The 72,089-nt window shown below is 36.5% G+C and overlaps 3 protein-coding genes, 2 long non-coding RNA genes and 1 pseudogene across 7 annotated transcripts; 1 reads left to right on the top strand and 5 right to left on the bottom strand.

The window, feature by feature from the left end:
• Positions 1-12,625: 12,625 nt before the first annotated feature.
• LOC149001846 (uncharacterized) lies at positions 12,626-17,257 on the bottom strand (annotated as a pseudogene).
• Positions 17,258-18,834: 1,577 nt separating this feature from the next.
• LOC149001845 (uncharacterized) lies at positions 18,835-24,886 on the bottom strand. The gene is made up of 5 exons (XR_016170193.1): positions 24,797-24,886; positions 21,059-21,231; positions 20,658-20,698; positions 20,281-20,525; positions 18,835-20,183 (listed from the first exon to the last, which is right to left on the bottom strand). It is a non-coding gene; the product is annotated as an uncharacterized LOC149001845 (long non-coding RNA).
• On the bottom strand, positions 24,819-57,169 carry LOC149001843 (uncharacterized). Its single transcript, XM_089138592.1, has 9 exons — positions 56,489-57,169; positions 52,033-53,134; positions 51,593-51,880; positions 48,464-51,453; positions 37,719-38,264; positions 28,812-29,913; positions 28,369-28,656; positions 25,220-28,229; positions 24,819-24,906 (listed from the first exon to the last, which is right to left on the bottom strand). The coding sequence occupies exons 1-8, from the start codon at positions 57,013-57,015 to the stop codon at positions 25,254-25,256; spliced, it is 9,819 nt and encodes a 3,272-aa protein (XP_088994718.1). The 5' UTR covers positions 57,016-57,169; the 3' UTR covers positions 24,819-24,906; positions 25,220-25,253.
• LOC149001844 (uncharacterized) lies at positions 40,727-43,609 on the bottom strand. Of its 3 annotated transcripts, none has more exons than XR_016170196.1 (5): positions 43,189-43,609; positions 42,837-43,081; positions 42,288-42,739; positions 42,010-42,128; positions 40,727-41,344 (listed from the first exon to the last, which is right to left on the bottom strand). It is a non-coding gene; the product is annotated as an uncharacterized LOC149001844 (long non-coding RNA). The 3 variants fall into 3 exon arrangements; XR_016170195.1 differs by having other exon boundaries at positions 42,010-42,739; positions 43,189-43,271; positions 43,374-43,609; XR_016170194.1 differs by having other exon boundaries at positions 42,010-42,739.
• A 4,468-nt stretch (positions 57,170-61,637) lies between the features above and the next one.
• On the top strand, positions 61,638-63,191 carry LOC149001842 (vacuolar protein sorting-associated protein 25). The gene has a single exon (XM_089137775.1). It carries the CDS (start codon positions 61,897-61,899, stop codon positions 62,434-62,436), a length of 540 nt encoding a protein of 179 aa, XP_088993901.1. The 5' UTR covers positions 61,638-61,896; the 3' UTR covers positions 62,437-63,191.
• Positions 63,192-65,789: 2,598 nt separating this feature from the next.
• LOC149001841 (putative galactinol--sucrose galactosyltransferase 1) lies at positions 65,790-70,140 on the bottom strand. The gene is made up of 13 exons (XM_089137682.1): positions 69,758-70,140; positions 69,359-69,618; positions 69,129-69,219; positions 68,707-68,755; positions 68,512-68,603; positions 68,330-68,437; positions 68,091-68,225; positions 67,576-67,986; positions 67,334-67,475; positions 67,171-67,238; positions 66,938-67,072; positions 66,594-66,766; positions 65,790-66,506 (listed from the first exon to the last, which is right to left on the bottom strand). The coding sequence occupies exons 1-13, from the start codon at positions 69,946-69,948 to the stop codon at positions 66,130-66,132; spliced, it is 2,232 nt and encodes a 743-aa protein (XP_088993808.1). The 5' UTR covers positions 69,949-70,140; the 3' UTR covers positions 65,790-66,129.
• Positions 70,141-72,089: the final 1,949 nt, after the last annotated feature.

The following is a 72,089-nucleotide window of genomic DNA, read 5'->3' as shown; positions in this document are numbered from 1 at the left end:
TGATCAAAGTTCTATAGTTCAGACATGACTTAAGATCCATGATTTATTGAACAGAGGAGTATCTTGCCTCAAAGGGGACCCAAAGAAATCTTATATGCTCTAACATTCTACTTCACTGTCATTTACATCGCCCCGTCTATCTGTAAGCCCCTTCACCTCATATACTCCCCTTCACCTTTAATGCGGATTGAAAATCCAATCCAGCCAATTTTTGTTTTTTTTTCTTTCTTTTTTCTGGTGGAGTTTTGCTCTATGCGCATTTTGAAGAATTGCGATTTTGAAGTTTCTCTTTTTTATTGTGGATTCTCTTCTTTTAATTTCTTCTTCAGATCCTTTCTTAAAAGCTTATGATTTCTTCACCATGTTTTTTTTAGTGGTAGGTAAGATTAGATTTTAAGCGGCAGTGCAAAACAGCAAATGGTCTTAGACTAAAGGATAAAAATAGTATTCTAATGGTCCGGAGTAATCAACTGTTCAATTCATTTAATCTTTTTCTTTCTTTTATCTTACAACTTTTCTCAATCCACTCAAAACCCATCAGAGACACTTAGAATTGACCTCTCTTCGATTTCCATTTATTCGTTGTGTTTTTTTATATTTTTTGGCAGTTTGATTCTTTCTCTTCTCAAGAACTAACCCTCCTTCCCTCCCCCCCCCCCCCTCCCTTCTCCCCCCCCCCCCTCTCTCCCCCCCACCTTTTTTTTTTCTAAAAAAACCCCCTTGCCCCCCCTTTTTCGTTGCTCTTACTCAACAAAAAGGGCATATAACTACAAATAATTAGCTATGGTTTTTTTAACTAAAGTTACAAGTCTCTTCTAACTACAGTTTTCCATGTGTAGTAATATAAAATAGTTATTGTTACAGTATGTAAGCACTGTAGTAACAAATACATTTATAAATGTAGTTTTAAAAGTGTAACTAAAATTTATAGTAATATATACTACTTTTTACTACGGTATTCAAAACTGCAGTAATATATTCCCCCTAACTATACAAATATAACTACGGTTATGTATTGTAGTAATTTAAGACATTTTAAACTACAACATTTAAAATTGTAATAATAAAAAAAACTTTGTAACTACATAAACAAAACTACAACTAAAAATTATAGCAATATGTGGAACTTAATGTTGCGGAATTAAAAGTGTAACAACATCGACTTTTTTAACTACCAAAATAATATTGCATTTTCAAATTGTAGTAATATATTTTATATAATAATTGCAGTATTTGTAATTGCAGTAACAATTTCTTTTTAGCCACATAAATAGAACTGTGGTTAAAAATTGTAGTAAACATATTTATTCTTACTATAGAAGTATATCATGATTATTTTAATAAAAAAGTAAATGTACATTGAAACGTATGGAATACGTCTTTTTCATCCCAAAATATTGAAGAGAATATTTCCCATTAATTACCAAAAAACAAAAAATACACTTTCCCGCTTAAATTCAATATAGAAAATTTTTAAATGAAATTCTTCCCACAAAATAGGTTTCTTCTAATACCTTTATAGTACTTTTATAAAAAGAAAGTAACTGAAAACAAAGATGGAGATCGTAGCAATTATTTCATCTTGGTGGTTTTCTTCAATGAGGCCGTGAGATTGATCCAAGGTAATGTAGAAATGTCTGATCCCTAAGGATTGAAAAAACTCAATCCATGATATTTCGGGGAGCGACTCTCTTCTCACCGATCTCTATATCTCTATTTGTAGAATGGTTTCAAGATCACCATTGGAAGGCTTCAAGATGAATGGCTGAAAAAATAACATGATAGAGTGAGTCTCCACCAACAAAAAAGGTTAGACAACTCTCTCAGTATTCTACAACTTGTCTGATTTGTCTCCAATTTGAAGATGTTAGGGTTTACAATCTATCATTGAAAGATGGGTTCTTTTTTTATTTATTATTATTATTTTTTTTTATGCAGAAAGTTTAAGCGTTAATTAGGTTTCTATCTAGGATTTGACAAGAGGGTTTTTCAAAGGAGCGGATTCTCTTCTCACCAGATCTCTACATCTCTAATTTCTGAAAAAGTTTCAAGATCACCATTGAAAGGTTTCAAGATCAATAGCTGGGAATATAACACAACGATACTAAGGTTTCAAGATCACCAGAATTTTTTTTTTCCCCTTTCCCAGTTCGCTTGAAGCTTTCAAGAATTAGATTAAGCACAATTAGTTTGTATATTTCTGTTTTTTCTTATCCCTCTAGTTAACCTCTTCGTTAAGCTATATTAAAAATATATATAAAATTGAGGAAATATCTGACCGGCGATTGGGTATAAAAATCAGTGCAGAAATTGATTCTCAAATGACAGGCCATTAGAGATTGCACCGTCAGTGGCAATTTCATAAAGCAAAACCATGGACATTGAGAAGGCTTTATCTTATTTCACGCATGTATAGACAAGGTAAAGAATATATGAGTTGTTTTGGTTTTGCAAGTTCTTGCGGCCAGTTTTAGTTCTCTTTATTAAGAAGCCATTTGATTAAGTGGTTGGAGGTGCTTTTGTGTTTTATTTTGCAGGAGAGGTTGTTAAAATGTCTTTAACTGATCAAAGATGTGTTATTGATTAACGGTTTAATTAAAGTTGGTGCAACAACTGCTTCAATTCCATCGATGCCACAACTGCCAAGGGGGGAGTGGACCTTGTATGCTAGAGTTACTAGTCAGAAGTAATAGTTGGGTCACGAGAAAATTATTCTCCTAGTAGTCCAGAAGCAAAGAGGAGGAAATTGGACAAACTTATGCTGAATTAAGAGTCCCACCCCTAAATTTGGCTCTATCAAAGTTGAACGACGGTGTATTGGCTGTGCAACCTCAGTTTTACAGTCTTAGGGAAATTTGATTGGAATAGGGTGTGTGGTAATATGTTCATGTTGATTTTTGGGATTTTGTATAGCTATTGGAACCCTAAATGGAGGTGATTTAAGAATTGTGTAAGCATCAATATCATTACTTTAGATCTTCATTTGTATAAAATGCTTCTTATGAAATAGATGTATTATTTGTATTCGATTAAATAAGTCGATTGATTAAATACAAAATAATTAAAAAAATACTCATTATGATGGCATTATTGAACAAATGTTGTTGACGTCCTATGTTGACATTTGTTAAAAATGCCTCAAAATGTCAGCATACTAGGGCATATGCTATCCATCGCTACAATATATGTAACTAGAAATTAGATGTGGAACATCCGCAATTATATTTTTCTTAGCCGTGAAAATATTTGCAATTATACTTTTTGCATCCAGAGGATACATAGTCGTGGAATTATTCGTCGCTACAGTATGTGTAGTTAGAAGTTAGATGTAGAACTTCTGTAGTTATATTTTTCGTAGCTATAAGGTAGATGCATAAAAGTCCACAATTATTTTCCGCAGATAGAAGATATATAACCACGGAAACATCTGTCGCTATAATACGTATAGCTAGAAGTTAGATGCAGAAACATCCGCAACTAACAATGTGCATCTATAGATATAGCTACGGAAACATCCGTGACTAAAAAACCGCAGCTATAGACAATCTTGTACATGCGGTATTTTATATGTAGCTACTGCGTTTGCGACGGAGCCTGTAGCGACAGATATTAAAGCGCATGTAATCCGTAGTTATAGGCTCTTGCTACGGATTTTTTTACCTTTTACTACGGAAAATTCTGCAGTTATATGCCCTTTTTGTTGTAGTGTATTTTTCCGGTTTATTTTTACAGTTCAATTCATTAACCACAAGAACTGACTATTGTTTTAACGCTTTTATTTTTCTGGATATCTCTTGTTTCAGTTCCTAAAACGTTTAGTTGGTTCATGTACTTTTCAGTTTCGATATTTTGCCTCTATCACACTCTTTATTGGTATCTTTATTCTACTGATTTCTCTTTTTTTTGCTTTTTCAGCTTTTTGCAAATTTTAAATAATGGAGAGGTCGGTTGAAGAAAGCGCTAGACTCCACTGAAATTTTATAAGGTTCTAATCTTCAACGTCTTTTTATTTTGATCTGTCTTTTATTTTGATGGTTACATAACTGTTAATTTTTTACAGGAATTTATGAAGTCTTCCTAAACGCGTGGTGGGCTCTATCGATGGCCTTATTGCCGCGACTCTAAAGTTCGGTTAAGAAACGAATTCCTATTGCACGTAGAGCTTTTACATCGTGCCCATTTCGGCGCTGTAGGGATAATTTTGTCGAGTTGCAGGAACTTGATAGGCAACGTCAAGTCCGAAGGGGCGGATCAAAGGAGGCGTTTGATGATAATCTGAAAGATAACTTTGGAATTTTTAAGTGTCGAAGAGTCGTTTGACGTGACTTTGACACCACCGACGTCCAAAAGCTTTGCATTACACCTAAGAGATTTTCATGGGATGCTTATTGAAAACACTAGAATGAGTCACAGAGATTTAGAGGAACGCCGCAGAACTAATGAGGTTGTAATTTTAGTGATTCGGACAGCCGCCTTACCTTTTTGAATGTGTAATCTTACATAATTATCTTATAGAATTTTGTAAGATTATGAAGTTTTCGACGCTTAGCTGTAGAACCCATCCTCTTTGAAGGGAGAAAAATCCCCCCAATCTTCATACCCCGTTGGAAGGAATTCTGAAACTTAATTGCATAATAATAAATTCATAAGTTTTTTCCTCTTTGCTGGTAAAAAAAATGATCAGTGAGTGAGGAGTCATAAAATTATTGCATTGAGCATCATGAGGCAAATAAATTTTAGAGCGAATTGCACTGACACTCCAAAATGGAGGCCTTAAATCACTGACACCCTACTTTATGTTTAAAAAGCACAGAGACTCCAAAATTGAATTTTTATTTGATATATTTATGAAATTTATCATTGAAAACAGATAAGTTACTGTTTATTTTTAAAAATATCTATATAATAAACAGTGTCTGAAAGGTTTTCATTGATAAATTGGACAAATATATTTAATAAAAATTCAATTTTGTGGTCTTCGTACTTTTTAAACATAAAGTGGGGTGTCAAGATTTTTTAAGGCCTCCATTTTGGGGTGCCAAGCAATTTTTTCTAAATTTGATGAAATGCTATCACTACGTCTCTCTTACTTGGTTTTGAAAAATAAAATCTTTCAATTCCAACTTGGTCCAAATGTTTTGATGTTTTGGAATCTATTCATTCAAATCTGTGAGGAACAGTAAAACACGCTGATGACACAATATCCAAAATTTTCATTTTAATCTGAGTTTCCTTCCCTTTATTTAAACCCTTATCAACGACTCTCATAAAGAAAAAGGGAGAAAAAAAGTTTGCATTTCAGGAATGGACGAGAAACCTCCACTTCATTTCTTTTCTCTTTTCAACATTTCTTCTGTATTCAAAAGAAATTTGGTCTCATTTTGTGAATTTAGAATTTGCAGGGTTGATAAATGTAATTTTCAAAACTTAAAATGTTTTGGATGTTAATCTTAACCTTTGAAAGACTGGGTTGACAGGGGTCGCATCTCCATCCGCATAGGTGCCCCGTTGTTTGCAATGCAAACTTTCTTGGATTTGTCCATGTAAACATCAGTTAAATGCAACTATTCATTTAAAAAGATAGCCCAAAGCTTATTGATTACCATTATATATGGTCATGAAAAAGAATTACCACTGTCAAAGTCCAACAATTTCAAGGTGACTTGAATTCCAACATCTTATTTAAAGTACAAGAGGACTACGCCATTGATCTCCTTGAATGACTTTGAAAACCCTTATACCCCACCCCCCCCCCCAAAAAAAAAAAAAAAAAAGACTTGAAACCCCTTAATGAGCTGATCCCTACTGAGCTAATCAAGAAAAAAGTTTTATTCTTATCTTTTATCGGGGTTTTACAAAAATAAGGGTTTTTTTTTTCAAAAATTAGGCTAACCCTTTTCAAGGTGAACTGCTGCAACCCTTTGATCCATTTTTTGATAATCTAATACAGCTGCTTATCAAGGTCTTATGTTTATTTTCTTTACGTGTCATTCTGATTTTTGTGTCAGTAGTTTTTTCTTGATCTGCTTTTTGAACACTTTAGGCTCTTTTTGGTATTAATTCTCACTCTATGATGCATATTTAAAAGAAATAAGTACAAGAATTCATTATTGGTAAAATGATTTGGTGAATTTTGTCGAAAATAAATTATAGAATGAAAAATAAGTTTGGGGTCAAAATAAAAAATTCTTAAAAATAATAGTGAGCAAATGATAAAAGAAGGGAAAAGTATGGATTTTATATATATAAAAAAAATGTGTATTGACTATTTTACATTCATCTTAACCATAAAATTTTAAGTAAACTTGTGCATAAATGAAGAGAATGAAATTCTCATCATAATCCATAATAGACAAAAAGTTCATTATGAATTTTTAAATTTTTTTTATTATTTTTAAATAAAAATAAGACTGATAATAGATGCTAGAAAAAACCTCATAATTGAGAATGATAATTGATACCAAAAAGAGCCTTAGTTGATACTACGTGAGCAATAGCCCAAACACATAAACCCAAAAATATTAGAGAAAGTTGATACAGAATTGAACTCATCACACCATAAATTCTTACGGACTAATATTCTATCCATTTCTTGTAGATGTGTGACATGTGTTTTAACATCATATTAAAAGATTGAGATTTATTTACAAGTCACATCAATTTTTTAAAATTTAATCACAACTCTTTGATGTGACTTATAAATGGATTCACCATTTGATGCGCTATTGGGATACATGTTACACCTCTACAAGGAAATTGATGGTGTCAGAAATGGACTTGATAAATTTCTGAATTCTCAACAGCTGACTATCAAACCACATGTAATATTGTCAACTTGCAAGCCTGCACGAGTCAAATGGTTATTCGGTTTGTGAAAGCATTATATTGAGCTTATATTTGCCATATATCTGATTATGCAATTCTTCTTTTTTTCTTTTTCTTTTCTTTTTTATATTTGTAAACAACAAGAAGGGGATGGACCTCCAACAAGCTAGAGGCCTATAGTGGAACACGACCACTCAGTCTTTCTTGCCAAAGTGAGGGCCTTTTGGGCTAAAGAATGGGCAATTCCATTAACCTCCCTAGAGAAAAAACAAGAAAGACTAAGACTCAAAATCCTTGTAGAGCACCAAAATATCTTCCACAATGGAGGCAACTTCTAATAGAAGCTCAAGGGTAGCTTGACTACAGAGAAGATGAAATAATTCCTTGCAATTAGAGTAAACAGCAACATTGGATACATGATTCTGAAGGGCACACCAAAGAGCAGCTCTCACTGCCAAAGCCTCACCTGTAAGAACATGTTCAAACACAACGGATTTTGAAAAGGCCTTCAAGATAGATCCTTGCTCATCAAAAATCATGTAATCTACACCACCATCAATGTTTTCTTGTGCCTAGAAAGCATCACAGTGAATTATAAAACCTCCCTTATTCTGTATCTGTGGAGGAAGCGAGCACCGTCGAATCTCCCTGTCAGCTCCTCAATGATTCATTTGTCCCCTAGTAGCTTCTAAAACCCCCCATTGCTGCAGCTTGAGCCCCTCCAATAACATCGATCCTTTGGCTGCCACTTTTTTCTATTAAAAATAAGCTCATTCCTTGCAACCCATAAGTACCAACAAATGATGCTGCAATGCACCAACGCTTCCTCTTTTTCTTGTTTACTGCTGAACTTAAATTCATGCCATTTATCCAGCCATTTACACAATAAAGGAACTTCATCCACTGTAAAACAATAGAAAAAGACACTACCAAACCAAGCTGCCATAGCAAAAGGACACTCTAAAAGAACATGATCGATAGATTCAACCAACTTCCCACATCTTTTGCAAGAGGGGTCGACTTTCAATTGTCTATCCCTCATTGCTTCGCTCGTAACTAGGCCTTGTGCACACTCCCTCCATAAGAATGATGTCACCTTTGGAATAGTTTTGCAGTTCCAAATAAGCTTTGAGGCTCTCGAAGTAACCAATTCCCATTTATGTTCCCTACAAGATGAAGGAAGAAAGTTCATTCTTTGGTCTCCGCTATTACATAGCAAATGATAAGCAGACTTAGATGATAAAATCCAATTCTTTGATGCCCCAAACTAGTTTGTTTGGAATTGACTAAGTTTGATACTTCTAATCCTCCTCACATCCACTTCATTAAAAAGCTGGACATGCTGATTATGCAACTTTACAGTACCATTCAACGTTGCCAAGTGGCTAAGTTTTGCAACTTTGCCAATTTAGCATGTCTTCATTCACAAATAAATTAAGCTATTTATGGCGAGAATAAGGCTGCATCGTGTTGTGACCATGCCTAGATACTGCAGTTTTGGGAGCCTCGTTTGATTGGGTAAGGCACCTGCTGGTTTTGGTTCAAATTTAATTTTCATTGTTGTTTTTGCAGATGAATACAGTACATTGCCTTCAAGTCTCATGCCTTCCGTGTAAGAAGCTGAGCATCCAATTGAACCAATATTTGATTTGCTCATTAGCCAAGAAAATGATCTCATGTTCAATTCTGCAAATTGATAAGTTGCAAATTTATGTTTATGGTCTCCAACAGCCTATTTTCTTTGCTCACCAAATCACCCAAACACCCCCTCCAAAAAAAAAAGAAAAAAAAGGAAAAATGACTCGTTGAGTGTGCAAACATAATTTATCTGTTTAGATTATTGGAATCGGACATCCAGTATTGATTTTGCAACCCAGGCGGAAAAAATGCAGTATCTAATTCCTATTCCAAGACTTTCCATGTTTATGACAGTCAGACCAAGTTTCAATTTTTGTTCCATCACAAAAACACTCAATTATCAGTAGATCTTCAAAGAAATTCTATATCCAACAAGGATGATGCGTATTGCTTTGTGGTAACAAGAGACTTATGAATTTGCAGTGAAATATGCCAAAGTGGGAACCTGATGAGAGGCAAACGTAAACAGATGCAGAAACAGAATGAGCAATATTACCAGCAATAGTGAAGAGAGACGCAGCTTTTTTCCAAGCATAAATTCCTCCAACATCACTGAAAGTGAAGTACTGGTATCTGGTGATAGGAACTGATGAAACCTAAATACAAATGTTTTAGCAACCACCACCAAAGATGCCCATCTTCCAAGTAAGACTACAAATGAAATCGGTTTCTTCAAGGCTGTACATGAGTGTTACACAACTCACTATCAGTGCAAAGGTTTACCAATGGTTACCAAAAAATAAAAATATCAACTATTTTTTTTACAGGCAAAGAGGTGAAAAGGCACCACCGTCATGCACGCATATATTCATCTCCGCAGTCACCAATTACTTTTAGAAGGTTCTTTCCTATGCTTGATACTTCTTGATGCTATTTTCATCATCCTCGTCAAGAACTAATGAGAACACAGCATTTGCATCTTGGATATGCTCAGAGAGACCAAGCTGAATTCCAATCATCGACCCTGCCACGGATGGCTGGAAACACAAGCCAAACCATAAGTTATTAATCAAATGAATCATCAACGACCCATGTTCTAAGCCAACCTGATGAAAATAAAAAGCAAAATTTACCTAATCTAGGATATATCTAACAACAACCGTTGGAATTGAGACTCCATGTTTAGAGGCTACCTTCTTTAGCGTTTGAAGTAGGACTTGGAAGAGGCTCCACCCACCCAGGCATCAACCATCTTCCATATTTATCACAAAACCACATAGATCAGACCCTGTAATCTGATTATAAATTTTACGAGGAAAAAAATAGAAGCATGCTTCTTGATTCAAATTGGTTGAAAGTATGCCAACATATTGTCATGATCCTCAAGCACTTGACATGATGGTAATGTTTTGGATGGTTACTTCCATAAAACAGGCACAGAAACTAAGCCAAACCATGTCTGTTAATGCATTTAAAAAGGAGAGCAACGTCTCCATGTAATACCCTTTTGTACTTCTGGAGGGAGGGAGTGTTTAATGGAGGCCCAGCGAAAGGAATTGCTAAATTGGCATCAAGGAACTTTTCAAACAAGAGACCACCCAACACTGTGCCATACCTGCATTTCAGAGTTTGCGAAAACTTGGAAATAGTGCAGGAATTATGCTTGTGATCATCTAGTAATATTATCACATCAATTTTTTAAAATTTAATCACAACTCTTTGATGTGACTTATAAATGGATTCACCATTTGATGCACTATTGGGACAAATGTTACACCTCTACAAGGAAATGGAAGGTGTCAGAAATGGACTTGATAAATTTTCGAATTCTCAGCAGCTAACCGTCAAACCACATGTAATATTGTCAACCTGCAAGCTTGCACGAGTCAAATGGTTACTCGGTTTATGAAAACAATATATTGAGCATATATTTTCCATATATCTAATCATGCAATTCTTCTTTTTTCTTTTTCTTTTCTTTTTTATATTTGTAAACAGCAAGAAGGGGATGGACCTCCAACAAGCTGGAGGCCTATAGTAGAACACGACCACTCAAGTCTTTCTTGCCAAAGTGGCCTTCTGGGCTAAAGATTGGGCAATTCCATTATCCTCCCTAGAGAAAAAATAAGAAAGACTAAGACTCAAAATCCTTGTACAACACCAACATATCTTCCACAATTGAGGCAACTTCTAATGCAAGCTCAAGGGTAGCTTGACTATAGAGAAGATGAATTAGTTCCTCGCAATTAAAGTAAACAGCAACATTGGATACATGATTCTGAAGGGCATACCAAAGAGCAGCTCTCACTGCCAAAGCCTCACCTGTAAGAACATGTTCAAACATAGCAGATTTTGAAAAGGCCTTCAAGATAGATCCTTGCTCATCAAAAATCATGTAATCTACACCACCATCAATGTTTTCTTGTGCCTAGAAAGCATCACAGTGAATTATAAAACCCCCCTCATTTTGCATATGTGGAGGAAGCGAGCACCGCCGAATCTCCTTGTCAACTCCTCGATGATTCATTTCTCCCCTAGTAGCTTCTAAACCCCCCCCCCATTGCTGCAGCTTGAGCCCTTCCAATAACATCCTCTGTCTGCCACTTTTTTCTATTAAAAATAAGTTCATTCCTTGCAACCCATAGCCCATAGGTACCAACAAATGAAGCTGCAATGCACCAACGCTTCCCTGAACTTAAATTCATGTCATTTATCAAGCCATTTACACAATAAAGGAACTTCATCCACTGTAAAACAATAGAAAAAGACACTACCAAACCAAGCTGCCTTTGCAAAAGGACACTCTAAAAGAACATGATCGATAGATTTAACCAACTTCCCACATCTTTTGCAAGAGGGGTCGACTTTCAATAGTCTATCCCTCATTGCTTTGCTCGTAACTAGGCCTTGTGCACACACCCTCCATAAAAATGGTTTCACCTTTAGAATAGTTTTGCAGTTCCAAATAAGCTTCGAGGCTCTGGAAGTAACTAATTCCCATTTATGTTCCCTACAAGATGAAGGAAGAAAGTTCTTTGGTCTCTGCTATTACTTAGCAAATGATAATTAGACTTAGATGAAAAAATCCGATTCTTTGATGCCCCAAACTAGTTTGTTTGGAATTGACTAAGTTTGATACTTCTAATCCTCCTCACATCCACTTCATTAAAAAGCTGGACATGCTGATTATGCAACTTTACAGTACCATTCAATGTTGCCAAGTGGCTAAGTTTCGCAACTTTGCCAATTTAGCATGTCTTCATTCACAAATAAATTAAGCTATTTATGGCAAGAATAAGGCTGCATCGTGTTGTGACCATGCCTAGATACTACAGTTTTGGGAGCCTTGTTTGACTGGGTAAGGCACCTGCTGTTTAGGTTGCCTTCAAGGGTCATGCCTTCCGTGTAAGAAGTTGAGCATCCAATTGAACCAATATTTGATTTGCGCAGTAGCCAAGTAAATGATCTCCTTTTCAGTTATGCAAATTGATAAGCTGCAAATTTATGTTTATGGTCTCCAATAGCCCATTTTCTTTGCTCACCAAATCACCCAAACACCCCCTCCCAAAAAAAGAAAAAAGGAAAAATGATTCATTGAGTGTACAAACATAATATATCTGTTTAGATTATTGGAATCGGACATCCAGTGTTGATTTTGCAACCCAAGTGCAAAAAATGCAGTATCTAATTCCTATTCCAAGACTTACCATGTTTATGACGATCAAACCAAGTTTAGATTTTTGTTCCATCACAAAAACACTCAATTACCAGTAGATCTTCAAAGAAATTCTATATCTAGCAAAGATGATGCGTATTGCTTTGTGGTATCAAGAGACTTATGAATTTGCAGAAGAATAGGCCAAAGTGGGAACCTGATGAGAGGCAAACGTAAACAGATGCAGAAACAGAATGAGCAATATATCCAGCAATAGTGAAGAGAGACACAACTTTGTTTCAAGCATAAATTCCTCCAACATCACTGAAAGTGAAGTACCGGTATCTGGTGCTAAATACTAATGAAACCTAAATACAAATGTTCTAGCAACTACCACCAAAGCTGCCCATCTTCCAAGTAAGACTACAAATGAAATCGGTTTCTTCAAGGCTACACACGAGTGTTACACAACTCACCATCAGTGCAAAGGTTTACCAATGGTTACCAAAAAAATAAAGATATCAACTATCTTTTAGATAGGGCAAACAGGTGAAAAAGGCACTACTGTCATGCATGCCTATATTCATCGCCGCAGTCACCAATTACTTTTAGAAGGTTCTTTCCTATCTTTGATACTTCTTGGATGCTATTTTCATCATCCTCGTCAAGAACTAATGAGAACACAACATTTGCATCTTGGATATGCTCAGAGAGACCAAGCCGAACTCCAATCATCGACCCTGCCACGGATGGCTGGAAACACAAGCCAAACCATAAGTTATTAATGGAATGAATAATCAACGACCCATGTTCTAAACCAACCTGATGAAAATAAAAAGCAAAATTTACCTGATCTAGGATATATCTAACAGCAACCGTTGGAATTGAGACTCCATGTTTAGAGGCTACCTTCTTTAGCGTTTGAAGCAGAACTTGGAAGAGGCTCCACCCACCCAGGCATCAACCATCTTCCATATTTATCACAAAACCACATAGATCAGACCCTGTAATCTGATTATAAATTTTACGAGGAAAAAAATAGAGGCATGCTTCTTGATTCAAATTGGTTGAAAGTATGCCAACATATTGTCATGATCCTCAAGCACTTGACATGATGGTAATGTTTTGGATGGTTACTTCCATAAAACAGACACAGAAACTAAGCCAAACCATGTCTGTTAATGCATTTACAAAGGAGAGCAACGTCTCCATGTAATACCCTATTGTACTTCTGGAGGGACGGAGTGTTTAATGGAGGCCCAGCGAAAGGAATTGCTAAATTGGCATCAAGGAACTTTTCAGACAAGAGACCACCCAACACTGTGCCATACCTGCATTTCAGAGTTTGCGAAAACTTGGAAATAGTGCAGGAATTATGCTTGTGATCATCTAGTAATATTATCATGATAATACACCATGTAAGCAGTTTCAGTGATCGATCTTGAAGATTTAATCAACGGGTCACCTCTTGATAAACAAGAGCCAAAGAACCTTAAACAACCAAACTAATTTCTTTAGTCAAGAAGACACATGAACCAGAGACAGGAATTGTCCAAGATCTTCAACATATGGTTTCAAGTTAGGATGATAATGGTATCATCATTGAACTAGATGGCACCCAAACTACTAATCCAATTTCAAGATGGAATCTAAGAGGGGAGAGAGAGACGTTATCAGTTTTACTCCAGTGAGTTGACACAGTTCAGACATTTTTTTGTTGAGGACGCATATCAACAATAGAAGTTGCACCTACACAAAGCTCCCAAACGCATCAAAATAGGAGTTATGCAAAACAAAAAAATAGAGTAATGACCAACAAATATTTATATTTAATCTTGGAAAACTTCTAATTCACCTGATTACTGACAACTAGAACCCCATTTTCCAGGATTATTTGTAGCCTGTCAGTATCAAAATTTGTCAAGGCCACCGTCTTAATTTTACCTGCATAGCTTTCACTAGAATAATCCACTACAAGCAGAGCATGTGGGTCTGCAACCTAAATGATAGAATGTTCATGGCAAACAAACCCACCTTCTTCTTTCAGATCAGTAAGGTGCTTAAGTGCATCGAGGTAGCCCGGATTGGAATAATCCCACCTGATTCAAGGGCAAAAGAATTTAAAAGTAAGAAATAAGAGAACTTAAGATATCTTAGAATGAGTAGAGCAGATTGTTACCAACCCCACCCCACCCCCTTCTTTCTCTGCAGCTCCAGCTTCAACATCTTCTCCCTCTCCCTCCCCTATCCCCAAGACTCTCTGCTCCCCATCTTCGTCAATCTAACCCTCAATTTTGCAGATATCCCAAAACCTAAATTCATCAGCTTAAGTTCTTCAATGCCAAAAGAAGACATCGTAATAAAGAATTCAGTCCAAAACGTACAATGGTGAAGACTCCTATTTTTCAACTCAAATCAACAATGCTAATGTATAACCACAACTCCACAGCCAAACAGAATACCAAAAATGAATGAACGGTAACCCGATCGAAGGAAACCAACATGAGCAGAGCAAATGACCTTAATAAAGATCTATCCCTCCAAGAGTGCACAAAGTTATAGCAGGAAATTGAAGAATTCATGTGATAAAGACACCATTGGCTTGTCTTTTTATCTAAACATCACCTGTACTCAATCCAATTAATTCATCTTTTATATTTATTAAAGAATATTTCTTCTTTCCAAAATGTTATAAATGGCTCGGAATTCAACAGAATGGTGAATATATGGCCAACCAGTGCCACGGAAAAAGTCCCCCCTAGTGTGGTATATAACTTCACCCTAATTTCCCCCCGCCCCCCACACATAGACCCATTCTAAGGGGGGCCACCTTTGAACACTAACAAGGTGGGCCTCCCCTGTGAATGTATGGTGGGGGGAGGGGGGTGTGAGAGGACAATGTCGTACACTACTCTCTAGGGTCGACAAGAGGACTCTTTCCAACCAGCTCAGTTGCTGGTTGAACTCCCAATCATCTACTAGTTAAGAAGTCAAGAGACATACGACTACCGGTCTATGGCATGTCCCCTCAAAGAACAAAACAATGAAGAATCAAAAGCCAGGTTAGGAAATAGATACATCTCATGTTATGATGTTATCTATTAATGCGTATATCATCTTAACATTTACAATACTATACTACCATGATTCATTACAGACACCCAACGATATGGTATCTCGTGAGTGTCTCTACTCTACCTTAAACCTTCACAAATTAAGCAATTTTACAACTTTTAAATATCCTACATTACAAAATTACAAAATTAAAAAAATTATTGCAACAAGACAATTTGGTCTTAATAAAATATTTCTATTTCTCATAATTTCATATTAGAAACCAGCTATTTAAGTGGCAGCAGTATAAGCTCTGTTTAAAGGAATTTGCATTGTTGAATTAAGGATGAGCATATTGCTGGTTATTATATACAATCAAACTGCTACTCGATTACCAAAAAAGAAAAGAAAAACTGCTATTCGGAAAGAATGTAGCAAAAAGGTCTGAAAATCCTACTCCGTCCAACCGCTCCTTCATCTCCCTAAACCCTAGAAGTGATATCTCCTCATCCCCCCACCATAAGTCTTCCCCAGTTCTCATCAATCATCACCATCCACCGGGGTTAGTGCCATGCAAGATTGTTAATGCTGATTATATAGTTCATGGATCAACCCACCTGCCTTTTAGATGCTAAAGATACGGATTTAGGGCTTGGAGTTCATCATTCACTTGAGAAGATACAACTCAATTACCACTCATTCTCTCTATCTAGTCATGCTTATTTGTTATACATCAATATACTATTTTTATCTTTTGATCTTATTATCCAAATGGAATGGTCTTTGATGATCCTGGAATTAGAAAGGGATGCAACAAGACAATAGCAATTTGAGTTTTGTTGAAATTTTTAGGATTTGGTCTTTCTAACTAAGTCTATTATGGTTCCTTTTTATGGTGTAATCTCTTTCTTCTTTTTTCCCTTTTTAAATTTAATACAATCGATCTTTATTTAAAAGAAAGAGAGAGAGAGAGAGAGAGAGAGAGAGAGAGAGAGAGAGAGAGAGAGAGAGAGAGAGAGAGATTATTGATTGTATAAAAGGTTGACAACCTAATTGGTGCATTGTAATATATTCAGGGAATTGTTAAGAGAGAGAAGCTAGTGGCTAGTTGTTGATATATTCATGAATGTGGTCAAATTAATTATATTAAGAGGCAGAGTTAAGCAATGGGAATTTTCATTATTGATGAGTTTGATTCTGTTTGTCCAAATAAAACAATTTGATGAAATAAATGAACATTGTAAAAGTCTGGAAGCCAATCAAGGAAAGAATAAAAGGGAGCCAATTCAATTGATAAAAACATAAAAAGTACCCAAAAAAAAAAAACCCACCTCAGAAGCTCTCTAAAAATCCTTCTTTCCACTAAAAAACCGGTGTGAACCATACAGGTGGAGACAAATATGAATGCGAAGCATTTGAAAAAATAACCCCAATGCTATTATCTTTTAAGTGAAACACACCCAAATCATAACAAGTAGCACTCTCACAGCTTGGTCGAAGCCACATGGCATCAAAATTGTGAAAGTAATCATCTGTAAAATATATAGAGTTTCCTTTAAATCCAGGATAGTCGAATGCCGAGACAAAAATGCCAGTACTTGTGCCAATAAATAACATTTGATCGCCTAAGTCTTCAACCTTAATCCAGCACTGGTGCCGTAGATCTAACTTATATACCTTGAACATAAAAGTTGTTGGAAGATAAACATCGTGAAGATATTTAGAAGTTAAATCAACTGCAATGAATTTGGTCCATCTTGCAACCACTAGCAACTCTCCACAACATTCCACCAAATAAAGTGAACTATATGTATGTTCATCCAATTGTTCCATCGGTGGAGGGGCAATGTTACAACTTGTTTCCCTTGGTTGAGGAGATAACTCCAAAAGTATAAGATCAAAACTGAACTTAATCGCATACAATTTTCCTTGATAGACAATGAGGTCTTCATATCCAAGAGGTTCTGGTTCTATAAAGTTCTTTGTCAAGGGGGTCCATGCTCTATCTCCCAGTCTACAGAAGGCTAAATGATGGCTCATATAAATAGCTACGACCCAACAATCATCACTTATCACCGAAGAAGGGTTTTCATTCAAATTGGAATCGTTAGCAGCAGAAGCGGTAGAAGGAGACGACGACAACATAACTTTGCGAATATAATTCGGATTGGGTTCATATATTGCAGATAGAAGTAAAAAAGGAAGAGTAGATCTAGGTGGAAGTTTAATACGGATAAAAGTAAATGGATTCAGAAGGAACATGCTTCCGTCTTAATTACCCAACATTATCAACCAACCCCAGTTTGACCCACAACAGCGAGCACCATGGAATATTTTAGGCATCTTTAACCTATAAACTTTGTCATGGAGGAGACTGAAAAACCCCCGATGATGATGATCATGATAATCATGATGACACACTGAATGATGATGATAATAAGGACACTCTGACTCCATGTAGGAAAGCATGAGCCATGGGAATTGAGGTTTGAGGAGAAATTGATGCCGTATTTTGTTGGCAGCAATGGCGATGGATTGCCATTGCAGAACCGAAACGATGGAAGCCCACCAAGTCTAATTTGTTTATTACCAGAATCTGAATTTCATTTGGAAGTAGGGCAATAAGATTAGTAGGGATGATACCATTATTCTTAACACCAGAATGGCAGTTTACGGTTGAAACCTTCAACCGCTTACTAGTATTTGAAGTGGAAGCCATGCATATAAGCTAAGTTACATACAAACACTCAGAGAAAGAAAGAAAAAAACTACTGAATTAGATAGAGTACCTTTATTCTGTATGGAGGGGATCGACCGATCCTCAATGGTCTGATATGCGATGTTGTTGAACAAGAAGAAAGAAAAACACAGGCTCCGCTCCCTGGGCTCTACCGTATTTTATATTTCTTGGTTCCAGGTTTAGACTCTCTCTCTCTTTCTCTATCTATATATATATATATATTTTGAATCTCTCCTTTCCTTTTTCGAGTAGGATTTAACTTCTTTAGTTTTTATCCATCTGTCTTTCCCACATCTAATATGATTAAGATTATTGTTATTATTATTATTATTAGTATTATTATTATTATTATTATTATTTTTAATTTATCTAAGGTTCATCTGGGCCAACTTGCTTTACAACTTACACGCTCCACGTCTCGACCAATCGAGAACCAAAGACGTCCTAAACAGCTAGACCCAGATGTTTTAAGTTTCAACATAACAATACATTTTTCTTATTACCACCCATTCAGATATTATTAATCTAAACTATAATCAAAATCCAAACACTTATAAGTTTTTTTTTTTTTCCAAAAAGAATTACTTCTCTTTTTCTCAAAATTCTTATCATTTTTTTTTCCGCCTAATCTTTTCAAAACGGTTCCATCACGGAAGAGTCTTTTATCTCTACTTCTCTTTGGGTTCCACACTTTCACTTGCAATTCTCTACTAAGAGTGTCAATTCGGTATGATACTAGCAATTCAATATGATATCTGGTAATTTCAAAACTAGGTTTTGAAACTATACCATACCAAATTTATACAATTTATACAATACGGTATTAAATTATATTTTGCATAACGGTACAGTACGATTTCAATGCAAAAATTGTGCTTAAAAATAGTGTAAATACGGTATAATTTCGAAACGAAAGAAACCATTCTTCTCAGTACAATTTTTTCTTTGCATATGTAAATATCTCAATACCCAATTCAATTGAAAGTTTAATGCATTTCCATTAAACTAATGTTACTAATAACTTCTACTAAATCAACATAAGGTTAAAACAAAAAGGCAGTAAACTTAGATATGGCCATATGAGAAGTGTGTCAGTTTAGATTTGAGACTAAAAGCCAAAGGCAAGGATGAATTAAACATATGCAGCCGTTAGCTGGTTAAATGGGTAGTGGCATACTAGAAATTGAATCATGATAGCAGTGGAGGTTCAAGGAATTCCTAACACTAGGATGCAAAAAATCTCACAACTTTAAATTTATTCGTTTGTCAAAGCACATTTAGCTTAAATTTATTCGTTTTATGACCATGCCTAGATACTGCAGTTTTGGGAGCCTCGTTGACTTGGTAAGGCACCTGCTGTAACATGTTCAAATTTAATTTTCATTGTTGTTTTGCAGATGAATGCAGTAAGTCGCCTTCAAGCTTCGTGCCTTCTGTGAAAGAAGCTGAGCGCCCAATTGAACCAATATTTGATTTGCGGATTAGCCAAGTGAATGATCTCATGTTCACAAGGTCATGTCAGCCCAAGTCCCGCCTCCATTACAAAACTCAGAAACAGGACATTCAATATCACTGCCAAAGTATATCAGAGCCGGTTAGCATTCAAACCTGGTAAAAGAATATGAGGCACACATAATAGTTGCAGTGGTTGCTGTCTTGCAAATGAATGATTTAAAATTAATGTTATGGAATCCGTGATTTCCCAAAGATCATGCCTCACAAAACAACTGTTACAGTAAACTTCAAGTTTGTTAGTGCAACAAACTTGAATAAGTAAAAGAAATAGGGATATCACTGTTGAAAATCAAGAGCAATGGAACCAAAGCTTATCTCTCTTAAATTTAAGGAGTAACAGAGAAAAGAAAGAAAATGCCAAAATATAATACTTGAAAGGAAAGAAGATGAGGATGAAAGCATATATCAACACAATTGATATACTTAAGCCGCTATGCCGTGGTGATGTGATACAGATGACCATGGGTTTAAGACTGATGACATTCACCAGCATCAAGTTGCCTGGGATCAAAACCATAGTCATCCGTCTTGAGAAATAGGCTTTCCCAAAATAACCTGCACTATCGAAGGATCCAATCGAAGTTTTTTCCCGATCTCCGAAGTCTTCTCATTTGATCATAAATTATACCCACCACACTTTGCTCATATATTGAACTCTTTTCACAAGCATGGCTTTCCCAATGAGTCAAAACAGCCTCACAAGTAGACCCAAAAATTATCCCCTTTCCAACACTTCAGCTCTGGCTCTATAAGTGTTGCATCCGAAGCCTCCAATGGCCTTACCTCACAAAAGGCTTCCCAAGTTGGATCACCCACCTGCAGATCATAATTCATAAGACAAATTAACAACTCATCATCAAATCAAGAATCACATGTTGGGAATCAGTGTGAGCTTTGCATTGATCTCAGGTACCTAAGAAAAATGAGTCTTATAGATTTTGACGTCTTGAAAATGATGTCTGAAGAATGAATGAAGCTACAATGCCCACTTTAGTTCATCAAATCATATCCAAGATGTGAAATATATTTGCCCCATGCTGAAAGGAAGCTGGACACGGCCTTAAGTGAGCAACTTTGCAGTAGACTGACTACATCAAGATCTTGCATCACATAGGTAGGGAGCTTGCTCTCGAGAATTTAGCAACCAACCACAATGTCCTGTTCATAAAAAGAAAGACTGAGAAAATGAAAATCATATTCTACGATATATTTGGATAGCCATCAAGATATAAATGTAGAACAAAAGATTGGTTCATGGATCATACTCCATTGGTTATTTAGAGAACACACCCAAAAAAAGCCTTCCTATTCCTCTTTGCTGTTATGAGTCCCTAGTCATATCAGCACCCAAAAAACAACAAATGGAATAAATATGTGCACACTATTAATCCAACAAGTCAAAATTAAGTCACTAAAAGAATAGGAACATAGCTTTGAACACTGGTGTTACCTCAAGTTCTTGCTGCTTGGGATCACACAGCTGGGTAACATTGTATCAAGAGAACTAATGCTTACATTATTATGCCATCCAGCTGAGCAACTAGGTACATAATACTAAGAAAATTTCATAGGGCTTTTCAAATCCATGTATGGACACGCATGCAATAACAGTTGACAACCTTGAGCAGTTGAGAACTTGGCCATGGATTCAAAAAAATTTGCTAGGATCAAGCAAGTCTCACTAAAGATACCTGGCACTTTCTATACTTGATGGCCCATTTAGATCTTTTGAATGTACTCCAATTCCTGGCAAGCACACCCTGCATGAGTATCATCACAAGGTTACTTGGGAGAAGATTTCCACATGCTCCACCTTGTCCCTTTGTGTTTCCCCACGTTCCTGATTGAGGTTTAACCTTTCTGTCTGCAAGTCATATTAAAGCTAATGAGTCTGTGGGAAAGACAACAGTTCCCTGAAAATTTTAAATTCCACAATGTGAAATAAGAGAAATTCTGTTTAGGATGCCGTGTATTCCTAGACTTAATTCTGAATTCCTTCTACTAATTCAACAAGCAAAGATTTATTGGAAAAAAAAAGAAAAAACATGTAACTTCAATCCCAGTGACAACTTCACAGATCATCAACAACATTGGGAGGAAGATCCTAAATGAAAGCTAATCATTCTACACAGTTCACAATACCACTACAACGCCAAGCCACCTTACCAGAGGATGATATGCTAAACAGAGGCCTTGGTTTCATATTGACTAATTAGTTTGCTTTCTTTGCCTATGGAAATTTCTATCTGCTCATTACAATGTTAAAGGTGGTCCAGTAATCTGATTTCGGATTGTTTTCTCTTACTGATTATTTCATTCCTTCTTTTTTAAAATTCATTGTTGATTCAGTGATTCCTAATGAAGAAAAGTATGTTCTTGGTTCAGCTAGAGCAAGATGCACACAGGACCAAAGTTCATTTTGGTTTCAATCTTTCATTAGCAACAGGTATCCACCTTGAGAAAAATGTATAGGTAACCTACATAGCTATTTGGTTGGCAATGATTCAAGTGAATGGAGTGAAATTAGACAAAAGTAAAATAAAATTCCTCTTCTTTTTCCTATGTTATTATTTCCTAGTGCCCCAAAGAACTAGGAAGGTATTTTTCGATAAATTCTGTAATCATTATCACCAAGGTATTTAAGGATTAGGTAAGTAGACCTATTGCAAGATACATCGCTCATTTCATGGCCAACAGAGGACTAATTGACAACTACCAGCAACGATACTTCTGTCTACGGCTGCTGTACGTCTGTGTTGACAATTAATTTCAAAGGATCAGTAGGTAGCTTTTAGTATTGTAGGAACCTTGAGAAATGATGTTTTGTACACAGTAGGGAATCTCTGGCAACATTCTTACTATGTTATCTCCATTCTCCTCTTCATCTTATTCTGCATTTCATTGAAGAATAAGTGCCCTCTAGAGCAGAGTTCTTAAAGTTCTACGAAAGGATGAAACTGTAACCCCCAGAAATGGAAGGGGAAAGTGTATGTGAAGAAAAATTAGGGGAGAAGCTTTCATCAGTTTACAATTTTTTCTTCTGCATTTCCTTCTTTGTAGCATTATCTACTTTTCAGGACAACATCTCCATGATAATGCAACAAAAGCCATGTATTGAGAAGCAAGAGTAAAGAGACATCTCACCACAAGACTTACTATTGATTGACAAAGATATCCTAAAAAAAGTCCTGATAAACTGTACCTGTGAGGTGTTGGTCATGATTTAGCCTCTCAAATCTAACCCATTAAACCTAATCGGCATTCCAAGTTGAGCCAGTCTAAAATTGTAGAGAAAAATCCGGGTACACACAGACCTGGACTTCTTTCTTGAAGAGAAGAAGATAATAATTTTCTACAAGGCTTGCACTTAAGGGATGTGGAGACAAAATCTGGAAGTGAGGTTATGTAGACAAACAGAGGCCTTAGAGAAAAGTCTATCATCATGTTGTTGCACAGAACACTGGCTATCTATCAAGAAGAAAATCTATGAACACCTTACTTGACCTATTAGGCTGGAAAAAAGCATTGAATATCTGTTGTATGACTACCAAGAGTCTCATTTAATGCCATAGATGTATAGAAAAGAAATCCATGGCACAACTACTCATCAAGGCCTTGGCCCAACAAGTTGGTCTCCATTGTTCCTTCTAGCTAGAGTGTGAGATTTTGTTGAAGATTAAGTAAACATAACATATTTCTAGTTGATTTGATCACTGCCACTCCAGAAAAATCCCGCTCTATATTGGAGCTTAAGAAAATGCATAGAAAGCCTAAGAGTCATACCTGGTTCTAAAGACTTCTGCACAAGTAAAGTATGGGGGGCAGTTTTCATGCGTAGTCTTACCCCAACAATTTTTGTTGGGAGGCTGTTTTGATGCATTAACCTTGGGGCTATAACTGTGGTCCGCCAACTATGTACAAAGACTAATGATTCAAATTTAAATTGTCTCCACTAATTATAAACCTAACTTCAGCAGGATTTGATTGGACCCCTAACAGGTAATTTGGAAAATAAGACAAAAAACCATGTGTAACCGTGATACCACTAGTTACTGAAAGGTAACCTTGCTCACAGACAAAAAGGAAACACAAAAAGTATGAACAACCATGGGAAATTGGAAAATCAAAACTCTTTTTAACTAGTCTGAAGTCTGAACAACAAATAAGAAATAATGCTACTGTATACTGGTTTTCTACAGTTGTTCTTCAAGAACCTCTTTGCCTCTTGCAAGTAATTCTTGTAGTAACTCCGGGCAGAAAGGATTGAGTGTCCTGAGCAACATTGAATGCAACAATTCACAAACCTATCATTGAAATTTTGGTGTTTTATCATATGAGCCTCTTAATCAAATAAACCTGTTATGATTTTCACTCCACAAGTCCCAAATTGCAGTTAACATTGGATTGACATTTAGATTCTTGGGTACAACTCCAAAGAGCAATATCCTTGCCTGTTGTAGATCCGAGATTCTGAATTTATCCTCTACCAATTATAGAGAACCAAAAACTATGGAATTCATGGATCAATTTGGAGCATGAAAGGTTAAACTATTAGTTAGGAAACATATTATCTCTTCCCTGATGAATTGCTCACAGGAAATCATCATTCTTAATATGAGTGTGTACAATGAAAGCAACTGAAAGGGAGGTATTGCATCTGGGTTCTCCATGTGCCAATTAAAAGAAAAATATACATATATTCAAAATTTGAAGTTAGGCATTTGAGAGGTCACAAAATATACAAATAAAGTTTATGTCTAAAATATTATATGCTTCCACCCTCCTCTTTTATGTGCAAACCTTCTCTTCCCTGTTCACTGTGGCCCATTTTCTGATTGACCTATTCTTCTTCTCTGGAATATCACCAAACATATATGAAATAGAAGGACAGAAGTCCAATCAGATAGTTTGAAACAAAGACCTGAATTTTTTCATATTAAGTTGACCCAATTAAAAATTGAAACATAAAACTACTGCCTCTGTATATACTCACAAAAACTTGCTTACATAAATTGGAAATTGAGGCATAACATGAAACATCATTATGCTATTGCTAGAAACTAGTTTTGTGATAGCTCTAACAGTGCTATATATATCTGATTTGCACCGAGAATTCGATTTGGAAGGAACATGAAGTCGATGATATAGGTTAAAATTTGTCAAATATAATCAATCCACAACATAGCTTATATACATCTCTTTAGTAAAGTAGGATACGAACCATCATACTGTTAAACAGAAATAGCCTATCTATATTTTTTTCACTCATAAATCTAATTTATGTTGGTTAAAAAGATTGTATTGAAGAAACTGTGCACAAATAGAAGGTATTTACAAATTGAATTTGAATTGACAATTGAATCCATTAAGGTCTATGAAACTAAATCCATACTTTTTCACATTACTTTTGATTAATTTGCTAGCTATACCTTTGAGTAATCTGCATGGAGATGTCATCTGGCAAGTGCTAGTTGACCAACAAGAAAAAGGAAGGTGATCTTATGAGCCTACAACTTTGCACTGATCGATTTCTCCTTGCCTGTTTTCCAAATCAAAACCTTTTAGTGATTTGGATTAAAGAAAACTAAATAATATCAAATTTTCTTTATTCATGAAATAAGGATTTATTAATGCTAAGAAATTGGAGTGGAAGTGGAAAAAAAATCTCATAACTTTATAAGCTAATGGAGCCTTAACAACAGAAAACAGAAAAGGCCCCCCAAAAAATGAAAAGACATCATGCAGACAATGAAGGGCTATAGAATTTGAAAAAGAAATCCTGAGTTAATAATAATAATAATAATAATAATAATAATAAGAAATGATTCAGATGAAGAGAGAGGCGTGTGTACCTTGAATATTTTGTCATTTACAAAGAAATGCCACTTAGTGTTTTGGCAGGTCTGTTAGAGCTAGCTGTAATTTTGTGCAACCGCCATCAGCCAATAGTTGTATTAGACCAGCATCAGTTAACTCCCAGCAGGACACATCATTTAGGTTCCACAATTTAGACTTTGTAAGGTCCGGTAGTTTTTCCAAGGATGTGCACCCCCTGACATCCAACTTGGACAAAGATTCCAATTGATAGTTTTCAGCTTGAATCTCAGTTAGCTTTTTGCAGTCCTTAGCTTCTAGGGACTTCAACATTTCCAAGTCTGATAGGTCAGGTAATCTTTCCAAAGACTTGCACCCGCTTACACACAAATATTCTAAGCCTTTCAATGTGCTAACATCCTGAATCTCAGTTAGAATCTTACAACCTTCAATCCGTAGCTTCCATAGGTTTTTGAAGTTTGACAGATCCGGTAATCTTTCCATTGACTCCAACCCAATAATATTTAAAACCCTTAAGAACTCCAGTCTTTCAACAGCATCAACCTCAGTTAGATTCTTGAAGCCTTTGATCTTTAGATTCCTCAGGTTCGTTGGTAGTTCAGGTAATCTTTCCAACCACTCGGAGCCACTAACATGAAACGTCTCTAAGAGTTCCAACCTGGCAACACCAGGAATCTGGGTCAAATTCTCGCAGTCTTTAATAGATAGAAACTTCAAGTTTCTCAAGCTTGAGAGATCAGGCAATCTTTCCAAGGACTCGCACCGACTAATAATCAATTTCTCTAACATTTCCAATAGGCTGACACCAGGAATCTGGGTAAGATTCTTGATTCCTTGAATCTTGAGAACTTTCAAGTTCCTCAAGTTTGACAGATGAGGGAATCCTTCCAAGGATTCCCAACAACTAATATTCAATTCCTCTAACATTTTCCACATGTCAACGCCAGAAATTTGGGTCAAATTCTTATAGCCTTGAATTGCAAAAGTTTTCAAGTTTCTCAAGCTTAACAGAGCAGGCGATCTTTCCAAGGATTCACAGCCACTAATATTCAATTCCTCTAAGATTTCCAACTTGTCGATACCAGGGATCTCCATTAGGTTCTTGCAGCGCATAATGTGTAGATGAGTCAAATTGTTTAAATTTGACAGATCTGGTAATCTCTGAATCGCCACGCAGTCCGTTATTCCCAATCTTCGCAAGGACACCAATCTGTCAAGGCCTGGAATCTGGATTAAGTTCTCCCAATAATTCTCAGGTTTTGGTTTCGATTGCATTTGAAGCTTGTCCAAGTCCTCACAATTTCCAATGTACAGTTCTCCCAACTCTTTCAAGTTTGAAAGATCAGGTAATCTTTCCATTGAGAAGCAACAGCTACTGATTTGTAAACACCTCAGCTTGCTCAGGTTTGAGATATCTGGTAACGTTTTGAACAATCTGGCGTTGATAATCCTCAATGTTTTCAAGGATTTGCATTCCTCAAAACCCTCAATCTCTGATAACTCCGGGCATTCATCGATTGTTAGCGTTAACAGCCTCTTCGAATCTTGCAGATTTAGAATCTTTCTTAGTGATTGGACATGCGAAATTATCAAAACCTCCAGAGAGTCCATACCCTTGCCATCAAATTTAGATATGGACTGATTATTTATCACATAAATCGATCTAAGATTTTTTAACCCCTTCGCCTCCGGTTTTGGTAAATTTTTCAATGAACGGCATTTATGAAGGTCCAAGAGCTCTAGGGAGTCCATTTTCTTGTCAACACTTTCAATTTCTTCGAGGCTCTCGCAATCGTGAAGGGATAATTCTCTTAAGTCTCTCAAGCATGTAGTTGATATTCTTACTAATGACGGGCAACCCATCATAGACAAGGTAATCAGACTCAAAGGAAGAGCTGAGATGTAACGAAGTGAAAGGCAACCATGGATAGAAATTCTGGTCAAACTTGAATAGCTGCTGCTGCTGCCAATAATCAGGTTTCTCAAACTTTGGCATGACGTTAAAGTGAGACTATTGAGAGAAGTCGATTGAAGAATTTCACTTGGGAGGCTGGAGCAATTCTGTATAGCAAGTTTTCTTAAAGAATTCAATCGAGAAATTTCACTTGGGAGATCTATTACACTCTTATCAGAACCTAATGTCAGTTCTGTCAATGACGTCACGTGATCCCATTTTTCTGGTAGCTTCTTTAGATTCCCACATCCTTGTAGACGGAGACTTCCGAGAGAATCCAATTTACAAATTTCAGTTGGAAAATCTACTAGACTAGCACAACCCTCTAAATCGATTTCTGTCAAGGATACCATATGGTCCAATTTCTGCGGCAACTTCTTTAGTTCTTCACACCAAGATAAACTCAGTTTTTGCAGCGAAGTTAACCGACAAATTTCATCTGGGAGATCCACTAAACTCTTGCACCCTTTTAAATTAAGTTCCGTCAAGAATATCATTTGGTCAAATTTCTCCGGCAACTTCTTTAGATTGCTACACCAATTTAAATTGAGTTTCTGGAGAGAAGTCAACTGACAAATTTCAGTTGGGAGACCAACTAGATTGTAGCATGAATCTAAATCAAGTTGTGTCAAGGATGCCATTTGGCCAAACTTCTCAGGCAACTCCTTTAGGTTGTAGCAGTTTCCTAAATTGAGTTTTTGCAGAGAAGTCAACTGACAAATTTCATCTGGGAGATCCACTAATCTCGTGCACCATTCTAAATCAAGTTCTATCAAGGATATCAATTGCCCAAACTTTTCAGGCAACTTCTTTAAATTGATGCATTCTCTTAAATTGAGTTTTTGCAGAGAAGTCAACTTACAAATTTCAGTTGGAAGCTCGCTCACTCTCTCGCAGCAAGCCATGTTCAACACAACTAATTTTGTAAGATATGAAATGGATGGATCGATCTCTCGCAAATATATGCAGCCCTTAAGAAGCAAAACCTCCAAGAGTCGATTCGCTGAAACATCAGGAGTACGAGATAGTTGCCGACAACCCGTCAGATCTAGGACTTTTAGATCTTTTGCCATCTATAAAATAAGAAAAACATATAGAAACTTACCTAATTAACTTAAGAAGCATAGCACAAAATAAGATTTTAAGTATTTGAAAGAGCATTTGAACTTAACAAATTAACAAATCAAATAAAAGAGAGAAGTTTGGCTGGACCTTGATGTATTTCCAACCCATCCAATTATGTGTGATATTACTCTCTGATAGATCAAGAACTACTAATTTCCATGGACGGAAATTGATTCTGCCACATCGGTCACTACATCCTTTCCAACTAAGCCATCTTAGTTCTGAAAGCGAATGAGTGAAGTCCCCAGAAAATTGTGCATAATCAATCCGTAGTAATCTTAGTCTTCTCATTGCTGTAAAACATTCGTTCATCAGCACTTCTCCCATTGATATATTTCGAAAATCAATACTGAGTCCTTTAACACTATTTGTTCCCTAAAAAAAACCAAAACACAGGAAAAACAAATAAGAGTACCTTAATTAAGTTCCCATATATATAAAATCATTTAAATAAATCAAGGAAAAATCCATCAAAGACATTATTTACAAGTTCCTCAAAGAAAAGTAACTTACGTATGTTCAATACATACCGTTTGTGTCATGAGTACTTCTAACACATCATCTTGAGACCATATGCTACGACGCTTCCCAGGTTCATCTTTGTTCTCTTGCCGAACAATCTCCCTTCCAAGATCCCGAAGCAGGTCATGCATCCCTAAAACTCCTTTTTCGTTAATTGTCACCATAGATCTTACACAAAGAGCCTCAAGCCCTAATTTAGGAAAAAGACCACAACCATCCCATATGTAACATGCAATACCTCTCTGCATTCCAATGAAAAAACAAGCGGTATCGAGAAACATTTGCTTTTCTTCATCTTTTAATGCATCGTAACTAATTTTCAACCTCTTTGTGACGTCTCCATGAGGAACATTTTGCATCTCTCTTAGCATGTCTTTCCATAGTGGTTTTTTCTTCAAGTATAAAGACGAACCTGTAACTTGAAGAGCCAAAGGAAGTCCTCCGGTAGTTTTTACTATAGCTTCTGAAAAGTTCAAATAATCATCTAGAGGTTGATCCATTTTAAATGCATGACGGCTAAAAAGTTGAAGAGAAGCATTTGAATCCATTACAGGGGGTTTGTAAACCTCATCTGCTTTTTGAAGGTTCAAAATATGATTATCTCTGCTCGTGATAATGATTTTACTTCCAATACCAAACCAGTTGCGGTCGCCAACCAAAGACTTTACTTGATTATCTTGGTCCACGTCATCAAGGACAATAAGAACCTTCTTTCTTGATAATCTTTCTGGGATGACCCAGGTTCCATTGTCCACGCTAGAAATATTTTCATTTTCTTGTTTCAGTATATCAAAGATAAGCTTCTTTTGCAAGGAGACAAGACCATCAGATTTTTTAGCAGTTTCTCGGACATCTGAAATAAAGCTGCACCCTTCAAAGTGATTAAAGACTTTGTTGTAGACAGCTTTAGCGATTGTTGTCTTTCCAATACCACCGAGTCCATGGATCCCCACAATTTTTCGGTTGCTAGATTCAATATCTAATAACACCAACATTTCTTGTATATGAGATTCAATTCCCACGAGGGTGTTAGTTTCAATATTAAAGGGTCTCTTGATCAATGTTTTACAAACTTCTCTAATAATTTCTTTTATCAAACCTCCTTCATACCTGCAAAATTTAGACAACGAAGAACTTTGAGTAATCAATACTAAAAGAAATTAAACTACAAATTGAATCAAGCAAAGTAGATTACGAATGTCTTTTACGAATATACATGTTATTTATTCATCTATTCTCCACAAAAAAATTTCGAAGGTGATCAAATAGAGTAGCAAGTAGTGAATAATGTCTAATATAGCTAGCCTCTTGATTTAAAAGTCTTAAGCATAATAACTAAAAATAAAAATTCAAAAAAAGAAATTTGCATTCTTTTGCTTTGTCTATCCGTTTGAATCGGATTTACGGTCAAAGGGCGGAACCAGGATTCAATATTGGGGGGCTGAAGAATGAAAGTTCGGATAACCTTCCCTTTGGGGAAGCACTAATGCTTTTTCCGTACACATATTGTATGGGCCGCTATAAGACCCATTGAGGGCCTACTTCTAGATTATTTTATTAAATTAAAGAATAAGTCCACATATATTTTGTGAGGCCCACACATATTTTGAAAAAAGTAAATAATTGATAATGATATTTTTTTTCCTAACAAAATATAGGTAAATTAAAGCAACAATATTTTTAACTAATGGTAGTTAGTTATTTTACTAACTATAGACATTTTATTTACAATATAAAAATCAAATAACTAAAATTGTAGAACAAATAAGAAATAGATTATAAAGAAGTGTAATTGGTCTAAACCACCGAAGGGTTGGTTTAAATGCGATACTGACGCCTCCATTATCAAACAAGGTCAAATTGTTCAAGTGGAGGAGTTACTAGAGACCATAGTGGAGCGTTCTGAGGCGGATTTTCAAAAAAGGTGCGATGTAATGAATTTCTAAAAGCTAAACTTTTGACATTAAAAGAAGAATTGGACATTGCTCTCAATATGGGGACATGGCTTATTGAAATGGAATCCGACTTTCGCCAAGCTATCCTGTTTCTTCATCCTTATTCGAAGATCCAAGGAAAGTTTGGGAACATTATTAATGACATCCGTCAAGGATTCATATCAAATGGACATGTCCGTTTCACCCACATTAGACGGGAAGGAAACCAAGTAGCCGATTAGTGTTCAAGGATGTTCTTTGATGAAATGAAAATCCTAAAAATCCTACAAAACCCACCTCTAAAATTAGAGGAACTTCTAAATTGGGATAGAGGAGTTAAATTTGTCCTCAATATTGGGGGGGCCCAAATAGTAGTATTTCACATCTTTAAAAAAATTTCTCAATATTTGAGGGATGCCAAATAGTGGTATTTCACAATTGGGAAGAGAAAAAACTGGAAAAAAATTAAGGGAATTTACATAAAAACTAGAAAATTTTAGGAAATTAATATAAATTTTTTTTTTTAAATGGGGGTATGGCTCCCGGCCCCACTGTGGGTCCGCCCCTATTTACGGTGGATTAAAATGTCAGTATTCACCAAAAATCAGTATTGACAATACATGGCCTAAACTAAACCTCAAAATGCTGCCAAATGTTAGCTTGCTTCATTAAGAAAAAAGACCCACTTTTGGGGTGTAAAATTTACACTTCTTTTCTTTCTTTTTTCTTTTTTTTTTTGGAACCAGGGGAGAATATTATAATAGATAATAATAAAATATGTTACATAAGAGGCTAACGCCGAAAGAGCCTTCTCCCCTAATCTTTCCCCATGCACAAGAGGTAAGAATATTTCTATCCAAGATATCATGGATCGACTAAAAACACCTTAGTATAATAATGGCACAAGATGATGATGAACATACCTTTCTAGGATTATTGGAGACGAAGCGCAGCGGAATATCTTCTTTTGTCCCCCACTAGGAACGAACTTGAGGTGGAAGTTGATTCTATGATCACTTGATGTTAGATCTTCTCCTCTAGACTCCTCCCTATTCACTGGCTTGATATTATAACCTCTCTGAACTAACGCAGAGAATAATGTGATTATGATTAGGGTTTAGAGGAGGGACCTAGCATCCTATATATAGGTAAATCAGTTAGATCGTCCATCAAGATCTAACGGTCCCTATTAGCCCACACTAGCCAGTCCATATAATAGTTTTAGTAACCGTATATTACCCATATCAGACCAATAAGAAACCAAATCAAAGTGTAACACAATCGATAAAGCCCATCTTATGTGGAATATTTAATTAATATTCCAACATTCTCCCACTTGGGCTATATTGATGGTGACATAGTCGAGCAGAAAACAAAACATCTCTTTTGTTTTAAGAAAACATTTGAAAAAACATGTTGAAAATATTTTGACCTTTATGTGCACAACTTTTTATTGGTCTGAGGATAATCCTAAAACTCAATCCCTTCACATAGAGCCTTAAGTACCGAATCATGGCAGTGATTGCATCTTTTAAGCGACACAAGACCATCCATGGTCACAAATACTATTAACTCTATTGAAAATGGATGCAATATGGTAGTGTGGCAACTAATGACACTTTATAGAAATCCTCATGTGTCATTCCGTTGTCAGTCCAAATCTCTCACTTTATGGTTCCCACGAACCTGACTCAATGCCACGAGAGAATATACTTTACGGTTCCCACGAACCTGTGACTCAAAGCCATGAAAGTATGTACATTATGGTTCGAACCTGTGACTCAATGCCACAAAAATGAGATTATATGTACATTATGATTCCCACGAACCTGTGTCATCTTTATAACTCGAGTTTTAACTTTATGTGTTACATGACACACCTTAAGGCTAATACATAAATGCCTTATTTTTTGCTTAAGGTTAACACATACCTTAAAACTATCATAACATGCAACATGATAATAATGTGAACATTAATATGTCACCAAAGAACTTTATTGAATTCAAATAAATTATCAGTGCATACAAGAGACAAGTACAGATATAATACTTTATTACACAATAGAGCAAAATTCACAAACTCCCACTAAACAATTGCATCTAAGATTCCTCCTAAACCCATAGTTACCGCATGTCTATCAAAGACGTCTGGGCAGGGACCCTTAGTTAGGGGATCTATAACCATATTATCTATACAAATATGCTCTATTGTGGTGTCACCTTCTTTAACCTTTTCTTTATAGTCAAATACTTAATTTCCTTGTGTTTAAACCCTGTGATACCTTTATTGTTGTTAATAAACAATACAGCAGAACTGTTATCACAGTACAACTGGATAGGTCTATCCACAAAATAAAAACTGTCAACTGTCTAATGAGGTTCCTTAACCAAACAGCTTTTTCTTTAGTGGTCAAATACTTGACCATCATGTATTTAGACCATATGATCACACATTTCTTGTCGTTAATAAACAACACAACTGAATTGTGATCACAGTACAACTGGATGGGTCTATCTAGAATGTTAAAATAGAACTGTCAATTATCTGATGAGATTCTCTAGTCAAACAGCTTTTTCTTTAGTAGTCAAATATTTGACCATCATATATATGATCACACATTTATTGTTGTTAATAAACAACACAACTGAATTGTGATCACAATACAACTGGATGGATCTATCCAGAATGTTAAAATAGAACTGTCAATTATCTAATGAGATTCTTTAGTCAAACAATTTGAGTAACTGCCCCATAATATGTAGCAAACTCAACATATATGATGAAATAAGTAATTTTACCTTATTTCACACTTTTCACAATATTATCCCTCCTGCCATCAATGAAAACAACTTAAATGAACTTCTTATTATCCAGACAATTAGCAAGGTCAAAATCTATATATATATATATACACCCTAATGCTTAGGTCTGGAACAAGCTTGTAGATTATCATATCATCAATTGTCATCTTCAAGTACTTCAAGATAAGATACTTTTTTCAATTGTTCTCTTCAAGTATCTCAAGATAAGATACTTTCTTCAATTATTATCTCTCAGTATCCTTTATAAGGCAACTGTAATAAGCTCAATGTATCTCCCTTGAGAATCAAAACATTCTCAAGTCTGCAATCTAGCATACTGAACTTCTTTAAATATAAATTATATATGCCCTCTGAGAAAGATTCAATAAATAGCATGAACAATCCCTATGGATCTCAATGCACAAGACAAAGATGTCTTACCAAGGTTTTTTATATCATAATTTTCAAATAATAATTGATCGGTCTTTATGCAGTAGGCCAACGTCACTACTAGTGAGCAAAATATTATCAACATAAATAATGAGAAAGATAAAATTTCTCCCACTGACATTGCCATGTATATATATATATATATATATATTGATCTACAAGTTTCTCAACAAAATCGAATGAAGTCACAACATTATCAATATTTAAGTACCATAGTTGGAAGCTTACTTAAAACCACAAATTAGACTTCTTGAGTCTACACCAAAATGATTAAGATCATCAACCGCAAAACCCTCAAGCTAAAAGAGATAGACTTCCTTATTAAGGTTTCCAATCAGAAATGCAGTCTTCACATCCATCTAGTATAACTCTGGAAGAGTCCTTATAAGAGATAGGTGAGAAAATTTCACTAGTCAACTTCCTCTTTCTGAGTAAATTCTTTAACTGTCAATCTGGTTTTAAACCTTACAATCCTTCCTCATGAATATTTATTAGTTTTATACACCCACTTAAAATAAATGGGTTTAAAGCCTTTGGACAACTTAACAAGCTTCCCAAACATCATTATGTCACATCAACAATATCATATATCTCGTTGCACCCAATCACAAATCTAATTCAAGATTAAAGACAATTTTTTAATAACTGGGTCAACCATAATGCCAATGTTATAGTAATGTTCATTAAAATTATATCAAGTCGTTTGGGAACAAGCTACTTTCATTGGCTATATCAAACTTTAGAAAATTATTTAAGAATTCACAATTCTACTGTTTTAACAAAGATGGTAAAAATAAGATTTGAGTAAGAAACAAATTAGCAATGAAAAACTTTTATGTTTCAACTTCTGCAACACCGGATTATACAACCTTAGATTTGCAAAACAACTCAAACACTAAAATGGTTCAAGTTAGACTTATGAACAATCTGCAATGGAAAAGGGAGTCAAAGGAACATATTTGGAAAAGAACATAATCAAGGATATAAAAGGCTATTATTAGGGCTTCACCTTATAAGAAAAAAAATTCAAACAAAATAGTTATCCTACCATACTCCTCACTATGTCCACAAGAGTGTAATAAAGCTTTTCGGTTAAACAATTTTGCTCGGGACTGTCAAACATAGTGAACGGACCAACTATATCCGAATCTGCCGAGTATTTGGCGAATGGGCCTTTAAGTTGTCCAGCATCCTCATATCAGCCATAATACTCTCCTCCCCGGTCAGATCTAACAATTTCTCAACTTCAGTCTAAAAATTCTTGAAGATCTTAGAGATTTAGACTATTCTTTAATTGAGTACAAAAACCATATTAAAAGTGGTCATCAATAAATATGATGAAATGATAATTTATACGCAAGGTGGCGGAATAAGGACCACTATCTAGACACCAAGACCGAATGGGACAAGAAAAAATCAGATCTTCAAACAAAAACCAAAGAATCATAACTTTTATTTTTGCACTTAGTTAACCAGACCTTATACTCAATGCAACTTCTAGTTACAACAATCATCTCTATTTATAAGGAAGTTTTCACAGGTCCCAAATTGTTAGTCTGACCGGACTCTTTATCTTTACCCTGAACATTTTTATGAGTATTGATGCTCATAAGAACAAAGTTTCTTCTTAGAAAAAAGTATTGATCTTTTATAATTCCAAACTTAGTAGAGGATGCAAAGGGCATTGATGGATAATAATAGGGATAATAAAAAGAAACATTAGGAATCGTGAGTTTTATCTTGAAAAAATAATCATCCTAATGAAATAATTCCTAACTCCTCCAAAACCATCACACCTTATGATAAAAAAACTCTTACAGAAATATACTTATTTCAATACTAAATGAGACTTAGTATCTTTGTGCTACTGCATTCAACAATTTCAAAACAGTGCATTCAGTGGGTAAACAATTCTTCAAGTGTTCCTTGATGGACTTCTTAATGGGCAATAAAAGTAGACAATTATTTTTCAACTCTGCAGAAAATCAACTTTTGTCTTCTATACTCTTATGAGTCATATCCATCAGTTTTTCAGTAACCAAGAATATGTAGTTATTTACAACACATCATTTACAATTTCTTGAAGTTTGACTTTATAAGAATCTCAATAACAATCATATTGTTATAGACACAAAAGGTGACTAACAGAAGAGCACACATATATCATCATTCAAACACCTTTGGGAAAAATTCATGACATACAATTGATTTTCTCGTGTAAAAATTCATGGGTCGGGTTGACCCGACCCATTGACCTGGTCAAACTACCACGTCACGTCATTTTCGCATTAATTAAAAAAATCAGAAAACCGCTGCCGGATTCCGGCAGCGATTGCCAGCGTGTCCGAAGTCCGATGGTGACCCATGATATATCGATCTCTTTGTTTTTTCGAGATCTACGCAGTGATGGTTTCAGATTTGAAAGATCCTTTCTAGAAAAAAAAATTATTGACCGAAAACCTTACGGATTCGACGAAAAAAATCAGGAGAAAAAATCACAAGTTTCATAGGTTCCATTCAAGAACCCTAAATTCATCATTCAACAATCCTATGGGTCTTTAATCGATTATATATAGGCTCTGATACCATATGTAAGAATATTTATATCCAATATCGCATAGATTGACTAAAAACACCTTAATATAATAATGGCATTAGATGATGATGAACATACCTTTCTAGGATTATTGGAGACGAAGCGCAGCGGAATATTTTCTTTTGTCTCCCACTAGGAACAGATTTCCTCTAGACTCCTCCCTATTCACTGGCTTGATGTTATAACCTCTCTGAACTAACGCAGAGAATAATGTAATTATGATTAGGGTTTAGAGGAGGGACCTAGCATCCTTTATATAGGCAAATCTGTTAGATCGTCCATCAAGATTTAACGGTCCCTATTAGCCCACACTAGCCACTCCATATAAGAGTTTTAGTAACCGTATATTACCCATATCAGACCAATAAGAAACCAAATCAAAGTGTAATACAATCGATAAAGCCCATCTTATGTGGAATATTTAATTAATATTCTAACACAAGAGACCGAGGAGAGGCTGAAAGGCAGTTTGCTTTCAAGTAAAGCTCCTCATCAACCGGATCAAAACTCGCCAAGAAGTTGGCACATCTATTGGTTTCTCGCACAGATGCATGATCTGACACCAATCAAAGGACTCCTTCAGCCCAATCATATCCTCAAGCACACCCACCACAAATACACTGAACAACGTTGAGAGAGTGCAAGCGGGCTTCCACCCAACGAAATCCGGCCCTTTGCCTGGTGAGATCTTATTAGATCTACAGATTAAAAAAAGCTCAGATCTCTTGCTACTTATTTCCATGTGGATGATAAATCTTAACTCAAACTGAATATGCTATAATACATAGGGAGTTTGAAGATGAGAGGTAGATACAAACTAATCATAAAGTGATTGGGAGCACATCCATATCAGTCTAACACATCATTATCATCGTATTCTCTTATTGTGGTCATATTGTGGATTCGAGTTGTTAAGCAAAAAACTGAAAAATTGTGGGTTGAAGTTTATGGAGGCATAGAGTGTTTGGTTACGAAATGAGCAACAAGTGTGAGAGAGGAAAAGCTTTTCCTTTTCTTTTAGAGTTTTGGAAACTGAAAGTTCGGACTAGTTTATGCGTGTCTCAATTAATCTTCAAGAGATAGTTTGATATAAAAAGGGATGGAGATCAATAAAATGGAACTGTTGAACTTACGTGTCTTCCTTTGAGTGCCATCCATCCAATCCTCCGATCTCTTTCAAAGCCTTTCTCCATTTTTCCACCGTTGTAAGGTCGGGCTCCATATTGATCTGATGCTCTTCAAAGGCCTTTGCATATCTCCCAGTTTGATTTCGCACATCTCTTGGTTCAACTCTGTAGAAAACGGGTAATACCGTTTGTTTCACACTTCTTCTGCATTCAGATATCTGGGTTAATTCTTTGAGACACCATTTACTCGACGTATAGTTCTCTGAGAAGATGGGAATAGAGATTTTTGACCCCTGGATTGCATCGACTAACTCCTTTCCAATTTCGTTTCCCTTGTGGAGTTCCTCCGAGTCCCTGAAAGTTCGGATTCCACCATCAATTAACGCATTATAGAGATGATCTGCAAAACTGGTGCGAACATCTTTTCCATAGAAGCTCAAGAACACTTCGTAAGTATTTGAACAAGAAGAAGAAGCTTCATCATCTCCGAGTTCTATTCTTCTTCCTTTTTCTGGGCAAATAGCTGCTGCCATCTTTCTAGCTATCAAATTGCTAAATCACCCTGCAAACAATTTGAGATAATCTTGCAATCTCTGATACTGCTACCCAGTAAGAACCACTTCTTAACAAGTAATCTTGGGTTGTAGCGATGACTCTCTCTGTATTTGCAAGTTGCAACAAAGATAAAGGCAAAGAGGCATCTTTAACATTATTTATTATTTTTTTATTTTTGGGGGGATGACGATGAATCTTTAGTTGTTGAAACTTGGAAGAACGTTCCCACCAGTTTCCTTCTCACCTAATAAAGGACATTTTAATTTTTATATGATCAAGTGGAAACTTGACTCAGTCCTCACTTCTGTCTTCTTACACGAGAAAGCGTGTATCACCCATAATGAATTTTGACAACCACCTAACCCTTACCCTCCTTTCTATCAAATTGGAACGGATGGTTTTAGACAATGGATTCATTATTTTACATGGTTTATCAGCTTGACTGTGAGTCTGTGAGTTATTTCTTCATAGTTATAAAGTGAAGTGTGAGCATGGGTTTTTAGGTCACTTGTTTCGTTTGGTTTGGAAGTCTGAACAAAAAAATAGCATACATATAGGTCTAGAATAAAATGGGTATTACCTTCCATCAAGAGTTCTAGTTCTGTAGCAAAGAGTTCTTCGTAAATAACAAACAGTCAACCCAAATCAAAATTAAGCTTTGAATGGTTTAGTGGTGGTAAAAGAAATAAGCATAGGAGGAGAGACATTTGTTTGAAGCTCTTTGGATTTTCAAGGGGTTATTTTGAATTGGGTTTATTGTTTGAAGCAAACTATTCAATTGTTTCAGTGTATATCATTCCTTAGTTCTAGTTCTATAACTAGAGTTTGTTTTTTTTTTCTTTTTCCAAAGAAAATTACATATAAACCTCCTGCATTTGGAATCAATTACATCTACTATCTTTAAAAAAAAACCAATTAAAGATGTCATCTACTATTAAAAATTAAAAACTATAAAATGGTCAGTTCTGCTGACATAGTAAGGGGGCATTTGTAATTGATTTTTTTTTAGGGATAGTAAATATAATTGATTGCAAACACAGGGGTTTATTTGTAATTTGTCATTTTGAGTTTTGGGTAAATAACAAAGAGTTAATCCAAACTAAAATTAAACTTTAAGTCTAGCTTAGAATCAATATAAAGATGGTCCAAACCAAAATTGAGTTTTCTTTGAAATTGTGATTTTTTTTTTCGTTTCAAAGATACATTTTTAAGCATGTTCCAAGTTAGAAACTGATAAATGCATCATATTTTTCTTCGTTTTGATCCTTTTCGGTCTAATAACCATCATTATCCTTAAAATATCCTTCTCAACATAGACATAGAGAGGGTTTTGTTTTGTTTTTTCAGAGCAAAGAATAGGCTTATATTGTACCACTATTTTCCATTTAGTTTTGGAATATTAAATTGGTTATAGATTTCATTTGCTAGAGGATTTGGATTTCTCATAACTTCTAAAAGTTTGTCTAGGAAAAGTTACACATAATCGATTAAATTGAGCTCTATTTGAGACATTAAGTTGAACGTACTCTAATGTCAGCGCTTGATGCTCTTTCTCTCAAGCTTGTTTTGTTCTATTAACAATTCTAGGTTGCAGCTTGTTTGTTAGTGTGATTGTTAAGGGTGTCAAAACCTAACCCAAGTCGGTCCGAATAGAAGCTTAATGGGTTGTGTTAGGGTTGAATAACTTCATCCCGCACTGGTCCAGGCCAACCCGTGTATGGCCCTCTAGCTCAAACCTTTTGGCCTGAAACCAACCTGTTAAACCCATTATAAATAAATAAAATTAAAATAAATTTAAATGTAAAAGAAGGAAAACCTCCAAGTATCCATTTATTTTCTTTAATTATTTTGCTTTGGAATATGCAAACAATAAGCCTGGGAAAGCCTTGGCCATTTAGAAGATGGACTTAGTAAATATTTAGCAAGTGCATTATCATTTGAAAATCTTTTAATGCTTTATTTTGATTCATTTTTACAAGCATTAGGAAGAAGAAAGAAAATAAGCAAAAACAACCCACTAAAATCTGTCATGATGCTAGCTTTTTTTATATATTAGTTCTATAATTTTACTTCTTTGTAAAAAAAAAGTTTTTTATTTTGAACACCCAAGATAAGAGACTTTGGAAAGAACTTAATACTCATATGTGCTCATATGCTCTTGATAAATTCCATACATCTATAAGATACTCAAAACATACTATTAGTAAACCTGAACCCAAACTGTTAGTAAACCTAATCCTAAACCGTTAGTCAAACCGAACCCAAATTGCACTAGCCCAAAATTATTATTTTCTTAATGGGCTATGTTTGGTTGAATGTTTTTTAACCCGAAACTGTTAGGCCAACCTGAAACCAGCCAAACCCGAACCGTTGACACCCCTAGTGATTGTTGATGATTGACCGCTCTTGAAATTATAATGCTACACGTAGAACAAAAAAGCAGATTACTTTTAGATGATTCTTTTTTTGAGGATCCCTTCATTTTCATTAGAAACACTCTGCTCCTCCCTCAAGATCGAAACCTTACAAAGACCCCCCTACTTGAGATCATTAATGATTGTACACAGTTAGCCATAATAGGTACACACTAACTTAGATGAAATTAATAATTTTCCCTAAACCATCAAATCATCTTCATTCTTCTCCGTTCATCATCTCTGCCTCCAGTCAAACATGAAATTGAGTTTTATAAATTTTGACTTGGTATTTCGTTCCAGTGTTGATCTGAATTTGTAAAATATCTGAATTAAAGGAAAGAGGAGCCTGGTTACTTTGTTGAGTTTTACAAATCACCTGCAGAACCATTCTTGCTTTCTTTTATGGATTTTTCTGTTTCCTTTTTCTTTAGCAAGTCTTGTCCGAGCAGCTAAATAAGTAGTTTAGATTACCTCTGTTGTGTCTCTTTTGGTGCGGCAATGTTTCATTCTTCTGATGGTTTAATTTGACAAACCAATCAGTTCCTATTGAACAATTTCTTCCAGCCTAGAAGACTCGCTCTGCCGATTATTGCTGCTACTGTACCAATTGAATTTGCAACTCCATGAAGCAATCCTGCATGCTCGGGAGCTATATATATCCTGATCAAAACAATCAATAAGCACTATTTCAGTTGCTGATCAAAGTTCTGTAATTCAGACTTGACTTAAGATCCATGATTTAGTGAACAGAAGAGTATCTTGCCTCAAATGGGACCCAAAGAAATCTTATACACTCTAACATTCTACTTCACTGTCATTTCCATCGCCTCGTCTATCTGTAAGCCCCTTCACCTCATATATTCCCCTTTTTGGAGGACTCTTAACATTGCAATAGAGGGATCTGTTCACTTGTAAGGTCCATAGGTAGAGAAGTAGCTATTTAGTATAATCGTTATACATATATATAGGTACCTCTTGGTATAGATTTATCTCTACACAACCAAATGTGTACTACTAGATCGTTCAGCCGCATGATTGACTGTCTAGATTGAAAGACCATATATGGATTGGAACAAATCCTCATAATGATTAGATTATCAAAGTAAAAACTCAAATTCTGAAGATTTGGTTTTTGATTGGGAGAGTTGGAGTGTTACAACATTTACAAAGAGAATGTGAGACATATGAAGTGCTCCAAACTGATAAAGGTGTCAATCCATCAGATCAGGTCCTATCAGCCCAAGCCCCACCTCCATTACAGAACTCAAAAAACAGGACATTCAATATTGCTGCCAAAGTATATCGGAGGGGGTCAGTATTCAAACCTGGTAAAAGAATTTGAGGCACACATAACAGTTGCAGTGGTTGCTGTCTTGCAAATGAGTGATTTAAAATTAATGTTACTGAATCCGTGATTTCCCAAAGATCATGCTACACAAAACAACTGTTATAGTAAACTTCAAGTTTGTTAGTGCAACAAACTTGAATAAGTAAAAGAAATAGGGATATCATTGTTGAAAATCAAGAGCAATGGAACCAAAGCTTATCTCTCTTAGATATAAGGAGTATTAGAGAAAAGAAAGAAAATGCCAAAATATAATACCTGAAAGGAAAGAAGATGAGGATGGAAGCATATATCAACACAACTGATATACTTAAGCTGCTCTGACATGGTGATGTGAATCATGTGATACAAACGACCATGGGTGTAAGACTGATGACATTCACCAGCATCAAGTTGCTTGGGATCAAAACCATAGTCATCCGTCTTGAGAAATAGGCTTTCCCAAATTACCTGCACTATCGAAGGATCCAGTCAAAGTTTTTTCTCAATCTCCCAAGTCTTCTCATTTGATCTTAATTATACCCTCCACACTTTGCTCATATATTGAACTTTTTCACAAGCATGGCTTTCCCAAGAGTCAAAACAGCCTCACAAGTAGACACCAAAAAATGATCCACTTTCCAACACTTCAGCTCTGGCTCTATAAGTCCTGCATCCCAGGCCTCCAACGGCCTTACCTCACAAAACGCTTCCCAAGTTAGATCACCCACCTGCAGATCATAATTCATAAGACAAATTAATAACTCATCATCAAATCAAGAATCACATGTTGGGAATCAGTGTGAGCTTTGCATTGATCTCAGGTACCTTAGAAAAATGAGTCTCATAGATTTTGACGTCTTGAAAATGATGTCTGAAGAATGAATGAAGCTACAATGGCCACTTTAGTTCATCAAATCATATCCAAGATGTGAAATATATTTGCCCCATGCTGAAAGGAAGCTGGACACGGCCTTAAGTGAGCAACTTTGCAGTAGACTGACTACATCAAGATCTTGCATCACATAGGTAGGGAGCTTGCTCTCGAGAATTTAGCAACCAACCACAATGTCCTGTTCATAAAAAGAAAGACTGAGAAAATGGAAATCATATTCTACGATATATTTGGATAGCCATCAAGATATAAATGTAGAACAAAAGATTGGTTCATGGATCATACTCCATTGGTGGTTTAGAGAACAAACCGAAAAAAAGCCTTCCTATTCCTCTTTGCTGATATGAGTCCCTAGTCATATCAGCACCCTAAAAACAACAAATGGAATAAATATGTAGACACTATTAATCAAACAAGTCAAAATTAAGTCACTAAAAGAATAGGAACATAGCTTTGAACACTGGTGTTACCTCAAGTTCTTGCTGCTTGGGATTCACACAGCTGGGTAACATTGCATCAAGAGAACTAATGCTTAAATTATTATGCCATCCAGCTGAGCAACTAGGTACATAAGACTAAGAAAATTTCATAGGGCTTCTCTAATCCATGTATGGACGCGCATGTAATAACAGTTGACACCCTTGAGCAGTTGGGAACTTGGCCATGGATTCAAAAAATTTTGCTAGGATCAAGCAAGTCTCACTAAAGATACTGGAAAATGGGGCAAAATTGAGCTTGACCGAGAGTTGCCCCCCATTAAGTCAAAGCATAAATTGTCATGTTGAATATGATCCAGAATACTAAACCGCCGGCCGGGGCACTCTCCCAATGGTCACTTTCATTCATAACGACTTCTTGGGGCAAAGATACCATCTAAAGAGATTCTTGAGACAAACATTTGTGCTTTTTTCTAGTGTCCGCCGTGCTCCGTCGTGGTCCTTGCTCTTCTTTTGTTCTTCGTCTTCGCCCCTTCCCAGGTACTTTCTATACTTGATGACCCATTTAGATCTTTTGAATGTACTCCAATTCCCGGCAAGCACACCTGGCATGAGTATCATCTCAACGTTACTTGGGAGAAGAGCTCCACATGCTCCACCTTGTCCCTTTGTGTTTCCCCAAGGTTCCTCATTGAGGTTTAACCTTTCTGTCTGCAAGTCATATTAAAGCTAATGAGTCTGTGGGAAAGACAACAGTTCCCTGAAAACTTTAAATTCCACAATGTGAAATAAGATAAATTCTGTTTAGGATTCCGTGTATACCTAGACTTAATTCTGAATACCTTCTACTAATTCAACAAGCAAAGATTTATTGAAAAAAAAAAAAAAAGAAAGAAAGAAAAAACATGTAACTTCAATCCCAGTGAGAACTTCACAGATCATCAACAACATTGGGGGGAAGATCCTAAATGAAAGCTAATCATTCTACACAGTTCCACAATACCACTACAACATCAAGCCACCGTACCAGAGGATGAAACACTAAACAGAGGCCTTGGTTTCATATTGACTAATTAGTTTGCTTTCTTTGCCTATGGAAATTTCTTTCTGCTCATTACAATGTTAAAGGTGGTCCAGTAATCTGATTTTCAGATTGTTTTCTCTTATTCATAATTTCATTCCTTCCTTGTTAAAATTCATTGCCGATTCAGTGATTCCTAATGAAGAAAAGTATGTTCTGGGTTCAGCTAGAGCAAGATGCACACAGGACCAAAGTTCCTTTTGGTTTCAATCTTTCATCTGCAAGAGGTATCCACCTTGAGAAAAATGTATAGGTAACCTACATAGCTATTTGGTTGGCAATGAATCAAGTGAATGGAGTGAAAACAGACAAAAGTAAAATAGAATTCCTCTTCTCTTGCCTATGTTATTATTTCGAACTAAATCTCTTCTATTGAAAGGTTTCTGCCACTTCATTCCTATGACTTCATTTTATGGATGAAGATTTGACATTGCCTAACTTCAAACCAGATTGGGCTACATACTTTTTATAGAGGGAGAGAAGCAAATAAGTTTATAAAATCTATCAAAAACATTATCATATGTATTAGTTGTTGAACTTGAATAATATTGAAATTTAAGAGAGATTACTAGGAATATTGATGAATGAATCCAATAAAACTTGAGGCCCAAAGAACTAGGAAGGTATTTTTTGATAAATTCTGTGATCATTATCACCAAGGTATTTAAGGATTAGGTAAGTAGACCTATTGCAAGATACCTCAGTCATTTCTCATGGCCAACAGAGGACTAATTGACAACTAACAGCAACAATACTTCTGTCTATGGCTGCTGTATGTCTGTGTTGACTATTAATTTCAAAGGATCAGTAGGTAGCTTTTAGTATAGTAGGAACCTTGAGAAATGATGTTTTGTTCACAGTAGGATATCTCTGGCAACATTCCTACTATGTTATATTCTGCATTTCATTGAAGAATAAGTGCCCTCTAGAGCAGAGTTCTTAAAGTTCTACAAAAGGATGAAACTGTAACCCTGGAAATGGAAGGAGAAAGTGTATGAGAAGAAAAATTAGGGGAGAAGCTTCCATCAGTTTACAATTTTTTCTTCTGCATTTTCCCTCTTTGTAGCATTATCTACTTTTCAGGACAACATCTCCATGATAATGCAACAAAAGCCATGTATTAAGAAGAAGAGTAAAGAGACATCTCACCACAAGACTTAACTTTTGATTGACAAAGATATCCTAAAAAAAAGTCCTGATACACTGTACCTGTGAGGAGTTGGGCATGATTTAGCCTCTCAAATCTAACCCATTAAACCTAATCGGCGCTCCAAGTTGAGCCAGTCTAAAATTGTAGAGAAAAATCCAGGTGCACACAGACCTGGATTTCTTTCTTGAAGAGAAGAAGATATACTTTTCTCCAAGGCTTGCACTTAAGGGATGTGGAGACAAAACCTGGAAGTGAGGTTATGTAGACATACAGAGGCCTTAGAGAAAAGTCTATCATCATGTTGTCACACAGAACACTGGCTATCTATCAAAAGGAAAATCTATGAACACCTTACTTGACCTATTAGGCTGGAAAAAAGCATTGAATATCTGTTGTATGACTACCAAGAGTCTCATTTAATGCCATAGATGTATAGAAATGAAATCCATGGCTCAACTACTCATCAAGGCCTTGGCCCAACAAGTTGGTCTCCATTGTTCCTTCCAGCTAGAGTGTGATATTTTGTTGAAGATTAAGTAAACATAACATATTTCTAGTTGATTTGATCACTACCACTCCAGAAAAATCCCGCTCTATATTGGAGCTTAAGAAAATGTATAGAAAACCTAAGAGTCATACCTGGTTCCAAAGACTTCTGCACAAGTAAAGTATGGGGGGCAGTTTTCATGCGTAGTCTTACCCCAACAATTTTTGTTGGGAGGCTGTTTTGATGCCTTAACCTTGGGGCTATAACTGTGGTCCGCCAACTATGTACAAAGACTAATGATTCAAATTTAAATTGCCTCCACTAATTATAAACCTAACTTCAGCAGGATTTGATTGGACCCCCTAACAGGTAATTTGGAAAATAAGACAAAAAACCATGTGTAACTGTGATACCACTAGTTACTGAAAGGCAACCTTGCTCACAGACAAAGAGGAAACACAAAAAGTATGAACAACCACTGGAAATTGGAAAATCAAAACTCTTTTTAACTAGTCTGAAGTCTGAACAACAAATAAGAAATAATGGTATTGATATTGAAATCTAATGCTACTGTATACTGGTTTTCTATAGTTGTTCTTCAAGAACCTGTTTGCCTCTTGCAAGTAATTCTTGTAGTAACTCCGGGCAGAAAGGATTGAGTGTCCTGAGAAACATTGAATGCAACAATTCACAAACCTATCATTGAAATTTTGGTGTTTTATCATATGAGCTCTTAATCAAATAAACCTGTTATGATTTTCACTCCACAAGTCCCAAATTGCAGTTAACATTGGATTGACATTTAGATTCTTGGGTACAACTCCAAAGAGCAATATCCTTGCCTGTTGTAGATCCAAGATTCTTAATTTATCCTCTACCAATTATAGAGAACCAAAAAATTGGGGAAAGGAAATGAGAAATGGGATGTTATTACTTCCATATATGATGATGCTTGAAATCTGAAACTGAGAAATGTAAAAGAGAAAAAAGGGAAAAACTATGGAATTCATGGATCAATTTGGAGCATCAAAGGTTAAACTATTAGTTAGGAATCATATTATCTCTTCCCTGATGAATTGCTCACAGGAAATCATCATTCTTAATGTGTGTGTACAATGAAAGCTCCAACTGAGAGGGAGGTATTGTATCTGGGTTCTCCATGTGCCAATTTTGAAAAGAAAAAAATATACATGCATATTCAAAATTTGAAGTTAGGCATTTGAGAGGTCACAAAATATACAAATAAAGTTTATGTCTAAAATATTATATGCTTCCACCCTCCTCTCTTTTATGTGCAAACCTTCTCTTCCCAGTTCTCTGTGGTCCATTTTTTGTTTTGACCCTATTCTTCTTCTCCGGAATATCACCAAACATATATGAAATAGAAAGATACAAGTCCAATAAGATAGTTTGAAACAAAGACCTGTAATTTTTCATATTAAGTTGACCCAATTAAAAATCAAAACATAAAAACTACTGCCTCAGCATATACTCACAAAAACTTGCTTACACAATTGGAAATTGAGGCATAACATGAAACATCGTTATGCTATTGCTAGAAACGTGGTAGTTTTGTGGTAGCTCTAACAGTGCTAAATATCTCAGATTTGCACCGAGAATTTGATTTGGAAGGGACATGAAGTGGATGATATAGGTTAAAAATTGCCAAATATATAAATCAATCCACAACATAGCTTATATACATCTCTTTAGTAAAGTGGGATATGAACCATCATATTGTTAAACAGAAATACCCTATCTATTAATTTTGCACTCATAAATCTAATCATGTTGGTTAAAAAGATTGTATTGAGGAAACTGTGCACAAATAGAAGGTAATTGCAGATTGAATTTGAATTGACAATTGAATCCAGTAAGGTCTATGAAACTAAATCCATACTTTTTCACATTACTTATGATTAATTTGCTAGCTATACCTTTGAGTAATCTGCATGGTGGTGTTATCTGGCAAGTGCTAGTTGACCAAAAAGAAAAAGGAAGGTGATCTTATGAGCCTACAACTTTGCACTGATCGGATTTCTCCTTGCCTGTTTTCCAAATCAAAACCTTTTAGTGATTTGGATTAAAGAAAACTAAATAATATCAAATTTTCTTTATTCATGAAATAAGGATTTATTAATGCTAAGAAATTGGAGTGGAAGTGAAGAAAAAAAATCTCATAATTTTATAAGCTAATGGAGCCTTAACAACAGAAAACAGAAAAGCCCCCCCCCCCCAAAAAAAAAAGAAAAAAAAAAAAAAAAAGACATACATCATGCAGACAATGAAGGGCTATAGAATTTTAAAAAAGAAATCCATGAGTTAATAATAATAAGAAGAAGAAGAAAAAGAAATGATTCAGATGAAGAGAGAGCCATGCGTACCTTGAATATTTTGTCATTTACAAAGAAATGCTACTCTTTGTTTTTGGCAGGTCTGTTAGAGCTAGCTGTAATTTTGTGCAACCACCATCAGACAAGAGTTGTATTAGACCAGCATCGGTTAACTCCCAGCAGGACACATCATTTAGCTTCCACAAGTCAGACTTTGTAAGATCCGGTATTCTTTCCAAGGATGTGCACCCTCTAACATCCAACTTGGACAAAGATTCCAATTGATTGTTTCCAGCTTGAATCTCAATTAGCTTTTTGCAGTCCTTAGCTTTTAGGGATTCCAAACTTTTCAAGTCTGACAAGTCAGGTAATCTTTCCAAAGACTCGCACCCGCTTACACACAAACATTTTAAGCCTTTCAATGGGCTAACATCCTGAATCTCAGTTAGAATCTTACAGCCTTCAATCCGTAGCTCCTCTAGGTTTTTGAAGTTTGACAGATCAGGTAATCTTTCCATCGACTCCAACCCAATAATATTGAAAACCCTTAAGAACTCCAGTCTTTCAACAGCATCAACCTCAGTTAGATTCTTGAAGCCTTTGATCTCTAGATTCCTCAGGTTCGTTGGTAGTTCAGGTAATCTTTCCAACCACTTGGAGCCACTAACATGAAACGTCTCTAAGAGTTCCAACCTGACAACACCAGGAATCTGGGTCAGATTCTCGCAGTCTTGAATAGTTAGAAACTTCAAGTTTTTCAAGTTTGAGAGATCAGGCAATCTTTCCAAAGACTCACACCCACTAATATTCAATTCCTCTAAGATTTTCAACAGGCTGACACCAGAAATCTGGGTAAGATTCTTGATTCCTTGAATCTTGAGAACTTTCAAGTTCCTCAAGTTTGACAGATGAGGCAATCTTTCCAAGGATTCCCAGCCACTAATATTCAATTCTTCTAACATTTCCCACATGTCAACGCCAGAAATTTGGGTCAAAATCTTACAGCGTTGAATTGTGAAAGTTTTCAAGTTTCTCAAGTTTAACAGAGCAGGTGATATTTCCAAGGATTCGCAGTCACTAATATTCAATTCCTCTAAGATTTCCAACCTATCGATACCAGGGATATCCATTAGGTTCTTGCAGCGCATAATGTGTAGATGAGTCAAATTGTTTAAATTTGACAGATTTGGTAATCTCTGAATCGCCACGCAATCTGTTATTCCCAATCTTTGCAAGGACACCAATCTGTCAAGGCCTGGAATCTGAATTAAGTTCTCCCAATAATTCTTAGGTTTTGATTCCAAGTGCATTTGAAACATGTCCAACAAGTCCTCACAATTTCCAATGTACAGTTCCCACAACTCTTTCAAGTTTGAAAGATCAGGTAATCTTTCCATTGAGAAGCAACAGCTACTGATTTGTAAACACCTCAGCTTGCTCAGGTTTGAGATATCTGGTAACGTTTTGAACAATCTGGCGTTCTTAATACTCAATGTTTTCAAGGATTTGCATTCCTTTAAACCCTCAATCTCTGATAACTCCGGGCATTTATCGATTATTAGCGTTAACAGCCTCTTCGAATCTTGCAGATTTAGAATCTTTCTTAGTGATTGGACATGTGAAATTCTCAAAACCTCCACAGAGTCCATACCCTTGCCATCGAATTTAGATATGGACTGATTATTTATCATAGAAATCGATCTAAGATTTTTTGACCCCTTCGCCTCCGGTTTTGGTAAATTTTTCAATGAACCACAACCATAAAGCTCCAAGCACTCTAGGGAGTCCATTTTCTTGTCAACACTTTCAATTTCTTCGAGGCTCTCGCAGTTCTGAAGGGATAATTCTCTCAAGTCTCTCAAGCATGTAGCTGATATTCTTACTAATGACGGGCAAAGCTCCACAGCCAAGGTAATCAAACTTGAGGGAAGAGCTGAGATGTTACGAAGTGAACGGCAAGAGTCGATGGTAAATCTGGTCAAACTTGAATAGCTGCTGCTGCCAATAATCAGGTTTGTCAAACTTGGGCATGCCATTAAAGAGAGACAATTGAGAGAAGTCGATTGAAGAATTTCACTTGGGAGGCTGGAGCAATTCTGTATAGAAAGATTTCTTAGAGAATTCAACCGAGAAATTTCACTTGGGAGATCTCTTACACTCTTATCAGAACCTAATGTCAGTTCTGTCAAAGACATCATTTGATCCCATTTTTCCAGTAACTTCTTTAGATTCCCACATCCTTTTAGACGGAGAATTTGGAGAGAATTCAGTTTACAAATTTCAGTTGGAAAATCTACTAGACCAGCACAATCCCCTAAATCGATTTCTGTCAAGGATACCATATGGTCCAATTTCTGAGGCAACTTCTTTAGTTCTTTACACCCATATAAACTCAGTTTTTGAAGCGAAGTTAACCGACAAATTTCATCTGGGAGATCCACTAATCTCTTGCACCCTTGTAAATTAAGTTCCGTCAAGAATATCATTTGGTCAAATTTCTCGGGCAACTTCTTTAGATTTCTACACCAATTTAAATTGAGTTTCTGGAGAGAAGTCAACTGACAAATTTCAGTTGGGAGACCAACTAGATTGTTGCATGATTCTAAATCAAGTTGTGTCAAGGAAGCCATTTGGCCAAGCTTCTCAGGCAACTTCTTTAGGTTGTGGCAGCTTCCTAAATTGAGTTTTTGCAGAGAAGTCAACTGACAAATTTCATCTGGGAGATCAACTAGTCTGTGGCACCATGTCAAATCAAGTTCTATCAAGGATATCAATTGCCCAAACTTTTCAGGCAACTTCTTTAAATTTAAGCATTCTCTTAAATTGAGTTTTTGCAGAGAAGTCAACTTACAAATTTCAGTTGGAAGCTCCCTCACACTCATGCACCGAGCCATGTTCAACACAACTAATTTCGTAAGATATGAAATGGACGGATCAATCTCTCGCAAATATATGCAGTCCTTAAGAAGCAAAACCTCCAACGGTCGATTTGCTGAAACATCAGGAGTACGAGATAGTTGCCGACAACCCGTCAGATCTAGGACTTTTAGATCTTTTGCCATCTATAAAATAAGAAAAACATATAGTAACTTACCTAATTAACTTAAGAAGCATAGCACAAAAATAAGATTTTAAGTTTTGAAAGAGCATTTGAACTTAACAAAAAAACAAATCAAGTGAAAGGGAGAAGTTTGGCTGGACCTTGATGCATTTCCACCCCATCCAATTATGTGTGATATTACTCTCTGATAGATCAAGAACTACTAGTTTCCATGGACGGAAATTGATCTTGCCACATCGGTCAGAACATCCTTTCCAACAAAGCCATCTTAGTTCTGAAAAAGAGTGAGTGAAGTCCCCAGAAAATTGTGCATAATCAATCCGTAGTAATCTTAGTCTTGTCATTGCTGTAAAACATTCGTTCATCAGCACTTCACCCATTGATATATTTCGAAAATCAATACTGAGTCCTTTAACACTGCTTGTTCCCTAAAAAAAACCAAAACACAGGAAAAACAAATAAGAGTACCTCAATTAAGTTCCCATATATATAAAATCATTTAAATAAATCAAGGAAAAATCCATCAAAGACATAATTTACAAGTTCCTCAAAGAAAAGTAACTTACGTATCAATACATACCGTTTGTGTCATGAGTACTTCTAACACATCATCTTGAGACCATATGCTACGACGCTTCCCGGGTTCATCTTTGTTCTCTTGCCGAACAATCTCCCTTCCAAGATCCCGAAGCAGGTCATGCATCCCTAACACTCCTTTTTCGTTAATTGTTACCATAGATCTTACACAAAGAGCCTCAAGCCCTGATTCAGGAAAAAGACCACAACCATCCCATATGTAACACGCAATATCTCTCTGCATTCCAATGAAAAAACAAGCGGTATCGAGAAACATTTGCTTTTCTTCATCTTTTAATGCATCGTAACTAATTTTCAACCTCTTTGTGACATCTCCATGAGGAACATTTTGCATCTCCCTTAGCATGTCTTTCCATACTGGTTTTTTCTTCAAGTATAAAGATGAACCTGTAACTTGAAGAGCCAAAGGAAGTCCTCCGGTAGTTTTTATTATAGCTTCTGAAAGGTCCAAATAATCATCTAGAGGTTGATCCATTTTAAATGCATGACGGCTAAAAAGTTGAAGAGAAGCATTTGAATCCATCACAGGGGGTTTGTAAACCTCATCTGGTTCTTGAACATTCAAAATATGATTATCTCTGCTCGTGATAATGATTTTACTTCCAATACCAAACCAGTTGCGGTCCCCAACCAAAGACTTTACTTGATTATCTTGGTCCACGTCATCAAGAACGATAAGAACCTTCTTTCTTGATAATCTTTCCGGGATGACCCAAGTTCCATTGTCCACGCTAGAAATATTTTCATTTTCTTGTTTTAGTATATCAAAGATAAGCTTCTTTTGCAAAGAGACAAGACCATCAGATTTTTGAGCAGTTTCTCGAACATCTGAAATAAAGCTGCACCCTTCAAAGTGATTAAAGACTTTGTTGTAGACAGCTTTAGCGATTGTTGTCTTTCCAATACCACCAAGTCCATGGATCCCCACAATTTTTCGGTTGCTAGATTCAATATCTAATAACACCAACATTTCTTGTATGTGAGACTCAATTCCCACGAGGGTGTTAGTTTCAATATTAAAGGGCCTCTTGCTCAATGTTTTACAAACTTCTCTAATAATTTCTTTTATCAAACCTCCTTCATACCTGCAAAATTTAAACAACGAAGAACTTTGAGTAATCAATACTAAAAGAAATTAAACTACAAATTGAATCAAGTAAAGTAGATTATGAATGTCTTGTTACGTATATACATGTTATTTATTCATCTATTCTCCACACAAAAAAATTCGGAGGTGATCAAATAGAGTAGCAAGTAGTGAATAATGTCTAATATAGCTAGCCTCTTAAAAATCAAAAGTCTTAAGCATAATAACTAAAAATAAAAATTCAAAAAAATAAATCTGCATTCTTTTGCTTTGTCTATCCGTCTGAATTGGTTTTACGCCGGATCAAAATGTCAGTATTCACAAAAAGTCAGATTGACCATACATGGCCTAAACTAAACTTTAAAATGCTGCCAAATGTTAGCTTCCTTCATTAGGATAAAAGACCCACTTTTGGGTGTAAAATTTACAATTCTTTTCTTTTTTTTCTTTTTTTTCAGAACTAGGGCGAGAATATTATAATAGATAATAATAAAATATGTTACATAAGAGGCTAATGCCGAAAGAACCTTCTCCCCAATCTCTCCTCATGCACATAAGAGGATTTTTATTTGCAGTAGTTGCTGCTGCAATCAGCCAATGGCCTAGATTAGGCCATGTATTTAAAATGAAATCCAACAGTGCAGAATGAAGGGTTTGGGGTTTAGCTGTAAATATAAATTTTTATTTTTACATTATAAGTATTCAATACTTTACTAATTTACAAAATAAAATCTTTCCATTCACCCGACTCTCCAATCTTTACAAAAGCCATGTTCGAAACGTCAGCGTTGGCAAGCTTGGGTCATCGGTGATCGGTTAGCCGGACTTCCTCCATTAGACAATCATTCACTTCCTCTACTGCAATCATCACATAAACCAGTAAAAAATCAGCGGGGCAAGGAGAAAAGAATATTCGAATTAAGAGAGAGAGAGAGAGAGAGAGAGAGGGTATTCTTTCTCTTCAGCTAAAACCGCCAATATTGATGCTGGAATGGCTCTGCAAATTGCAGACCTTCCTTGAATCCATCCTCTATGGTTCTGCTAGTTTCAACTGTGGGATTTACCCTTTTCACTTTTTGCGACCCAATTTAATCGGGGTGAAAAGCAAGGAGAACAAAGGTTGATAGGTCATAGGCGTACCTCGATTTCATCTGGGAAGAGAATACAGAAAGGGAAACAAGAAAATCTACAAGGAAGTGACTGAGTGATCATATACTAGAAGTGAAAACAGAAAAGAGAAGCAAGTTTATCTACTCTATCGCACTCCCAGCGGCGCTGGAGAAGAGGAAGAACACCGATCTGACAGAGAACAGCGTTCTGACACCTCCTAATTCCTGCTGGGCGTGTGTTTGACAACTTGATGTTGGATCTTCTCCTCTAGACTCCTCCCTATTCACTGGCTTGATGGTATATCCTTTCTGACTAAGCAGATGTGATTGTGATTATGATTAGGGTTTAGAGGAGGGACCTAGCATCCTTTATATAGGCAAATCCGTTAGATCGTCCATCAAGATCTAACGGTTCCTATTAGCCCACACTAGCCAGTCCATATAAGAGTTCTAGTAACCGTATATTACCCATATCAGACCAATAAGAAACCAAATCAAAGTGTAACACAATCAATGAAGCCCACCTTATGTGGAATATTCAATTAATATTCTAACAAAACTCAGTCAAGCTTTTCCTCTACTATAACCAGCCACGGCCAATGGCAACTCTTCACCTCCAATATCTGTCATCGCATCACCTGCAACAAGATTCACCGCAACCACCACCGGCACTTTGCCTCGTTCGATTGCAGAGTCGGGTGAACAAGGGATTTTATTTTGTAAATTAGTAAATATTAAACCCTTATAATGTAAAAACAAAATTTTATATTTACAGCTAAACCCCAAACTTAACCTTTGATTCTGCACTGTAGGATTTCATTTTGAATACATGGCCTAATCTAGGCCATTGGCTGCTGCAAGCAGCAACTGCTGTAAATAAAAATCCCACAAAAGACTGAGGAGAGAGGCTGAAAGGCAGTTTACTTTCAAGTAAAGCTCCTCATCAACCCAATCAAGACTCTCCAAGAAGTTGGCACATATGTTGGTTTCTCGCACTTATGCCCGATCCGACACCGATCAAAGGATCCTTCAGCCCAATCATATCCTCAAGCACACCCGCCACAAACCAAGGCGGCTCCCACTCACTTGAGATACACTGAAGAGAGTGCGAGCGGGCTTCCACCAAATGAAATCAAATTGGTCAGAGTCATATATGGTTATGTTCTAAGATTTCATGGTCATATTGTGGATTCGAGTTGTTAAGCAAAAAACTAAAAAATTGTGGGTTGAAATTTATGGAGGAATAGAGTGTTTGGTTACTGTTGTGGAGAACATATATCCCGAGGACCCCCCCTCGGGACGAACGTACACCCCCACTCGGGATAGAGAAGTCTTCTTAAGGAAAGTCCTCTTAGGAGAATTCTGAGAATCCCTTCTGGAGAAAACGCATACCCACTCGGGACTTGTGTCTTCTGCATGCTCGGGAGGAATAGTGTTCTCCCTTGAGAAGCACAGAAAACCCCCTCGGGACATGATTATTCCGAAGACTCGGGAGGAATAGTGTTCTCCCTTGAGAAGCACAGAAAACCCCCTTAGCAGGCTCATCTCTTCGTTGGAGAAAGGTCCCGAGTGCCTCACTTGGGAATAATATATATATCCAACTCAAGCATTTCTCAGAAGACTCTCTTGACCAAGTCAAAAAGAGTTAGTTACGCATAAACACTCAGCATATCTATTCCGAGAATTGGGGAGGTGAGTCAGCATAACGGCACTATCAGGTGCGACAAAGAAGGAGCCGCTATTCCACTACTCCACTCACTCCTCAACTATCGATCCGAAACTTAAGGAATCGCCGCCTCCAGGTAACCTCTATATAAACCCACCTCCTACATGGAGAAAGGGAAGAGAACTTTCATCTGAGTACTTACTCATTACGTTCTTGAGAACTCTCTCAAGAACCATTATTGTTGCCTAGGCTGACTTGAGCGTCGGAGGCGGTTCCCCGGCCAAAACTAGGCCGGACCGTTCTTGCTTTCTTTGTGTGTGCAGGCATCCTAGTTATTCCAATTTGCTTGGAGAGCTCTTAAGGTGGTCATCTCAATATCCGGCTCTCGAAGAAGTTCTAGACGCAACAGTTACGAAATGAGCAACAAGTGTGAGAGATGATCGAAAAGCTTTTTCTTTTCTTTTAGAGTTTTGGAACTGAAAGTTTGGACTAGTTTATGCGTGTCTCAATTAATCTTCAAGAGATAGTTTGATATAAAAAGGGATGGGGATCAATAAAATAGAACTGTTGAACTTACGTGTCTTCCTTTGAGGGCCATCCATCCAATCCTCCGATCTCTTTTAAAGCCTTTCTCCATTTTTCCACCGTTGTAAGGTCGGGCTCCATATTGATCTGCTGCTCTTCAAAGGCCTTTGCATATCTCCCAGTTTGATTTCGCACATCTCTTGGTTCAACTCTGTAGAAAACGGGTAATACCACTTGTTTCACACTTCTTCTGCATTCAGATATCTGGGTTAATTCTTTGAGACACCATTTACTCGACGCATAGTTCTCTGAGAAGATGGGAATAGAGATTTTTGACCCCTGGATTGCATCGACTAACTCCTTTCCAATTTCGTTTCCCTTGTGGAGTTCCTCCGAGTCCCTGAAAGTTCGGATTCCACCATCAATTAACGCATTATAGAGATGATCTGCAAAACTGGTGCGAACATCTTTTCCGTAGAAGCTCAAGAACACTTCGTAAGTATTTGAACAAGAAGAAGAAGCTTCATCATCTGCGAGTTCTATTCTTCTTCCTTTTTCTGGGCGAATAGCTGCTGCCATCTTTCTAGCTATCAAATTGCTTGATCACTCTGCAAACAATTTGAGATAATCTAGCAATCTCTGATACTGCTACCCAGTAAGAACCAATTCTTAACAAGTAATCTTGGGTTGTAGCGACGACTCTCTCTGTATTTGCAACAAAGAGAAAGGCAAAGAGGGTCTTTAACATTATTTATTATTTTTTTTTTTGGGATGACGATGACATCTTTAGTGGTAACTTTCCCACCAGTTTCCTTCTCACCTAATAAAGGACATTTTATATGATCAAGTGGAAACTTGACTCAGTCGTCACTTTTGTCTTCTTACACGAGAAAGCGTGGAATAATGGATCACCTACAATGAATTTTGACAAGCACCTAACGGGACTAAATTGCTGACCTAGGCGGATTCATCCCTTGAATAAATTTCTCATACTCATCATCCATGCCCCATGTAAAGCTCCACTCGAGCTTCAACGAGAGAAAGGCTGGTATGGAAACCTTGATCGTAATGAAGAACCTTCTGGAGATGGTATTCAATGGCGGAAACCTCCTCGCGGTTCGGTGAAGATAAACGTCGATGCTTCATTGAATAGTATTGGGAGTGGGCTGGGCTTTGTCTGTCGGGATTCGGAGGGAAGGCCATCAAGGGGTTTGCGGTCCCAGCCCAGTTTGATACTATTTTGGTGGGTGAAATCATGGCTCTTCGAAAAGGAATCACTTTTGCTTTGGAGGAAGGATATTGCAGTGTCCTTATAGAATCAGATTTGTCGGTGGCGATTAAATACATTACCAAGTTGGAGCTGATTCTAGTGGACATTCAACATCTTGTTTGGGGTGTGGTGATTCTGACGTCTCGGATCCAGAGTATTTCTTTTGTTCATGTTAATAGGGAGTGCAATGCGGTAGCTGACTTCCTAGCCGGTAAGGTTGTGTCCGTTACGTGCCGGACTCTTTGGCCTTGTTTTGATCCAAGGTTTTTAGATTTTTGTAATCTTGATGCCTTGCGTGGGTCGCGCGTGAATATATAGACCTATTTCTACCAAAAAAAATATGTAAAGCTCCACTCGGCGTTTGAAACTAAAATTTTAAGCAATCGTAAAGAGATAAAAATGCAAACCCACCAACCACGAAGTGGTATAAAGAACCATGGAACCACTAATTGTGATGAAAAACCACTAAAAGACATGACTTAGAATGCCCTATCATCATGGGAGACAACCTAGAATTTGATAAATGGATTCACGAATCCATAAATTTTATTTTTTTTTTGGTAAACACGAGTCCATAAATTAGGGTTGAACATTTCAAGCTTCTTTGATTTCTTCTCCCTGTACTCAACTGTATTATTGATAACGTCAAGCTCCAATTTCAAGACATGTTGGCTTGAGTAATCGGTCTACCCATCGTCCGTCACAAAAATCGATGAACCACGGAGCAAAAGAAATGAGGAGGAGCCCAATCAATGAAGGCTGAAGTGTTAAACACCACACAATTACCCAAATAATATACCGCTACTCCATCGAAAGCTCTGTTCGGAACATTGAAATTCAAGTTAGGATTTTGGTGAAGCGACTATCAACAAAGGGAATGAGTGAATCAGAAAACCTACCGGGATCTCCAAATGGGAATAGAAGAGGAGAAATTAACAGAAAACAGAAAGAAATTCAATGCAGATGAAGGAAATTCACCGACCAACCACCACCAAAAGAAAACAAACCAAATCAGCCTTTCCCTTCTTCTCCATCGAACTGTTCTGTTCAGCTTCCCAACATTAGCAAAAGCCTAAATTTCCCAAAAACAGAGTACTAATGCCAACCTTTTGTTGTATACTTAATCAAACCCCAACCCTCAAGAAAATCGAACACCCCACTGATGTTCATGAGATTCATCGTTACAGGTGAATTTGTTTCGTTGTTCATGACATTCTAGATTTGTTTCCTGTGAATTCGTTTCGTTGAGTTATCAAATGAATAGTGAGTTCTGTTCGGGTTTTTTTTTGGTAAGACAGGTCCGTTGGATAACTATGCCAATAATGCAGGTTCCATAAATGTTCATATTTGCCTTGACTATTCCGGTGACCTATTCAACGTTATACATTTTTTTGTTTTTGATGAGCACATATTGTCCAGCGAATTGTTCAATGACTTCTATGGTGCTTAATGGCTATGACACTGCAGATAATAAAAAATAAAAAAAAAGGGAAAAACACTATAGGACTTCCAAGAAATAGACTTCCCAAGGCAAATGCATCTTGAATTTTGCTACTAAGAAACCTTCTTTACTAATTCAAATACTGATTGGTTAAATTAGTTGTGGTGCCTCACCTATCTTACTTTCTTCCACACCCCCTAATCCTAAGGACTAAATTTAGTCGGAATTAAATTAAAATTTATTACTAAAGGATAAAATTTAGAAGATAATGCTTTATTGTTGTCATAGGGTCTCTAGTAAAATCAATGATCATAGTTACTGCTAAGGAATGAAATATCGCAATAGTTTGCCGGATCACTACCTAGCTAATTGGGCGAACTGGCAAAATCTCGCAGAAATTTTTGTGAGATTTGGCCCTTGTTTCGGCAAATTTCGATCCTCACATTTTGGGGGGTATTTTTGGTTATTTTAGGCCCACATTTGGTGCCACCCTAATTTAATGCCAATACACAAATTTGAATTATTTCTTATAAATTCTTCCATGCAAAGTATCCTTCTTAGTCACATTTAACATGTTACTTTATGAGGCCTAAATCATTGGGACATAATTGGAAATATTACCCATTGACCTTGAAGATTCCATTACAGAATTCCTTTATAATTTAAATTGTTTTCATAAATTATTTTATGTATATATTCTTCCCTAACCACATTTGGCACGTTGTCTATTCAGACCTAAATCATTAGGATATAATTGATAAAATTGCTCATTAATCTTGAAGATTTTTCTATAATATATTTTCTTAATTTGAATTATTTTCAAGAATTATTATATGTAGATTTTCCTCCCTAACCACATTTGGCATATTGTCTTTTGAGGCTTGAATCATTGAGACATAATTGGTAAGACTATCCATTGACCTTGAAGATTTCACTATAGAATCATGAGAGATCTCCAAAATATCGAGATTTTGACAGTATATTGCAAAATTCGACAATAATCCGAATAAATATAAAAAAATCCACTTGCATTTCTCTAACAATTATATATTTTTTGGATACAACACTTAAACATGTATATAAGTTTCAAAGGGAGAGAGTCATCATTTGTGAAGGAGCAAATAAAGATGAGACCTTTTCCATAGTCTTATTACCTAAAAGTCTGAATAACCATTTGGACTTTTTATTTTGTCATCAACAAATTAGTCATAAGGACTCAGGCCATGGGCTTAGGAGATGGAAAGAGGCAATGGAGGGAGGATAGGTAGTGGAGATCCTCTCCTCCTATAGCCTGCCCCTTTTCTTTTTTTGGCAAGGGCTTATAAACCGGGATGGAAAATGCCTCGGCCCCCGCCCCTGGCGGGTTTCCTCCTTGCCCCCCTCTACCTATGCTTCAAGGTAGGGTGTCCCAAATTGCAACTTGAACCATTAAAACCGAATCAAACTAGCCAAAACTGAATCTTAATGGGTTGTATTTGGATTAAGGGGGACAAAACCCAAATGATTTGGGCCAGCCCGTGTGCATTCCATTAGCTCGTTTGTTCTACTAAAATATATTTTTGGAGAGTTTTAGCGGACTAGTTCTACTAAGCCTATTAAATTTTTTTTTCTACTAAGATATATTTTTAAAGATATAGTTTCTATTCAATAGCATTCACATTTATGAAACATTTAGATGTTCAATTTTGAGCTCAATTCTCTAACTTCATAACAATATTTTTAATGGTCTCAACAACGTTTCAACCTGAATCTAAACCATTAACCAACCTGAATTAGAAACAACACCAAACAAAAAACTGTTATTTTGCAAATGAGCTTTGTTTGGACTTAGTGTTTTTCAACCTGAAACTGTTAAGCCCAAATCTAAGCTAAACTGCCCCAAACCCCAATATTGACACCCTTAGCATCAACACTCACATGAGTGTGGGACTTGCAGTGCCTTGCCTAATATGGCTAGATCCCATGAGTGTGGGTCTCATTACCTCATGTGAATATGGAATGCTGGGTAGAAGGCAAGGTGAAGAGTACTAGAGAAAGGAGGTTTGAACTTTTAACTGGATTTGGATACTCTTCAGCGGAGGGAAAGTTAGAAACTAAATATGGTTCGGGAATTTTTGTTGAGTTTTACAGTAATATGGATTTTTTTTTTTGGGTACAGAAGACATTTTTTGATTTTTGGGTAGACAGAACATTAAACACTTCATTCATAAACTTCAAAAGCCAATGACTGGTGTATGAGACACAGCGGTAGCTCGACTGAAAGCAAACTAGACAAGAAATCATCAATAAGATGCAAGACCTTGCAATGAAATCACAAGCGTAGATGCGAATCCTGTTTAACCCAGATGTTGTCATGAAATTAACCTGTCATACGGAAGCTGTTTTATTATAGTCTTTGAATTTGAAATCTAACATATGGGATCCACTAAGGGCCCACTGGGCACTTAATGGGCGATAGCCTGGAGAGGACCGAGACCCAGTTGAACCCACGACCTTGTTGGTGATTTGGTATTATTGGCTTTACATGGAACTCTGCCAGCAGCAGGTCCCGACTCCAGAGTAAATGGAAAAACTCATCCAACATTGATTCGTAACAAAAGCCCTAGAATTTTTGAAAACGATTTAACGTTGTTGAGACCGTACTGATTTCAAAACGTTATTGGGGGATTTTGATATAAGTTCGCCCAAATATCAGAATTGAGGAACAGCTAACTGAGGTTAATTAGTTGATTCCTGAGCAGTAGAAGAAATGCAGAAATTGGGTGATTTCAAGGTACCCCACTTCTTCAATTACCCACCATACTTCACGTTGCAGCCGGTTAAGGATACTCGAGAGAAGCAGATTCAACTCTGGAAGGAACTGATACTAGATTACTGCAGAACCCAAAAGATATTTGTGATTGGACTTGAGGAAGATTTCCCACTTTTCTCTAATCCTGCAATTGAGAGATCTCTGAGTCATGAAGCTAAAGAGGTTTTTCTATCTGCTTTGGTGTCAGATGGTCGTGCCGAGTGGATGGATAAAGGGCATAAGAAATGTCTGATTCTCTGGCTTCGTATTCAAGATTGGGCTGATTGTATCTTGAGGTTTGTGAAGGATAATGGGTTGGAAGATGGTGTTATGACAGTTGAAGAAATACGTTCAGGGATCGAGTCGCGAGGAACCGAGCTCCATGGGATGGATCGCACGGTGCTGATGCGGGCTTTGAGATTGTTAGAGCAGAAGGGTAAAGTTGCAATTTTCAAGGGTTCTTCTGCGGATGATGAAGGTGTTAAGTTTTCGGCATAGTTTATTTGTGTTCTTTTCAAAACTTCTTGTATTGTGTTTATATCTGTTTTTATTAAGTTACAACAGTGAGTTCCTTTTCAGTTTGAATCTGTGTTCTTATCGTCCTTATTTAAGAATTTTATGTAGAGCATTGGAAATTGATACATGGATGTAATGATTTTCCTTTCAACTAAATTAAAGGGGAAAAGATCCCAGGAAATTTGGAGAAACTGCCTGAGTATTCTTTAATGGTGTGTCGTGGTGGGTGAAGGATATTTGATGCTTGAAATCGTTTGCATCTAGTCTTTCAATTTTCTTATGCAGATGTTTCTGGGGTTCTTTTCCAACACTGTGTGCCATTCTCAAAGCCTATCCATTGATGTTATGTATTAGCTGTTTGTTATTGGAAATGAGTCGACTGACTACCTTTTCCTTGCTTTTGTGATTTCCATCCATCCTTTAATCACCTTATTGAGAATTGAAGGAAAGCATATGAATCTAAGAAGGAGGATATTTGGATCATAGGATAGGATTACTAAATGATTTATGGTTATTTTTCTGTTTAAAGATGTTCTCACCCCATGGTGCTTACTCTAAAAACCTAGAGTAACAACTCAAGGACAGTAAGGAAGAAAACTAAGGGATTTTGAAAGTTGAAACTAACGTAATGAGCCATGGAACCCTAAATAGGTGGAGAAGTTCTGGATAACCTTGTGGAGTAGCTTGGATAGAAGGATGGGTAATTTTCTTTTTTGGTAGGAAAAAAAGATGGATAGTTGATATATAATCAATCCAAGGGAGATTAACAAGAAAAAAGAAAAGGGGGGGGGGTAATTGGAAGAGGAAGCATAGAAGAAAAGAAAAAGAAAGAGGGTGAACTGCTTATATTGCATTGATCATGAGTGTTTACTTTTCTTAGGTTGGTCTACTAAGTTAAAGACCATGTTGAAGAGGGTATTCACTATTAGTTCTTCGAATGAACTAGGAAGAATATCTACTCTAGTCAGTAGGAGGGCTGGAAAATTTATTTTGAGGGAGACTAAATTCTCTTGGTTAGACCAATGTATCTGCGTTATCACTGTTTTTAGCATTGAGCATAATTTGCCAATTCCTTGTCCCAAACCGGTGCCAAGAGGGCTTCTCCATGTCAATTTCAAGATGTACTTAATGCCAGTGACTCTCACATTTGTTTTGGGAGGACTAGTCCTGCTATCCTTGAGTGGGAAACTATAATGATTTATCTGTAGTCCGAAGCGACCAAGCCCTTGGCTTTCATGGGATCGCTCCATCTCACTTTGTTATGTATTGAATGAAAACTCTATTGATCTTGAACAAGATAAAATCAGGCATTACTGATTGGTAACCCAGCAATGTTGCTTTTCTCAAGGGTGCTTGCTAAAAATCTTACCTCTTAGAATGTTAAATTGGTCAAGAAAAGCAGGTGTGAATGTATTCTCTTAGGATATTAGCCTGGTAATAATTTTCTAAAGAATTAACAATGGACAGGTTTTCAACTTTGCCAAAACCAAAACCTGCAAAAAAGAAGGCATACATTGTAGGAGTTTTGGTAACTTGGCTACACTGTCAACAGAACACCCTGCACTTTCAACAATGATTGGAATGGGGCCTAACCTGTTCTGCTCCTATGGGATGCTTGCTTATAAAGAGTCCTATGTGGTGTTAATCAGGGATTGCTTTTCTTCTGGTTTTCCTAAAAACCTTGATATTGGTCTTCTTTACGTTCTAACGCTAGGGTTGCCTTTGTTCTCTACTCATAGTCAAGACAGCCCACACAATAATCTTCTATAGGTTTGTCCTGATTCTGAATACAGTGATGTTAAGTGTTTAGGGGTGACTGTAGTCTCCTAGTCCTCCCCCAGTTCCATTACAGAATTTGCAGAAACCAACATGGGAAAAAACTGCATGCTTTTTGGTGAGTTTGGGTAGTAGCTTTATTGAGAAGTGAAAAAGAGAAAATTGTCAAAGAAACTACAAGAAATTCTATGGCCAACCAACAACAAGAAAGACAAACAAAAATCAATTGGATATACAAGCAAAATGGCTGTTTGAATGGGTGGAAGAGTGAGAGAGAGGAAAACCTCCCCCAGGGTGGGGGGAGTACTCAGAGATTTTTTTTTATGGTTTGTTGTACCTGATTTGGAAGATGGACTCCGCATTGACATATTTTGGTGGGTGACCTGAATGACTTGTTTGCCTTTGTAGAGGGGGTTGCGGGGCGCTGCCCCTGCGATACAGTACGACCCAACCCGATGGGTCAACCCATTTACCTGATTGGAGTTTATATATATGTGTATCTTATGTTCACCTACCACAATATTAAGACATTTGAGATTTTCGAGTAGGGTTTTGGGTGAGAGTTATTGTAATGCTGTTCTTGGTGATTGTGAGATCTTCTTCTATTCTTCTTCTACATAGTGAAAAAACTCTTCTTCTTTGCCCGTGGACATAGCGTACCACATTGTGTGTGAACCGTGTTAAATCTCTGCATGTTTCATTTTTGTTTCTTTTTCAATCCACTATTTCGTGGTGTTTGTTCCAACAATGCATACATAAACAAATACATTAGAGAAAAGGCTAAACCTACTAATCAATTATCTTAAGTTCCTTCTTTTCACACTTTTGGTTCTATGCGGCAGAGAAGTGCATTACTGTTCAAAATGCAATATTCCTTTTTTTTTTTTCTTTTTCTGTAGCACTGTTGACTTGAATCACAGTTTTCCTTCAGTTTTCTTTCCTCAAGTCAGTTCTATTTGAATTCCATGTCCAGCTTGATTTGGTTTCTTCATCTTAAGTCACAATTTTAATTATCACAATTTTGTCTTCTAAAGGGAGGCTCCATAGAACAGGCTCTTATTCTCATTAATGTGCACAGAGGAACTTGGCACACTAACCTTAGGAGCACAATTAATCTCTGATCTCCTCTGGTTTGAGTCCTGGTCATAATCGAAAAGTTATATATATTTTTCCTAAAGTTTGAGGTATTCATTTGAGACAAAGTTGATATTTGTAGGACCTCACAATGCTGAATATTTTGTTCGAGAACAGACCCTAAAAATGTTGAAGATCTCTTTAAATTTTCAAACATTGCAACCTTGACATAGCCTATTTGGATTTATCTTAATTTACTTTTGGGACTTGGGCATTTATAAGTCCAAATTCAAATGAATTCAGTGTCAGAGAAAGAAAACCTTTCAAATGTATTTTATAGACCTTGCTATCAGCTTTCTTACCAAGTTATGACAAATTAGGAAATCATCCACTAAGAATAACAGGATTGATCAAGCTCATTTGGTAGCCAAATAATGAAACCCCGTTTCTTCGATTGATCTGCTTAAGAAGCTATATGACCATCCATTTTTCGAATAAGTACCTCATATGGCCAAAGAATTAGCAGAACTATAAAACAGTAAGCAGATTTCCATATGTTGCTGTTCTTTTATTTAAGTTAGAAGTAATTTATTGTACTGGTCATAGTAACATTGAGAAACCATTTTCATGTATTTACAAACAGGTATGTGGTTTTGTAAACATCGATACAATTGTGTTCTGGGCAAGAATTGCCATCATTACATAAGACTACCCAGACACAGATGAAAATTAGTACTAGTTTTGTTCTAGAGTTCTCAAAGCAAGGGTTACCACACAAACAATAATATCATACTTAAAAACTACCCTAACTGAGGACTTAAACATTTAGAGTTCTATGGTTATGTGCCATTGGTACAACTCTTGTTCTGGAACTCTTAGAGAAAAGGTTATTAGATGAGACATTTCATCATACTTAAACGCCACTTCCTCTGCATCAACTGTTATCCTTTTAGGCCTGGCAGATGAGTAGGCTCCAAATATTCCGCAACCCTGAACTTTCATGACAACTGTTGAGCATCTCTCTGATTCATATGACAACTCTTTAATGGCTCCTCCGGAGTTGAACATCTGAATTAGTCCAATTGGTGCAAAAGAAGCTTTGTTGGACAGTTCTTTAACAGGAACCACTGTGAAAACTTCGTATTCTCTTGGATTCAGTTTAATTGGCAGAGTAGTGTTCTTTGGTTGGTAAACCACATTTCCTGCACGGTATCATGTTAATTTTAATAATGAACATATGTATGATACACAATCTGTGTAGAATATATGTTTTTTAAGGAAATACATACCGCCTAGGTGGGAATAAATTATAGCATCTCCATTCCATCCATCCTCAGCAACTTTGGGGATATAATCAACATCCTTTGTACTGACAACCCCTTCAACTGTGATGGCTTCTCCTTGGCAGTTGAAGACCCCCAAGACTCCAGTGTAGTCATTTATATTCCATATCTTCAGAATACTGGCAGAAATTTTAGGTTAAGCAGAAAGAAATTAGAAAGCTTCATCCTTCTCTAATTTATTCACTTTGTAAGGAGTGCTTTTGTGCGGCTGTGCGTGTGTGTGTGTGTGTTTTTTGGTGGTGTGTGTGTGTGGGGGGGGGGTGTTTGAAGAGAGTGAGAGGTTCACCTACCTCTTTCCATCTATTGTTGGATCTGAAAATAGGCAATCCCTTGTGGGTTTCCCTGGAAGTTTGGCCCGCAAAACAGAGCCATCAGGGAGTACAAGCTTCTTCAATAGATTGAAATCATGGTGTTCAGGTTTGTCACTGCATGAAGTGAGTTTTCAACATTGGTTAGGTGCATCTTCTGCAGTCTCTTGTCAAATGTGCAGATCGAATGCTAGTTAATGAATGCTAGCTAGTACCTGACATAAATAGCACATCCTCCAACTGCCCGAGCTGCTGCATGGAATCCTGCCATTGGATGAAGGCTCTGAAACACAACATTATTTACATGACTCTCATGAAACAAGTATAAATGTTGGAATTGATCATAAATTATTAAGAAATGGTACTTTGGGAACTTACATGGAACATGTCCCAATCTGGTTGCATAAATTCACCTATAAAAAGGGTATTGTATGCAACAGCTGCAATATGAATTGTGTGGGAGGCTGCTATCTTTGGGAAGAAATCGTCAGATGCTCTCATCACAGCTGTTTGCTTTGAGCTATATGAATAATATGAATCCAAGAAGAAACATTAGAACTTTCAAGATGATGTATATTATATTCTTGTCAGACATTTGGATGAACCAAACATTTGCATACCTGTATAAACCATCTGTATTGTGGCTCATACATGATATGATTCCGTTACCCTGAAAGTTTTTGGCAATTGAAGCATCCAATGCCTCATGAAACTTCCTGGTGATTTTCACTCTTCCTCCATGGCCTGCTGCTAGTGTCTCAAGTAAGTTTTGAACATCAACTTTCACCCCATCTATACCAGCTGATGCAAGATATGAATGGAGCTCTTCATAGAAGATTGAAGCTTTCTCAGGGTTCACAAGGCCAACACCATTTGCTGCAATGTTGTTGAAAACTTCACAGGGCTTGTTGCATTGAAGCCCAGGGGATAAAACAGGGAATGTCACCTTAGATTCATAATGTTCCATTTCAGCAATGCTAGGGCTTACACCTGCCCAGTATCCTGTTAATGCATGCCATAGGAAAACATACCTGGAAAGAGTTGCAATGATTGAGCATTTCGTAAGCATTGCTGCCATGCTTCTCACATGGGATGATAAAACTTAAACTAAGAGCTAAGAGGCAACAGAGCTTACTTAACACCATGGTTTTCTTTCATTTCACTAACAGTATGAGCAAGTCCCATTGTTGGATCGTCTATTCTCTCGGCTTCTTTACTATTCTTCTGAAATTTGTAGTTTTCTTTGATGTGTACTAGCCTGTTAGCAAAGCTGAAGACAAGAAGATGACACAGGAAATGGAGAAAATGTTAAACCAGCGAAAGCAGAAGTCAGGAAACCAAACTTGGAGAGAATGTTGTCTGTTCTGTACTCACTTGGCTGCATCTTCTTTATTCATTGAAACCCCAGAGGCATCCATGTCAACTCTTTGCCATCCATCGTCAATTATGACAAATTTTGGCGGAGTTCCACCTTTCTGCAAACTGCAACAGCCAATTTTCTTATGATCTGATATTGAATCATGTCCCTGAGAAAGTAATTAGAACAGGTCTGATACCTTTCTAATCCCTGTTTCACACCCTCTGCAGTAACATCAGTGTAGAATGCATCCCATGTACACCAGCCAAACCAGTTAATCATGTCTGGCACCTGAGCTCAAGAAAACCAAGAAATATTCCAACTCTCAGTGGGACTGTATGCATGTTTAAGTGCTTCGACAACAAGATATTTAATGGGGGAGAAGAAGGAATACCTTCTTGTTTTCACGGTGAGAAAACGTTTGTAAGTGCTTCTCAACAGCCCTGCAGTATTTGACAGAGTTTTTTGAGTCATTGACCTTGAAATTAATTAAAATCCAACATCTAACATTCGAATTGAAAAGAGGATTTTGTTTTCACATCGGACATTTGTGATTGGAATTTTTCCTCTCCATGCAAGTAGAGGATGCAGACTAAACTCGAGTTAGGATCTTCCACGCACACAGAGAATAAACTTTCCAATCCATATGATTAGATTCATGACAGATGTTCAATCTACAAACAAAATTTTCTAATCCCTTGTTTTTTAATTGAACATGTGTCATGAATTCTAATCATATTGAATTAAAATTTTCTCAGACTCATGAAGCTAACATTAGGATGTTCTTCAAAAACTAGATGAAATCAAACATCTTACTTCACTGCATCTGTGATGACATCGAATGGGTCTGGTCCAGCGGCCATGAAAACTAGACGATTACCCTCAAACCAGTCCACAGCTGGGTCTCCTGCAATGCACACATCACCAATTCCATTAAATTTGGAAAACCCACTTGGCTTTTTGGCTGCATCGTTCCCTCCTTCTGTACCCAGTTTTTTTGTTCAGCAAAATGGAGATTGGATAGCCAAACATGCCCTCAAACTTACCACTTTCAAGGCAGATCTCTAACTCGTTCTTTGGGTTCCCTTGAAGAGTTGCCCTGAAGTCTCCCTCCAGAATGGGCAAGAAAACAGTATAGAAAACAGAGTGACCCAAATCATCTTCAGTTTCATTACTAATTTGGGTTTGATCTATTCCTTCCACAATCAAGCACTGTGTCTCATATGGAATCTCTTTACCCGAAGAGCCCATCCTCTGTGTCATCCACCATAGATTGAACCGGAAAATTGACAGAAAACGCAATCCCCTGTTCACTCACAGAGTGAGTCATCAGAAACAATGAATCCAAAAGAAAATCTCAAGTCTCACAGAACCCAGTTCATTGATTCCCTATCTAAGAAGCAGAGACAGAATTTGGATAAGTAAAAAGAGTTCTGTAAACTTACTCGAGCTTGCCAACAGAGAACACACGATGGCTTCCTCTATGATCAGAGGACACACCAATAAAAGCTCCATTTATCAAACCTTCTCCACTTGCAGGAGTTACAATGATGTCTCTATGAATATCTGAGAAGATGCAGTTTCCAGATACCAACAACTTCCCATCAGAAACAGAGATCCCAGAACCCACAGTCATCTTGTAGTTAGCTGGAATTAAGCAAAATCTGGAGTTGCTGACTTCTGCAACTAGAACTTGAAATAGAGAGACAAGAGTGAATAGGGAAGAAGCTCTGACAACCACAATTTCTGAATAAGGATTCACAAAAAACCTAAAGGTGAATGAACGAACTGTGATTGGATCAAAAGGAACAGGAGGACCACTGGTTTGGTTCTTGGATTCAAATGAACAAAGCTGTTGAAGGAGGATAGATATATATATATATAGACAAATTTTGTTCAGGAATATAGGAATCCACCTCATCAGTTTGTGAAAGAAAATCTGGCGGGAAGCAAAGATAATTACTTGGGCAAGTGGTTAGCTGCCCGTGATGAATCAGGTCCTGTGACAGTGACATGTGAGAAGTTGTCAAAGGAAAATACAAATGGCCATGTTTTTTTTGTTTTTATTTTTTTTTGGGTGAACAAATGGCTATGTTGGATATGGTTGATTCTCAATTATTGGATTCTTAAAATATGGAAAGTAATTCATTATGGAAAGAGAACTTGTTCTTCTATCAATTATTAAGTCCAGATAGGATTGGATACATCCCTCAAGTTGTGGAGAGACCATACTCGTCTAAATATTTGCTTCAGCATTAAGATTGTTTGGTAATGTTTTTGTTCTAGATGTGTAATCTTCTAAAACTGATTTTATATGTTTTTGCATTTGAAGATCGTTCTTTGTTCAGATGTTAGCATTTAATAAACTCATTTTCAAAATATTTTCTAATTGGACCTCTAATGTAGAAAATCTTGTTTTCGAACAAGGGCTTGGGCTGAAGAACTGAAGGAAGCCTATGATCAAGAGAGGGGGCAGGGCAGGGTGGTCTTGAAAGAGCTTCACCACCAAGACGATTTTATCAAGTCTACATTCCCTTGGTTTATATGTTCAGCAAAACCCATTTCTGCAACCACTTTCCTCATCGTTTGTTCTTAAAGAACAAAAGAACATAACGTTTTAACAAACATACATTGCCCGTTTTTCAGTTTGCACGCATTCTAGTACCTTTCTTGACCGTAAATCTTAAATACATGGTGGGGTTTCACTCTTGGTCCCGAAAAGAGTTGAATTCTTGATTTCATATTTACCAATCGAGCCAATCGCGTGAGATTGGATGAAATGAATCTTACAAGTTGTAAAATAAATCTCCATCATATACATGAAAAGAACTTGTGATGAGAAATCATTTGCCAGCCAATCTGGTTGATTCTAGAAATAAAAACATGGACAATATTTCAGAAGAGAATGCTAGAAATTTCCATGCTTCCATCTTGATTAACAGCTTCATTTTCAAGAATGTTTTGGGATGATCGAATCCTACAAGTTGCAGTAGAAATATAAACAGGTACTAGATTTTTAGAAGAGAAAACTAGAAACTTCTGGAGTTCTGGGCTTCTGGGCACCGTTGATTAAGCCTTTTGGCAAAGTGTTTGAAGCTGACACTTGAGTTTGAAATGAAACCACATATCTCTGCCATTAGAGCATCGATTTGAGACGACTGTGTCCACATAATCAAAAAAGATTTCCACACTAATAAGAACACCTTAGAAAGGACTGATTTCAGTGGCACCACCACTATAGTACAAAGAAGACACTTTAGGAAATCATGCATTACCAAATCATGTTAAAAGTCTCAATTTAAAATTTTGGGATTTATGTTAAATGAATATACAAATAATACAAATGATAATTATTCTTACGTATAAATGTTGGCCAATCATTTTTTTATTTCTATTTTTTTTGGGTGAAATGCCATTCATTTTCTTGTTGCTTTATAACAATTCCGAATCATACCTCTTTAGAAATATCTTTTGTAGTCATAGGCTTGAAATACGAATACTTCAATTTGATTCAACCTGGTCATTTCAAGTGAATCGGGTTGGCTGAAATGATAGAAATCTGAAAACATTTGCAAAGAAAGAAATCTATCTTGATTAATTCCAATACAAATACACCAATTCTCAAACCGATTCACCGATCTTTTCGAAACTCCGAATGACGCAGAATGACGAATTCCAGGTTAGGTTCGGAAGAAGAGTGGCCTGATGCAATCCCTTGTTCTCAATTGTCTCTTGAATTTTACTTTTGCAAAAGCATTTGACACTGGATTTGCCCAA

This window comes from Hakea prostrata, chromosome 10 (assembly GCF_041222555.1).
Source record: "Hakea prostrata isolate BN-2017 chromosome 10, UWA_Hpros_2, whole genome shotgun sequence".
Taxonomy (NCBI): Eukaryota; Viridiplantae; Streptophyta; class Magnoliopsida; order Proteales; family Proteaceae; genus Hakea; species Hakea prostrata.
Note: the sequence above shows the minus strand (reverse complement) of the source record. Positions and strands in the feature narration are given on the sequence as shown.

Coding starts and splice junctions, on each gene's coding strand:
- LOC149001843 (XM_089138592.1), bottom strand. CDS start 57,015: ATGGCAGCAGCTATTCGCCCAGAAAAAGGAAGAAGAATAGAACTCGCA. Junction 51,454..51,592: donor TGGGGTGGAAATGCATCAAG/GTCCAGCCAAAC, acceptor CTTATTTTATAG/ATGGCAAAAGATCTAAAAGT. Junction 38,265..48,463: donor ACAAAGAGTAGCATTTCTTT/GTAAATGACAAA, acceptor AGGGTGATTTAG/CAATTTGATAGCTAGAAAGA.
- LOC149001842 (XM_089137775.1), top strand. CDS start 61,897: ATGCAGAAATTGGGTGATTTCAAGGTACCCCACTTCTTCAATTACCCA.
- LOC149001841 (XM_089137682.1), bottom strand. CDS start 69,948: ATGACTGTGGGTTCTGGGATCTCTGTTTCTGATGGGAAGTTGTTGGTA. Junction 68,438..68,511: donor GTGAAACAGGGATTAGAAAG/GTATCAGACCTG, acceptor TGGCTGTTGCAG/TTTGCAGAAAGGTGGAACTC. Junction 67,476..67,575: donor AATACAGATGGTTTATACAG/GTATGCAAATGT, acceptor TTATTCATATAG/CTCAAAGCAAACAGCTGTGA.